The sequence below is a fragment of the Hibiscus syriacus genome, unplaced genomic scaffold (genome assembly GCF_006381635.1).
Source record: "Hibiscus syriacus cultivar Baekdansim isolate YM2019G1 unplaced genomic scaffold, ASM638163v2 tig00110156_pilon, whole genome shotgun sequence".
Taxonomy (NCBI): domain Eukaryota; kingdom Viridiplantae; phylum Streptophyta; class Magnoliopsida; order Malvales; family Malvaceae; genus Hibiscus; species Hibiscus syriacus.
Genome location: NW_024062606.1, coordinates 1,109,267 through 1,166,173, shown reverse-complemented (window position 1 = coordinate 1,166,173; position 56,907 = coordinate 1,109,267). Strand labels below are relative to the sequence as shown.

At 33.0% G+C, this 56,907-nt stretch overlaps 2 protein-coding genes, 1 long non-coding RNA gene and 1 pseudogene across 4 annotated transcripts; 3 read left to right on the top strand and 1 right to left on the bottom strand.

Annotated features, from left to right (window-relative positions):
- Positions 1 to 2,120, top strand: part of LOC120215940 — a 6,259-nt pseudogene extending 4,139 nt beyond the window's left edge.
- LOC120215941 lies at positions 649 to 1,014 on the bottom strand. Its single transcript, XR_005525002.1, has 2 exons — positions 922 to 1,014; positions 649 to 769 (listed from the first exon to the last, which is right to left on the bottom strand). It is a non-coding gene; the product is annotated as an uncharacterized LOC120215941 (long non-coding RNA).
- A 13,817-nt stretch (positions 2,121 to 15,937) lies between the features above and the next one.
- LOC120215762 (cytochrome P450 71A4-like) lies at positions 15,938 to 17,385 on the top strand. The gene is made up of 4 exons (XM_039213337.1): positions 15,938 to 16,282; positions 16,382 to 16,521; positions 16,734 to 17,270; positions 17,368 to 17,385. Exons 1-3 carry the CDS (start codon positions 15,938 to 15,940, stop codon positions 17,263 to 17,265), a joined length of 1,017 nt encoding a protein of 338 aa, XP_039069268.1. The 3' UTR covers positions 17,266 to 17,270; positions 17,368 to 17,385.
- A 20,228-nt stretch (positions 17,386 to 37,613) lies between these two features.
- LOC120215938 (probable pectate lyase 5) lies at positions 37,614 to 45,952 on the top strand. 2 transcript variants are annotated; one of them, XM_039213468.1, is made up of 6 exons: positions 37,614 to 37,772; positions 37,846 to 38,586; positions 38,667 to 38,805; positions 38,888 to 39,117; positions 45,375 to 45,379; positions 45,939 to 45,952. In XM_039213468.1, exons 1-4 carry the CDS (start codon positions 37,666 to 37,668, stop codon positions 39,107 to 39,109), a joined length of 1,209 nt encoding a protein of 402 aa, XP_039069399.1. In that variant the 5' UTR covers positions 37,614 to 37,665; the 3' UTR covers positions 39,110 to 39,117; positions 45,375 to 45,379; positions 45,939 to 45,952. The 2 variants fall into 2 exon arrangements, with proteins under 2 accessions (XP_039069399.1, XP_039069398.1); XM_039213467.1 differs by lacking the exons at positions 45,375 to 45,379; positions 45,939 to 45,952 and adding an exon at positions 39,212 to 39,365 and having other exon boundaries at positions 38,888 to 39,121.
- The last annotated feature ends 10,955 nt before the right edge of the window (positions 45,953 to 56,907 follow it).

Sequence of the window (56,907 nt, the reverse complement as noted above, 5' to 3'; positions counted from 1 at the left end):
TTTGTTTGGTAAATGAAGAAAACACTGCAGTAAAGAGAACCAACAGGAACTGGACTACTTCTTCGTAGGCAACAAGTCAACAAAATATCGAACAAGTAGCTATAGTTTTAAAAGGGACAATTCTTCTCCCTCAAAATCCCTTGTCCCCAACTCACTACTGATCTATAACAGGACGGAGCCCGCCACTACCCTTTCAGTTTTCAGCTGAATAACTCGATGAAGTATGGTGAATTAACTTTGTCACTGCCTTGCAATATAAAGTGTTGATTGGGTTGTTTCTGAGGACTGTTAAATATTTGTTGCACAACGTGTAATGTTTATGTTTTTTACAAGGTACAAGGTCGAGATCGTTTGTATGTTAAATATGTTGCTGAGCAGCTGGGCTTGGAAGGTTCATATGTTCCTCGTACTTATATTGAACAAATCCAGTTGGAGAAGCTTGTAAATGATGTTATGGTATGATTCTTCAAGTTGATTGTCGATTTTTGAGTTTTGTAATCCTGCTGACTCGAGAAATATACGCAGGCATTGCCAGATGATTTGAAAACGAAACTTAGCATTGATGATGATTCAGTTTCAAGTCCTAAAGAAGCCCTTTCTCGGGCCTCTGCTGATCGGAGAATGAAGTATCTCAGCCGGTAATTTTTCTTTCAAGCTACATTTTTCCCATGTCTTAAAATTTACTGGTCAATAGGGAAACCGTGTCAGTTTTCCTCATCTTCTGCTTAAAGATCAATATAATTTGTTGCTATTTTATTTACGAAAGCACCTATCCTTGAAGTATCTCAGCCGGTAATTTTTTTTTTCAAGCTACATTTTTCCCATGTCTTAAAATTACTGGTCAATAGGGAAACCGTGTCAGTTTTCCTCATCTTCTGCTTAAGATCATATAATTTGTTGCTATTTTATTTACGAAAGCACCTATCCTGATCGCAATAAAAATCACCTGTGAAATTCATTTATTGGTGCATCAGTATCTCACACTCGTACTCGAACCAAAGGGACAAGAATTTGTCAAAGCTGACAAAACTCGCCATTAACAGTAGAAGGTTTGATGGAAGGCACCAGAGTCACCTTCTCCAGCAGATCCGGTGAGTATGTGGTTTTTTTATCCATTGTCAAAAATATTTTATCTTTCTGGTTGGAAAATTTTGAAGTTACAAAGCCTGGCAACCTCCTCTTATCTTCCTCTTCAAGAAAAGAAATCTTATGAGATTCTTTATAAAAGTTAGAGTCCAAAATATACTTACAAACCCAAAACCTCTCAATCAACAAACAAACACACACACACACACATATATATATAGCGGTAATAATGTTTGATTTTTTGTTTGGTTTGCTTAAAATGATTCCCTTAATCTTGAATGGCATCGAAATGTGGTGTCATTATCGAACCTGTGTTTTAGGGAGTCGTTACACAACTCTCGGAGCAAATTTCAACTCTGAATGAAAGGATGGATAAGTTCACGTCGAGTATCGAAGAACTAAATTCCAAAGTCTCTACAAGAAGTATTCAGCCAGCCAGCAAATTTAGCTGTGCAGGCCGAAGCCTGCAATGGTTCTTTACCGACTTCTCTTTTTGTGTCCGGCTTGGGTAATGGTTCACTTGGTTCATTGTTGCCTCATTCTTCATCTCTTCCCAGCTGGCTAGAGAATCCCACTCATGGAAGAGGTACATACAAGCTCATGTCACACTTAACCTTTCGTTTTGTTTTTCGTAAAAGTCTGACCTTTTACTAGCATAAGATATACCAAGTTACTGTTTCATATTATTGGTTTTTACGGTACCATCGATGATTATGCAGGTCCTAGTCATCGCGAGAGCGCAACGCCAGATTATGCATCAGTTGGACAATCTGAGCAATTTGCTACATGAATACCGAGGAGAAAGATGTCGCCAAGAAGAGTGGATAGATCGAACAAAATGATCAGTGTTGAGACCATCGGCGCTCCACTGATCCTTAGCCTAGCAATAGGTGGTTTAGGAGTAATCTTGTTTAGGAGCCTGACATCCAAAAGTAATACCATCACTTCCATTTTCAACTTAAAAGAGGACTTATTATTCCTTGTTGTCTGGACTCTAGAGAGTTAACACACTTCTGGTCGTTTGGCATGGCAAAATGTACATATAGAGAAAATAAATTGAACTTCTGAACTATTGTTATATATCTGTTGCTATTCTTGTATGTCATGTTCATGATATCTTATCTACGCATAACACAGAATTTGTACTTAGCAACAGTAGTTAAAGAAGACGATGTAATCTCAACAACAAAACTAGTGTATCGCAAGTGCAACATTTTTGTTTTGGGTTTACTAAACAAGGGAGGATGTAAGCTCTGGTATATCCGTGACTATCTGGCTATACTCGGACTTCATCTTTTCTTGTTCCGCAGGGTCTAGTTCACCTTTGGTCGGCTTGGTTAGCACCTAAACACGCATGTTGGTCTCTTGGTCGCTCCTGCGGTTGCAAGATCCTGAAATGCCAGAAGAGGCTAATCAAACAGGGTACACGAAGAGTGCATATAGCTGGTATATTTGAGTATATTTAACATTGGAATTCCAGGATGTACAGACCGAATTGGATGTCGAAACAGACTACAACCAAGAGTCTTCTCTGAACTTGGAGAAAATCGAACATGGCTATACCATTGTGTTTGCAAAATATAATATGCATCTCTAATAAATAAAGAAATAAAATGAAATGCAAAACTAGGATGACTACGCCATGTTATGATAAAGGTGTGCGATAAATAACATTGAAGTTAGAAAACAAATAAGTAGGAAATTAGGGTGTATGGATTCTGATAATCAAGCAGTATAACAACTTAGAAGCATGCCATGCCACCAAAATTAGACGGAAAAAACAGAGGAGGTCCGAAGCTTACTTCTTTTGAAGGACCATAAATATAGGGAATATCAGAATCTTCACATAGGATTGGAACAGTTATGACATCGATAGGAGATATGTTTCCGGCTATAACACATAACCTGCATCAAGTAAAAACAGACCGAACGGCTTCTGCAATTAACCATCGGAGTTAAACTACTTCTCCTAAATTCGAAATTTTGATTGAATCGAGATATGAATGTTCTTCTATTCATCAATTGGCAGCAGTCATGCTGCCAAAACAAGCAGTATTCGTGTGTGTGTGTCCATTCATTGCAGTTTCCTTATCATACTGAAGATGACATAAAGGACATAATTTACAAGCACAATCAAAGAGAAAATCAAGGTTATAGTTTACTTGATCCATGGAACGAGTATTTGAAATCAAGTTCTTGTTTAGAAAATAGAAACTTCATCAAACAAGCTTAGAACAATAAGTGATTAAAGTATTTAGATCAAGTAAAATTTTTAAATTTCTATGGCTTCCCCCAACTCCGTATTCCTATTTCCTTAGTGATCGCTCAGCCTCTTTCGATGTAGCATAAATGCTGAAATCAGCACCCTTTTGAACCGAAACTCAGCAATTTATAAATTTGAACATCAACATTCAAAGAGATAATGAGTTACTCATACTCGGTTATGTCATAATCTATTTTATCCGAACTAGGCGGAGAGTGTCGCACATCATATATTCGGAGCAGCATACTCATATTTAAGTAAAAATATTTGTTGGACAAAGGTGTTGCACATGAATACTAAGGCAGCACCATTTGTCAAACCATGAAACTTATTCTTACATCTATCCAAGTAAATAATAAAAGCATTAATCAGACTAAAACATGTTTGAAAATGGACAACAGGAAAAACATATACAAAGTGTCGCAACCGTCTTTCGGTTGGTCCCCGAAATGGGGTTTCGACTTGAAATGAGTGGGTTGGAGTCGCCACCGATTATTTATTTAAAAATAAATAGGTTAACCGGATACCTTATTTCTTACCTGATCTGCGCCTTACCAAATATGTGTCGGATTCGGGAGTCGGTTACAGTCAAGGAAGGGTTGGCACCCTTAAACTGCCCTTTCGGTACTACGTAATTTTCAATTGTCTTTAATTAAGAAAAATATAAGTTTAAATTAAAAGGTAAAATTTGATCCTAAATTACTTACCTTTGATTATTTGAAGAAGTACACTTAAAAAAATGTTAGATTAATTAACCGAATACAAGAGGAAATACAAATAAAGAAAAATGGAGAAAAGAAAAAAGGATAATAGTAAACATACATAATAATGAGGTGCTAAGGGTAGAAACATGAAAACACACTAAAGGTAAAGTATGCATATATCTATATAAATGTTAAGACAAAGAAAATATAAAATAGTGACACGTACTAGGTAAGACAAAAAAAATAAATAAAAGTATATGTATATTTGATAGTAACAATAATAATAAATAATTAAATATTAGAGGGAAAAAGGAAATAGGGAGGAAAAACATATATGTATATATAAATATAAATGAGTGGAAAGTAGAATAAAATATATATACGTATGTAATAAATGTATAATAAAATAATAGGTAATAAAATTAAATAAATAAATAATAAGATAGAATAATATATATATATATGTATACACATACGTAATAAATAAAAAATAATAATAAAATAATGGGTAATAATACAAGCAAATATATATATATATATATATATATATTAATACGGAGGGATTAAATTGAATTTAAACGCGAGTTAGATGCTCGAATTAAAAGAAAACAAAAGTCATAGGCTGAACTAAAACAGACTTACAGTCGAACTGAGCCTTTTATAACATTGAGGGACTAAAAGTGAGATTTAACCACCTTTATTAGAAAACACGCGGACCTTACTCGGGTCTGGGTCGACACGCGGGTCACCGCTCGGATCCATGGGCTCAGTATTTAAACCAAAATTTTTACAAAACCTTCATTTCTCTCTTCCCACGCCAAAAGCTCTCCTCCCATCTCTGAAAACACTCTCAAGTGTTCTTCAAAAAATAAGAACACGGCCAGAAACCGACCGTCCTACGCCGCCTCGCCGCCGCGTTCTTATTTTACTCCTCTCTTCAAACACTTGTTCTCAGCAGCTACATCAATAAAAAGCAATACATTCTTTAAATATTCACACACCACCAAAAATCCATCTTATTAATTATAAAAATTCCACTATTACAGCTTTGGGTTTCTCTGTTCATGGCTAAAATAACCAAAAGAGCTATATCTCATTCCATTTTTTCTCAAGTAAGTCATTATCTGTTTAAAATACGTAAGTAAGAACTTATCTTTTTGATTTACACTGAATAGATTCTTGCTTCAAGTGAAAGAAAGTTTCAAGATAAAAGCTTATTGGGACATTAGAGGTTTAGATTCTTTTTTTTCCAAAACCTTGCACCATTAAAAAATCGAAATCCCCAACAATGATTATACCTTTGCGGACGAGCTTGAGGGTTTTCTTGCAGAGCTTTTTGCCAGCAAGTGGCTTTGCAATGGGAGCAATAGCTAACATCATCTTCCTCTCCTTCTCCTTCCGCTGCAACTTCTCTGCTTCACTATCACTTCCCATTTCTCTCTTCTTCTTCTTCTTCTCTCTTTTAAGATAGACAAAGCACTTTCAAAGAGAAAGGGGCCTAAATAGTACCAGCCTGAATTAGGGTTTTCCACATGTCCAACAGTTTCCAGGGTTTTTAAGTGTTAATAATTAGGTGATCAAACAGAACGGAGTAATAGATAGTGATTAAATAGGTAGTTTACCCTAATATTATTCTAAGCCCGTATAATATATGGACCCTTAACTAAGTGGGTTTAACCTGTCTTTACAAAATTGGGCCTAAATTGCAATTAATCCAAAGAATTTTATCTTTGGATGAAACGAAAATAAACTTCATTAATAGGAACGATTCATAAAATAATTTTTGGGCAGAGAGAACATGTCTGGAATTATTACTGTATGTCCGAGATGCCAACAAGATGGTGATGCGTCAATTGTTGTTGAGACATATACAAAAGGGGCGATGCGTTTTGCATAAGCGGGGGGAGGGTCCCCACCCCCACAGGCCATGAAGTGTCGTTTTGAAGGTTATTCACCCAACAATGAAGGGTACTCGGCATTCGCTCCCAAACTAGTTTCTTGCTTAGGCCGACATCATTGTTCATCAAACTATTTTTATTTTGGTCTACTTTTGATTATTAAATTTAAAAAAAACATAAGATATAATCATTTTTATTTTTATTTAATAAAGATATAGTGACTTTCGTTTTTATTTAATTAAGATATGGTCATCATGGGTTAATTGTTATTAACGATTAACAAAATATGTGACGTATGGTTGGTATAATCACACATTTAATTCATGTTATTTACATGTTTTCTCAATTTAGTCATATTTTTAAACAACTTTTAACATAAAATATATATTTTTAAATAAAAATAAAGACATATATTTTAAATTAAATTAATAATAAAATATATTTAATAATTTAATATAAAAAACATTTTTTAAGTTAATATATATATATATATATATATATATATATATAAAGAATATGAATTTAAGTGTTTATACACTAAGATACAAAATATATACATTATGTTGTCTACTTTAGACAAAGCAATGGTCTTGGCTTAATAATTGGATACATGTTTAGTTTCTTAAGTGACCAAAGTTTGAATTTTCCCCCAATTTGTTTTCCTTTGTTTTCTTTCAACCAGAGGGTGACATGTGTCACTCTTTGATCGACGAAAATAAATATATTAAATTAAAATAAAGTTAGTCTGCCAACCGAATGGTGACACGTGGAATGACTTGTGGCATCATTCGATTGAATGATTAAAATTATTTTAATTTATTAGAAGTAGGACTAAATGTGTGATTATATTAAAATATTAATCGATGTTAACTCGAGGTGACCACATCTTAATTAAAAAAAATGAAAGTGATCATATTTTATGTTTTTTGAAATCAATGACCAAATCTTTTATTTAGTTGGATTAAAACTCTCTTGAAAATCCCTTATAAATAGTGAGCAAACATGTTAGATTTTTCACATCTTAACATATCTCACAACTCAGTTTTCAAGAACTTCTCTTATCTTGAAAAAGTTTTCTCTTCCTTAGTTTTCTGGTGATAGTCGAAGGCAATGATCGTTCGTGATCTGTGCAAATGTGCTATTGTAGCTGATCATCAGTTGTTGTATCCTGGGAGGCATATGACCAATGAACTCGAGCACCAAAGGAGTGGCCGAAAATCTATCTTAAGGAAATTGTGTAACGACAAGCCTCAACTGATTTCGATCGATAAATCAAAATAAAAGGATTATTTTATTTCCATTTATTTTTATCTTATCTTCTAAGAAGTTTAACCTTTTTTGTTTATTTTCTCATGATTGATTTTGTCTCAAATTGTTATTTCGGATAACAATCTCAAGATAAGACTAAACTCGTTCTATCTCTTATCCCTTCATTCCCTTAGTTTTATATTTTTATTTATTCATTATTATTTTTCTATATCATTTTCATATTAATGATGCGCTTTTTCTAACAATTTTAAGACATATTTGATTTTCTTTTTTTTTTCCGAGATGATATAGAATTCGTGAGTTTAATCCTTGTTGTGACAAAGGAAGTGTCAAAAATTTGACAAAACAAATATTGGGAATCAAGAGGATTTTACACTAAAGATAAGTCTCCTTCAAATTTTGAATTTATGATTTCAAATTCTTTGAGGAATATATTTTTGAAATTAATTTTAATGCGATATACGACTTCATTAAATTCTGTGTAGGGATTCAAAGAATTGGATTCCAAAATCTTTGCAAGATCTTAGTGGTTGCGCACCTTGTGGAGGCACACCTTGAATCTTGATGGTTTAGGTTTTAATTAACAACGGTGAAGTTAATAATGATGATCATGAATTCAAGTTTTGGTTGACAGCAATGAAGTCAATCAAGTAGGTGAAATCTGAATATTTCCCTTTAATCTGAAATGATTCGGAACTCCTTCTACTTTTCTTTAATCTGAAACGGTTTAGATATCGTAAAAAATGAGATATCAAATAAATTTGTTACAGGATTTATCTTGTCGTCTTAACGAGTTTGCTAAAATCTCAAGGTGGACAAATATGTATAACAAAAATTGTCGTTAAAGTAATTCTGGTTACTGATTTTGTTTCAGAATCGAAAATAAACAAGAATTAATTTTTTGTTTATTAGAATCTTTGATTTCATATTTGAAATTAATTGGGATTTGAATTCTGTCTTGTAACAGAATTATTTGATTTCTATAGAAATCGTTGGAAAGTAACAATTATGTTACTGATTTGTTTCAGAATTTTAGTTCATGACTAAATTACGTTGATATAATAAATCAAAATTTAACTTTGGTTTATTGTTGTAATTATTATTAATTCTAGTTTCATATGTTAAACGAAATAATGATTGTCGGTGGTCGTGAGCCACGATGAGAAACTTATAAAATTCTATTAATAGAATTTCAAGATGTGATAACATAAGATGTTATTTTATTTGGTCATGGTGATGTTGAACAAATGTGAGATGATCCTTCTATTATTAGAGAGGATGAGGTAAATGTTGTTAACGGATCTTGGAAGTATTATAACTTCCTATGTTAGAAATACATATTAAATGTATTATTGGATACACATTATAAGGTGTACAATTGAACCATAGATACGAAACGAAAGATGTTGGTACTAATGAATTATTAGTGACCAAGTTCTTAAACTTCATAATAATGGCACTGACGAGGTAGAATAAATGCTTTATTACCTCCATTGATGATAGCAAAAATATTGCCATGTGTATTTACTAAAAGAGAAAAAATAAAGTTATAGAAAAAATTTATTTTCTATAAACATGAAGTTGAAAACCAACTTAATAAATATATTAAGATGGTAAGAAGTGTAACACCCCAACCCATATTCGACCCAGATACGAATCTAAGGTGTCACATTGACTTTTAAAACACTTTGACTCTTTAAAAAAATGGTTTAAACTTAACAATGAAAACAAAACTTAATTAATCATAGTTAAAATACATATCAGAGTATATAGACTTTACATTTACATTACATGCCAACAACATTCCCAGAACACAATCACATAAAATTCCAAAAATTTTATGATCTGATAATCTTCAGCAATATGTTGTCATGTCCCTTGCTTACTCGGCTTACTCCTCTCATACTTTGAACCTACGTTTGAAAACACTCACACGCTAAGTCTATGACTTAGTGAGGCATTATGAGCAATATAAAACAATAAAACAATTATGGAAATTTTGTAAAATAAAATATTAGGTACAAAACACTACAAGTTATATAATTTATAACATATTTTATTAACATTGATAACTTTATACTCATGCTACTTTTGCTTATATTTCATATGAACTACATATCTTATGCACTTTTCATTCAATATCAATTTGTTTAATTTATATTCATTTGTTTAGTTAGCCCAACGTATATTGCTAAGAACTCAAGGTATGTGAGTACATTGAGGTTGTGCACTAATGTTGTCACCACAACTCGCAATTTGCACCGAAGTGTCACATAATTGTTACCCCTGTGGGGTAGGTGGCATAGTTACCCCTTTCGATGAACCTGCCCCATGCGCACTTGCCTGATGTAAGCCATCTAACTTGGCAACAATTTGATCGACCAAGGACTCTTGGCTCTTAGTGATCGTATCCAGAGTACTTTGATTATTATGGCTTATCTTTTCTTCTAACTCCCTTTGCAACCTCAGCATGTTCTCTTTGAGTTGAGCAATTTTGGCTTCCATCTTCTTCTTCTTTAAGAAGGTGTTAAGAGGATGAGGTGTGTCCAATGCTTGGGGTGGTATGTTCAGTGTATGTTCCCTTTTTCGTTGAGACATTTTCTGTTAGTTAATGCGAATGTAAAGAAATGAACAAAATGCAAAATATTTTTGAATGCATGATGCATGATATGTTCGAGACATTGATAAAAAACACGTCTGTTATTATAAATAATCTTTATTGGGGACAAAAGTATTATTTCTTAAGAGACAAAAACATCTTAAAGGTGTATTCTGACTAAGTCTTCTAGACCCCGAACAACTTCTGACAGGTTGACAAGTCTTCTTCCTTCATCTGTCACTGGTTGAATGCCTTGTCGAACCACTCCAGCTTCTCTTGCTAAACCATGCAAATGGGGAGCTTCATTTTGTACTTGTTCCTAGAAGTTTCAAACAACTGTATCTCTTGCTTTCATCCTTTAATGAACCTGTTCCCTAACGGAAACGCCATTGGAGCCCTCCATCGATAGGAGCTATCCGAAGTTCATTGGCTTATTTCTTGAATTCGTTAACAATGTCCTCCAATATCAACTATCACTTTGTCATCTTGTCTTTGAAATGACACTCCAGATCAGTAACCTTCATCTTGCCCCTACAACCTTTGCCAACCCATTTTTGAAAAGTTAACTTTTGATGTACTTGATTGTGAGCACAGTGTCTTCTTTATTAAATGTGACACATAGTTACCTTGCAGATTGTCCTCTTTTTCTTTTTGAGTCTTTTCTGACCATAGTCGGACCTCTGCGTTTTCTCATCTCTCATATTACAACCCCTTTATCCATTAAATGCAAACTATTTACATTTAATGAACACATTTTTATGGATCAACACCTATTTTGAATGATGTAATGATAAAAAATGAAATAAAATAAAGAAAGGAAAAAAATGAAAGGAAACAAAAAAAGTTAGTGAGATAAGGATAATAATCAAAACAATAATGACAAATAAAAAGTTCTACCTCACATGATATCTACCCAACATGCTTTAATTCTTACCCATATATGCTTTCTATCCTGCATGATAATTTTGAACAATCTTAATCGCATATTTTGTAGTTCGCATGCTTTGAACAGAAGTAAAATAGATAATTCAAGCATCCTAGGTTTTGAAATGGAGTTTCAGAGTGGACTAATTCCCTGTAGTCTCTCAGTTTAGGTTTCTAAGAAGGTATCCGAGTTCTCCTTGCCGGGTACCCCTTGGCTTGTCAGACCTTTAGTCCTAAGCCCATTACAAGCTTATGTGACTAAATTAACCCGAGAGGATACATTCCCTTATGCCCATACGAAGAATAAATTCACACGAAGATATAAGGTATATGAATCCCGAAGGTTACTTGCTAGGCTCGCATGGAGAATAAATTCTTACGAAGGTGTCACTTTCACCCCTACTTAAAAAGGGTTCAAAGCTCGGGTATAGAGCCAGAGATGAAAACTTCTTCAAAAATCTGAAATCATTGAAAAAAACGTCAGTACAACTATTTATTTGAAAACAATAATCAAAGATAAATAATAAGAATCGAAAAGTTAAATTACAATTTAAATTTACAATTTTCGCTTTTAAAAAAAGACAACTAAAAATTAATTCTGGCTTGACTCACTTACCTGTCCCCAGCGGAGTCGCCAAGCTGTCGCAGTCGTCTTTCGGGTGGGCCCAAAATTGGGCTTCGACTTGAATAAGTGGGTTAGAGCTGCCACAGATCCTTTATTTAAAAAAATTTGATTGATCGGACACCATCTTTACCTGATCTACGTTTTTCCAGAAATATGTTAGATTTGGGAGTTGGTTATAGTCAAGGAATGATTAGCACCCTTGAACTGCCGTTTCGGTACCATTTAATTTGACGGTTATCTTAATTGCGAAAATTAAAATTAAAATTTACAGATTTGATCCCAAATTACTTACCTTTTGATCAATTAAAATCGTCCTAAAAAAGATCAAAAATAAAGTTAAAAAATAAATATTAAAAAAAACAAAAAAGAGTTAGTATTAAGATCGAAATAAGGGGAAAAATAATAAATAAAAGGAATAAAAGAAAACTCCAATTAAAAGGATTAAATTGGAAAAAAATAAAAGGTAAGGATCGAATTGACGTTAATTGAAAGTTGCAAAAGGAAAAATGAAAGTTAGGTGACCAATTTGCAAAATATAAAAATATAAACAAGGATTAAATTGAAATAATTGAAAATTCGGAGGCAAAATTGAAACAGGTGACCAAAATGAATTACACTTCAAAGTTAGAGGGTCTGTGAAAATAATTTAACTATTTGATAATTACACATAGGTCCCTCGGCTATAAATAACCCTAAACCGAAAAAAATTTATTTTTTACCCAAAACCAAAAAAATCTTCTCTCTCCAAAAAAACTCTCATTCGAAAATCAATCGGCTGAAGGCCGGCCACAGTCCCAGACTCGCACCACCGCCCGGACCGCCGCTCCGATGGCCGAAAAAAACCAAATTACCCCCAAAATATTCCTATCGTCCCCATAAGTTTAAACCCGAGGTCTAAACCCCCTAAAAATACCCCCACCGACGAGAATTTTGTTTTCCGGTGACCTTTTACCTCTCGACGAAGCTCCTTTTTATCCCCGGTGTTCTCCCACAAAACAAAGTTTTAAACTTTTTTTATCTTCACTTTCGGTTTCGAAAGTTTTCGCCTTTGGGTTCTAACGTTTACTGAATGCTTGTTTTTGTTGTTGATGGCTTTTTGTTGCTTGAATGTTTCTTGTTTGTGTTTACTGTTGGTATTTCGCTTGGGTTTCTCTCTGTGATTTGTTGTGGTTGCTTGGATTTCCTTGGTGTCTTTCGTTGTTCGGCTCCGGATCTTATATAGCCCCCCGTTGGGGGGTTGTTTCCGATGGCTACAGGAGTCACTCTCCCCGTTCTCGATTTACTCAGGGTGTGAACGTTGCTGGCTAAAATCCCGGGATGGTTCTGTCCCGGGCTGACCCAATTTTCTCTCCCGAAATCTCGGCTGGTTGCTGTGTATGGCCACCGGCACGTGGTCCTCACGCGTCCCTCGAGTCCCTCCTATGTAGGGATGGCAACTCAACCCGAATCCGATGGGTTCCGACCCGACCCAACCCGATCGGGTCAGATTTTTTTAAAAATATTTCGGGTTCGGGTCGGGTCAGGTCGGGTTTTTTTTAAATGTACTGTTCGGGTAGGGTCGGGTCGGGTTTAGGGTGAAAAAAATTCGACCCGACCCGACCCGAAAAATATATATAATTTTATCCTATATATTTAGGGATAATTACAATAATGTCCTTCCATATATAATTTTTTTCAATTAAGTCACTGTTTTCATTGAATAAAATTTTTTTTATTATTATTTCGGGTCGGGTCGGGTCGGGTTTCTAAGTCATATATTCGTGTCGGGTCGGGTCGGGTGAAACCTTAATTTCGTCGGGTCGGGTCGGGTCGGGTCACGGGTGAAAAACCCTTTCTTCTCGGGTCGGGTCGGGTGGCCCAAAAACCCGACCGACCCGACCCGACCCATTGCCATCCCTACTCCTATGCGACGCCCTTGCTAAAATACGAAACTCTAGTTTGACTGGGCTGGGTCAGGCCTGGTTTGACTTCTTTTGGACTGTTTTGGACCCTAAAAAAAGAGAAAAATAAATAAATAAAATAAAGAAGAAATAAATGAAAAAAGAAATAAAATGTAATGAAAATTATATATATATTTTTAAAAAAAGTGTTTTCAAAATCATATATTTTCGAAAATATTTTTTAAATTGTATATTAAATATTTTTTAAAATGTTTTCAAAATATTTCCCAAAATATTTTTTTAAAACTATATAATATATTTCAAAAATATTTTCAAAAATATATAATATATATTTTTTCAAAAATATTTTTAAAACTATATATTATATATATTTTTTAAAAATGTTTTTAAAACTATATTATATATGTTTTCAAAAATGTTTCAAAAACTATGTATATATAGGTTTTCAAATGTTTTAAAACTATATTATATACGTTTTTAAAATGTTTTTAAAAACTATATATTATATAAGTTTTCAAAAAACTATATATTTGTATATATTTCAAAAACCGATTTTTTAAAAAAAACGAAAAACAATCTTTCATAAACTATAAGATATTATTAAATATATAAAAAAAGGCTCCAGACAAAAATGAGTGTCTACACATACAAATTGAATTATTTACACTATCATTTCTGTTAGTCCTCTTTCTAGATAGTCTCATGCCGATTATATCTTGTAGGTTGTTGATAATCTCTATTTCATTTGAATCTATACCCTTAAATTATCTCAAATTTCTAGATAAGTGCATTCCAAAGTTTGAGAATAATAAAAGAATATTGATTTACCCCTTAAATTCACACAAAGCCATTGGAATTGTTGCCATCCCTGCTTTATGGCTCTAATTACTAGTATTAAGGCTTTTATGAGTGCATTTATTAATGTTAAGAATTTAAGAACAGAAAAATAATTAAAGTTATATTAACATAAAATAATAAATGCATAAGAGATAAGATTTAATGTGGTTCAGTTTCACCTATCTTTCATGAGCTAGATGAACAATAATACACCATAAACATAGAGAATACGAAAAATACTAATACATGATATCATATGTATCCCAGCACCCGACATAAATACAAAAATCAATATATCTCAAAACACTCTTCCAACATCCTTATAAAATTATCTCTGCAACATAAGACCCAAAAGTTACAGAGATCCGTTTGTTAAGAATTTGAAAGCAAAAAAAAAAAATCAATTTTGTTAATTGTATGATAATCACTTCCGTTAAATGTTAACAACAAATGACTATATTAGAATCAACTAAATAGTCAAGTGGTCATATTAACTTAATTTTAAAAATGGTAATCATATTGACATAAATTCCATAATTAGATAGTCATTCATATAATTTACCCAATATTCAATGTCAAAAAAGAAGGCAAATTTAGGTCATAAACGCTGATGCAGTAATTATTTAGGTTTCTAGGGTGATTAAAAAATTAATTAACAATCTACTATATTTACTATAATATTTTAGAACTTATCATATCAACGTGACGAGTTTCAATAAAATATATTTTTATAAAAACTTATTATCCTGATGTGATAGATTTTAATAAAAAAAATATATATTTTTAGAAATCATTATTTCACATGACGAGTTTAAATAAAAAAATTATTATTTTTAAAACTCAACTTCACATGACGAAATCTTTTATTATAATAAATGTTATAAATTCTAAAATAGCTTTTAACAGTCCTATTAGACTAATAATTGTATGTGCTAATATTATTGGGCTAAAAAAACTAAAAAAAAAAGAAGGCTATTATTCACCCACGTTGTCATAAAATTGATATTTTCCAACCCTATGTATGGCTTTTAATTGAATGGATGATAAATTCTACGTTTGTGTGTACCGTTGTAAATGAGATGAATTATATTCGAATATTATTAAGTTTGATTTAATTTAAAAAATTTAAAGTTAAACTTAATTTGATTTAAAAATTTATGGTTTCAAATTATCAGGTTTGAGTATGCTGTTTTTATTATAATATGTTATTATTTGGATTAATACATATAATTTATCTTAAACAGTCCTATAACTTCTAGAAATCATTTTAGATTCATAAAAAATCTTTTAAATAAGAAATTATTTATCATATTTTTATTTTTAGCGATTAACAAGAATATATAGGGTAAATTATGCGTTTAGCGCATAAACTATCAATTTCGGTATATTTTAATATCTAAATTTTTAACCGAATAATTTTAAAGGTAAAAGAAATTTATTATTAATTTTTAAGATCTTTAATTCGAATAAAAAAATATATACCCCTTATACTTTAAAAAAAATCATAAGATAGAAAGCCGTGAAATCAACTCTACGATCACTGTATAAATAGGTACGCACTGAATACAAAATCTCATCGGATGATCTCTTTTCTCTACCTTGAATAATTTGTGGAACGGTAAGGGAAATGTTGAATTTTCTGCAATTTTTAGTGCAACATGAAATCTCATGTCCCCTTTTCTTCTCTCTATTACTCGTCTTCTTCGTCGTCTTAATTCGTCAAACTGGCAAAAGAAAGCTAATATTACCGCCGTCGCCTTCAAAACTCCCTATCATCGGCCGCTACCCTCATCGCTCACTCCATGTCTTAGCTCAAAAATTCGGCCCTCTCATGTCGCTCCGCTTCGGCAATCGCCCCGTACTCGTCGTCTCCTCCGCGGATGCTGCCTGTGAGATAAAGAAAACTCATGATGTCGCATTCTCAAGCAGACCGAAACTCAGCGTCTTTCGAAAGCTTCTCTATGACTGCAAAGAGGTCGGATCCGCACGTTACGGTGAGTACTGGAGGCAAATGAAAAGTAGATGCGTACTGAATCTTTTAAGTAACAAAAGGGTTCAATCTTATCGAGCTATAAGAGAAGAAGAAACGGCTCTAGCAATGGAGAACATTCAAAAGTCTTGCTCTTCGGGTTTGACGGTGAACCTAAGTGAACTCTTTCCTGCAATTACAAACAACGTAATCTGAAGAATGGCTTTAGGAAGAAAGTACAGTAGTGAAGATAAAGACAAGTTTAAGAAGCTTTTGAACGATCTCGGAGAGTTGCTGGGTACTTAGAATATCGGGGATTATCTTCCATGGCTTGCGTGGGTAAGCCATGTTAATGGATTCAATGCTAAAGCTGATAAATTGGCGAAGGAGTTAGATGAATTTCTAGATAGAGTGATCGAAGAACACATGAATCGGCAAAACAAAAAGTAAATGATCAAAAAGACTTTGTGGATGTTTTGCTGGAGGTTCAGAGGGAAAACACAGCTGCCTTTCCTATAGAGAGAACTAGCATCAAGGCTCTTATCTTGGTAATAACTAACAACTTCCCTTAATTTTTCTGTTTTTCACTTTTAAATGAAATGAAAGAATAAGAACTTCTGCTTCGTATTCATAATGGGTGAACTTGATATCTTTCCAGGATATGTCTGCTTCAGAACGAGGTCCGTAAAGTTTCCTCTGGAAAATCGAGCATATCGGAGGACGATCTCGACAACTTGCACTACCTAAAAGCAGTGATCAAAGAGACTCTCCGTTTACATCCTCCAGTTCCACTGTTGCTTCCAATAATATCAACAAAAGATGTGAAGATCCAGGGCTATGACATAATCGAAGGAACTCAAGTTATTATCAATGTTTGGGCAATCGGAAGAGACCCATCGTCATGGGAGAAACCAGAAGAGTTTATTCCGGACAGGTTCTTGAACAATGCCATAGATTTCAAAGGACATCATTTTGAGTTGATTCCCTTCGGTTCTGGAAGGAGGATTTGTCCGGGCATCCTGTTTGCAATGCAAATAAACGAGGGTTTCCTAGCAAATCTGGTGCACAAGTTCGATTGGTCTTTGCTTGGTGGAGCAAACGACAAGGATTTGGACATGACCGAATCCTTGGGCCTCGCCATACACAAAAGCTCCCCTCTAATTGCTATTGCCAACCAATGTTCTTTCTAGTGCAAACCCTCACCTATCTTCTTATTATGTATTCTAAGTTACACGTGCTTATAAATCTAAGTTTTTTTCGATAAATATTGTTTTATTATCCAAACTAAGCTGAAGTCTGCTACATAGTACAATCACCTATATATGTTTTACTTGTGGTGCCCTTCAATTCTGAATTGATACGTAAATTACATTATGTGACACCCAATTAAAAATATCCCAAGATAATTATAACATATTTTAGTTGTATTTGTATTATATATATATATATATATTTGTTTTAGGTCGAACCCAATTAAAGTTGTTAATTGAGACGGGTCCCTCAAACTTTTGAGATCGAACCCAACTAAAAATACTGTTATAAGCAATAGCACATAAAAATGTCATTAACATAAAAATATGTTTAGTGGTAATTGAGATCCTCAAACTTTTAGAAAAAAATATTTAGTGTAGTCCATTAACTTTTTTTTTTCATAAACTATGATCGTTAAACTTAGGAAAAAAAGTTAATCAAACCCTTTGAACAACAAAATCAAACATTAGTTGTCACGACGCTGACATGACAGTTCACAAAATTGACAATCTATAATATTAATGTGACAGTTCACGATACTGTTGTAACAGTACTCAATGAACGATGATGTGGTAGATGAAGTTAATTAATTATTTTAGAAAGTTTGAAGATTTATTAATTTTTAAAAAATTAAAAAATTAATTTAAATATAAAATATAAACAATTATTGAAATATTTAATAAATAAACTATAAAAATATATAAAATTATATTATTAAAATAAATTAATTTAAGGATTACATTAAGTGTAAAAAAATTTAGGGATCATATTGACTTTTTTAGAAAAGTTTGAGGGTTTTATATACCATTAAATAAAAAAAATTATTGTTAGAATGGTTTAAACATATGTCTAGATATAATGTTTCCTTATTTTTTGAATTTCCAAAACAATTTTAATGAGAATAGTGATTTTTTTTATGATTTTATATTTTCACTTATTTTTGTTTTTATTTTTCAGAAATTATTTTTTAATTTTACAACCAAACATGTTTTATTCAACGTTTTTTATTTTCTATGAGAATGATAATATCTTAATGTTTATTGTAATATAATTAATTTTTAAACAACTTACGTGGACCCCAACTAAAAAATATTTTTTATTATAATATAATTTATTATGATATAATTTATGTTTGACAGCCACTGCCCTCAACCAAAATTTATTTTTTTATTTCTGTTATAATGTAATTAATGTTTTGTTAAATGAATTATTACCAATAATTATTCTCTTAGCTTCCTTATACATTTTTTGGTGTATTAAATAAATGTTCAACAGTCGAGGTCCCATTTCTACATTCATCCCGAACCACTAAAATCTCATAAACATATCTAATTTTTCTCTCCATTTGTTATGTATTTTTTTTAATAAATCCAAATGACGAAAAAAAAGAGAGACAATTAATTTTATCATTTAAATGTCATTTTTATTACAATCGTATTAATTTGATTAAAGATTTAAATTTATAGAAATATATATTTAAAATTAATTTTATTTCTATTTCTGTAATTGTTTATATTATGTGTTGAATAAATCTTTTCATTGAAGAAAAGGGTATATTATGTGTTTAGTACCTAAACTGTCAGTTTTGACCCATTTTAGCACCTAAACTTTCAATTTTTTAAAATCATACCTAACATTTAGTTTTTGTTTCATTTTAGTGCCCCATCGTTAAATAATTAATGGACGGGCTCGCTGCTTGCCGCTTCTACAATTGCCGACCATTGCATTCGTTAACCAATGAAACCCAAACTTTTCAGTCCGCACCTTTTTGACCCTATGAATGTGATTTTAGCCTATACCAGAAAATGTCGCAATCTCCCCAAATCGACGATGAATTATTAAACTTCTTCATCCTCCAATCTCCATCGTCAACCATCCGATGGGCCTGAAACTGGACTATGTTGGTCGACCCTTCATTCTTTCATGGTCTATAGTTCGGATTGGTCGTCTGTCCATCATAGCCATGTCTTGTTCTTAGTAATATTTTTAATGTTTTTCTGTAGTTCTTTACTTCAAAGATTCGATAGAGAAAAAAGAAAACAAAACTAATGTGGGCAGAAGATTTTTATTAACGACGATATCTGGATTTTGAATCGTTCATTTACACTGCTACATTGACCTCTCGAAAGCATCAAGGGCAAAACATGGCGAACTCGAATACGTTTTTCATCTGCTGATACGCTCACACTGCTAATTTTTGTGTTTATTTGAAAATAAAAAATATAATTCGGATGATTCACAATACAAATGTATGTATCCAACGTTCAATAATTCATCGGATACAAAGTAAACGAATTTACGTCAGAAACTGAAATTAAATGAGAAACCAACTTGAATCCGAAGATAAAACCTTGAAAAACGGCTTATCGAGTGTGAATTTAGCAAAATGGACTTCAAAATCGGACTCAAGATGTCGAATAATATAAAATAGGGCTTTTCAGAAAATTTGACTTTTTCGGACAAAGTCAACGGCCTAACCGGTCAACTCTGACCAAAGTTAACGGGTCGATCAAAGTTAACCGTTCAGGTCAGTTCAACAGTTCGGGTCGATTCTTCCTGGACCGGTTCGGGCCGGTCGAGACCGGTGAACTAGTTCTAGAAATTTCTTGGACCGGCCGGAGACCCCACGTGCACGACCGACACGTGGCGGCAGCGTCCGGGATCATTTGCACCGGCCAATCACTCCCTACACAACCAGAAATTCATTTACACCTAAAACCAATCCAATATCACACTTAAATCATACCAAACCTCACCCACAAACCGAACGAAACTTATCCAAACAGTGGACCAACAACGGTGGGTCCATGGTGAACAAAACCGATCGGATTTTGAGTGCACGACGACGGTGAGTCCAATGGTGCAGGCGGTGAGGAGAGATAACATCGGTGGCGGCCGGAATCATAAAAAATGAGTGGCGGTCGGGGGGTTTTCGATGGACTTTCCATTTGTGATTTACAGCGAACGACACCGATTCAGAGTGGGCTAGGGGTTGGGTTTTGATCACCATTCGACAGTGAGTCTATAGGTGGTATCGGAGCGACGAACAGTGGTCGGACGATGACAAAATGTGGTGGCAAAAGAGGGTCGGTGAGAAGATGGATTTGGGGTTAATTTTTTGAGGAAAACCAGATTGATCAGGGAAGGGGTTTAAATTTTTACTGATAATAAAAATGGGAAAATTCAAGTTCTAATCCCTAAACTTCTTATTATTTGCACTTTGATCCCTAAATTTCCAAAACTTATCAATCTAATCCTTTATTTGAATTAAAAAAATGATTTTAACTTCTCATTTAAAATTGGGGTGTGACAGTTAAAATCATCAGAATCTCTTCAACATACCCCTGGTTTGTTGTCATTCTTGTTTACAAGCTATTGATACGATTGTTATGAGTTTCCCACCATCTTGGAGGATTGATCTCATATGTAGCTTGTCTCACCAGTTTAGTGAGGTCTTCAATTTGTTTCTACAGTGCATAAATATCAATAGGATCTCTCATCTTTCGTAACTGTTTTTTGGGGGGTTTAATCGTTTAATTGTTTAGAAAATAGTTACGATTTTAATTTTGGAAAATGATTGATTTTGAATTAATTTGGATTAAATCGGAAAGAGTTGCCATCGGCCTTTAGGTTAGGTAGGTCGAATACCTAAAAAAGAGTCTTTTAAAAATAATTTTAAGAAAAATCATTTTTTAAGACAAAAATTGGTCTGCGTTTACCAAAAATTCGATTAAAACGGGTTCGGGAGTCGGTTACGCGTGGGGAAGGATTAGCACCCCCACAACGCCCAAAATTGGTACTGTATCACTTATATATTGTCGTAAATGGTGGAAATCCTGAACCAAATATCAAGTTAGAATATGATAAATTTATTAAAGCTTAATTTGTTTCGAATTATTAATTAAAAGAGAAAAATCTTTAATATGAAAAGAAATATCGACATTAGCAATCCTTTGTCGGGAAAACTATTTCATCTATTTCTTATTCATAAAGAAATATTCTATCTTCGACTAACGCGTATAAAAATGAATATTGACATTTGCAATAAAATGAATTAATCAAAATGCATATTCATATAAATATATTTAATTAATAAAAGAAAATAAATTTGAATTTAATTAATAAATAAGCATTTTATAATAGCCAACAAATATACACATGAATATGTAAAGTTTAGAAAGTAACATAATATTCATACATATATACATGATTTGAAATAAACAAAACTCATACAAGAAACACAATTATCACACAAAACCTTTAAATCCTAGCATGTACTTCGAACGAATATACGTAATAACATACATAATAAGAACATAAGTGATAATTTACAAACATGAAGAATTAGAATACAAAATAATAAAGATTGAACAACCTAAGTTAATATATGAATAAATAATAATTTAATATAATTTACATTTATTCCACATAAAACATTGAAACCATAATATACGAATGAGGTTGCACACATGTACAAGTATGTAAATAGAGACACAAAGGACTAAAATTAGATCTATAAAACTTTACAGATTATAGTATAAACAAAGGAATCTAAACACTTTATAATTCAAAAGACAAACAATATATATATATATATATATATATATATATATATATATATATATATATATATATATATTAACAGTAATTTAATGGCTAAACAGTAAAACCAATAATAATTAAGGTAACAAACTAATTAATTATTATGAACTTAATAAAATCATAATTGATTAAAACATACGAGAAACTTAATCAATCAAACTCTATACTTTGTCATTGAAAACCAATCTTTTAGAAAGAAGAATGACGTTTACAAAATAATAAATCATGTTTATAAAATAATAAATATAATCTAAATGGTTTATATACATGTCATTGAAACATGGCATAATGAAGCTACACGTGTTTTATATGCCTACACATAATGCAACAAATAATATAATATGTAATCATAGCGTAGGTTATTTATATGCACACATAACTATTCATATATATATATAATAGATTTATATACTTAAACAGGAAAAGAAGTGATTAAAATATAAGGATATTTGGGGATAAACAACCAGCGTATTAAACAAATATAACCCTAAAACTAATATTTACCATATCATTAACTCAAAGCATTCCCCTTTTTCTCTGCACCACTTCTCCTCTTCCCCTGTCATCTCCCTCACGCTCACAAGAGGCGTCGTTCCCCTCTTTGCTCTCTTCCTCCTATTTTTCAACATTCATCACACAGTCGTGGATTTCAACAACTACCTCCCAACACCGTCGCTCCGACCGACATCGAACCAGCCCAAGAAGCCCGATCAAACAACCTTAAACGAGATGACACCCCTAACCTGGCTCACTCTTGGTTTTATTCTAACCCTTTCTTTTTTATTTACCTCTATCTAAAACTATGGAAGCCGACACTGCCAACCTAACGTTTAAGGCTTAGACAATTTCGGTGAGCTTTTATCTCCTATTTTGTTTTATTATTTTGCGTTTCAATTCCATACACACGCACACAAGCACTGTAAAGTAAAAAATAAAATGAGAGAATACCTTTATAAATTTTGTATTGCTTTCGATGAAAATGGGGAAGACCCCGGTTACACTGTTTATGTGGGTTTCACAATACCCTCGTTACAAGAACAAAGCTTTCTTTTCGTGTTTTTTACTTGATCTTTGTTACTGTTGAAAAGTCGTGCCTTCCTCTGGTTTTTGTGTTTTGTTACCTGCCCCCTACTCATTCGCAAATCCCCTTCGTTTTATCGTTGCATGTAGTGGGGTATGGGATCTTTGAATAATTCGTTAGGTAACAATACCTAATTTGCTTTTTGATTTTAGTGTTATTTAAACATAAATAATGGTGGATTTGGTGAATTTTGTTTTGTCTTGTAAGGATTTGGTTGCTGTTGATGTATGCAATGACGATGTCTGGTGTCTCGGAGGCTTGACGCCTTGACGTTGAAGAGGCGCGATGGACCATACGCCGACTGGAGCTGAAGGGTGTTTACTGATGGTGGCTTTAGTTTGGGTATTGGGTATTTGTATCTGGGCTGGCACCTTGTAATTAGACTATAGGGCTTGAGTGTTGGGCTCCAAATTTGCTGAGCTTGAATAGCCTACACAAATATAAAATATTCATATTAATAATAATAATATAGTAGTAATAATAATATTATTATTATTTAATAATATTTTTTCGACCCGAACAAAAATAGGTGTCTACAGCTGCCCCTCTTTGCATATTCTTGTGTTAACAAGAATAGAGCAAAGATGAAAAAGACAACAAGTTTTTTGTCCAGTCTTTTTTTAGGTTCGTTTATGATTCGAAATATCGTGAATCAAGGAATAGAAATGTTGAAAGCATCTTGCCCGAAGGTCTTATGGTTGCCCGAATGACTTAAAAAATCAAGAAACCCCCGAAGGCTCAATTTCTTAAATCTCATTTGAAAACATCCTGCACTGAAGGTCTTATGGATGGCCCGAAGGACTTGAAAATCAAGCACATTTTCTAAATTGTCACCAAGGAACCCCTACATATCACGTTGGTCCCTCAAGTGTTCATCAAATTTGTCATCAAGGAACCCCTACATATCACGATGGTCCCTCAAGCTTTTCATCAAGAAACTCCAACATATCACGATGGTTTCTCAAGCTTGTCATCAAATTTGTCATCAAGGAACCCCCTACATATCACGATGGTCCCTCAAGCTTTTCATCAAGAAACCCCTACATATCACGATGGTTTCTCAAGCTTGTCCTTAAAGAACCCCTACATATCACGGTGATCCTTCAAGCTTGTCATCAAATTTGTCATCAAGGAACTCCTACATATCACAACGGTCCCTCAAGCTTTTCATCAATAAACCCCTACATATCACGATGGTTTCTCAAGCTTTTCTTCAAAAAAAACCCCTGAAAATCAAGCTTAGTTTCTAAAAATATTGTGTTTCGAGCGAAACTATCTCAAGCGAGATAAAATCTTCTGTTTCAAGTGAAATTGTCTCAAGGGAGACTGTCTCAAGGGAGACAAAATTTGTTTCAAGGGGAACTGTCTCAAGGAAGACAAAATTTGTTTCAAGGGAAATCGTCTCAAGGGAGACAAAATTTGTTTCAAGGGAAACTGTCTCAAGGGAGACAAAATTTGTTTCAAAGGAAACTATCTCAAGGGAGACAAAATTTGTTTCAAGGGAAACTGTCCCAAGGGAGACAAAATTTGTTTCAAGGGAAACTGTCTCAAGGGAGACTAAATTTGTTTCAAGGGAAACTATCTCAAGTGAGATAAAATCTTTCTGTTTTGAGGGAAACTATCTCAAGCGAGATAAAATCTTCTGCTTCGAGGGAAACTTTCTCAAGCGAGATAGAATCTTCTTTAAAAACAATATTGAGTGAAATGAAATGCCTTCTTTTGAGTAAAAAATCGTCTCAAGCGAGACAAATCTTGTTTTAAGAAAAATAATCTTGAGTGAAATGAATCTTCTTATTTCGAGTAAAAAATGTCTCAAGCGAGACGAAAGTTGTTTTAAGAAAAACATGTAGTGAAATAAAATGTCTTGTTTTGAATAAAACCTGTCTCAAGCGAGACAAATCTTGTTTTGAGAAAAACAATCTTGAGTCAAATGAAATGTCTTCTTTCAAGTAAAACCGTCTCAAGTGAGATGACTTTGTTTCAAATGAAACAGACTCAAAGTTTTTTCAAAAAGAAATTATCTCAAGAGAGACAAAATTATTTTCAAAAGAAACGATCTTACAGATGGGTGTTTCAAAAGAAAATGACTCAAAGATTATAAAATTTGTTTCAAGTGAAATAGACTCGAAATTTGTATCTCAGAGAAAAATTGTCTCAAGCAAGACGAAATTTGTTTTGAGAAATTGTCTCAAGCAAGACGAATTTTTTTTTGAGAAATTGTCTCAAGCAAGACGAAATTTGTTTTGAGAAATTATCTCAAGTGAGACAATTTTTTTTAAAGAGAAACAACATCAGAGGATACTGATAATTTGCTTGTTCCTGCTGGTAGAGGAAATGCCTTCAGAAGATCTAATCGTTCGCATCAGGATATTGAATGCCCCAATATTCGATATTGAATCTCCAAAGATGCCCCAACATTTGATGTTGAATCTCTAAAGATGCCCCAATATTTGATGTTGAATCTTCAAAGATGCCCCAATATTTGATGTTGAATCTTCAAAGATGCCCTTTATTGTTTCAGCACTGATTCTAAGCATGAGCTTTGTATCTTAGAGTCACATGTTAAATATCAAGATCCACTCTAGAGAGATTGTCTTGTTTGAAAAGTGTTTTTCTTTTTTTTTCAAAAATTTTGAAAATATCAATTAGAAGAGTTTTGAAAAGTGTTTAATCAAAAGTTTTTAAAATATTGCCTCTCTCTAAGTTTTATAATTGTAACAAATCATAAAACTATAGTTTATTGGATATCAAAGAATTAATTACACTGTTAATCCTTCAATAAATTATAACTTTTTGACAAGTGTCAAAATCAAAGCTATCTTTGAGAAATGGTTCAGGTTATTGTGTTTGGTCAATGGTTTGAATGTCTCAGGTTGCTATTTTTGGTCAATGGTTTGAATGTCTCAGGTTGTTTTTGGTTAATGGTTTGACCTTCTTATTTCTTTGATGTTCACTGATTTGATAGGGGTAACGTGTATGCTCATCTACTGGAAGTGTTCTCCGACTCCCAACTCTCATGGTCACACTCGGATTGTGCAATGCCTTATCAATTAATTTGTACGATCGCCTCAGCTGCACCATTTTATATTCGAGCCGCCTACATATCACGATGGTTTCTCAAGCTTGTCATCAAATTTGTCATCAAGGAACCCCTACATATCACGATGGTCCCTCAAGCTTTTCATCAAGAAACCCCTACATATCACGATGGTTTCTCAAGCTTGTTCTCAAAGAACCCCTACATATCACGATGGTCCTTCAAGCTTGTCATCAAGGAACCCCTACATATCACGACGGTCCCTCAAGCTTTTCATCAAGAAACCTCTACATATCACGATGGTTTCTCAAGCTTTTCTTCAAGAAACCCCTGAAAATCAGGCTTAGTTTCTAAAAATATTGTGTTTAGAGTGAAACTATCTCAAACGAGATAAAATCTTCTGTTTCAAGTGAAATTGTCTCAAGGGAGACAAAATTTGTTTCAAGGGGAACTGTCTCAAGGAAGACAAAATTTGTTTCAAGGGAAACTGTCTCAAGGGAGACAAAATTTGTTTCAAAGGAAACTGTCTCAAGGGAGACAAAATTTGTTTCAAGGGAAATTGTCTCAAGGGAGACAAAATTTGTTTCAAGGGAGACAAAATTTTTTTAAAGGGAAATTGTCTCAATGGAGATAAAATCTTTCTGTTTAGAGGGAATCTATCTCAAGCGAGATAAAATCTTCTGATTCGAGTGAAACTTTCTCAAGCGAGATAAAATATTCTTTAAAAACAATCTTGAGTGAAATGAAATGCCTTCTTTCGAGTAAAAAATCGTTTCAAGCGAGACAAATCTTGTTTTAAGAAAAACAATCTTGAGTGAAATAAATCTTCTTATTTCGAGTAAAAAAATGTCTCAAGCGAGACGAAAGTTGTTTTAAGAAAAACAACATGTAGTGAAATGAAATGTCTTGTTTTTAATAAAACATGTCTCAAGCGAGACGAAAGTTGTTTTAAGAAAAACAACATGTAGTGAAATGAAATGTCTTGTTTTTAATAAAACCTGTCTCAAGCGAGACAAATCTTGTTTTGAGAAAAACAATATTGAGTCAAATGAAATATCTTCTTTCAAGTAAAACAGTCTCAAGTAAGATGACTTTGTTTCAAATGAAACAGACTCAAAGTTTTTTTAAAAGAAATTGTCTCAAGAGAGACAAAATTATTTTAAAAAGAAACGGTGTTACAGATGGGTGTTTCAAAAGAAGCTGACTCAAAGAATATAAAATTTGTTTCAAGTGAAACAGACTCGAAATTTGTATCTCAGAGAAAAATTGTCTCAAACGAGACGAAATTTGTTTTGAGAAATTGTCTCAAGCAAGACGGAATTTGTTTTGAGAAATTGTCTCAAGTGAGACAAATTTGCTTTGAGAAATTATCTCAAGTGAGACAAAATTATTTTTTTAAGAGAAACAACATCAGAGGATACTGATAATTTGCTTGTTCCTGCTGGTAGAGGAAATGCCTTCAGAATATCAAATCATTCGCATCAGGATATTGAATGCCTCAATATTCGATATTGAATCTCCAAAGATGCCCCAACATTTGATGTTGAATCTTCAAAGATGCCCCAATATTTGATGTTGAATCTTCAAAGATGCCCTTTATTGTTTCAGCACTGATTCTAAGCATGAATTTTGTGTCTGAGAGTCACATGTCAAATACCAAGATCCACTCTAGAGAGATTCTCTTGTTTGAAAATTGTTTTTCTTCTTCTTTTTTTTATTTTCAAAAGTTTTGAAAATATCAATTAGAAGAGTTTTGAAAAATGTTTAATCAAAAGTTTTTAAAATATTGCCCCTCTCTAAGTTTTATAATTGTAACAATTCATAAAACTATAGTTATTGGATATCAAAGAATTAATTACACTGTTAATCCTTCAATAAATTATAATTTTTTGACAAGTGTCAAAATCAAAGCTATCTTTGGGAAATGGTTCAGGTTATTGTGTTTGGTCAATGGTTTCAATGTCTCAGGTTGCTATTTTTGGTCAATGGTTTGAATGTTTCAGGTTGTTTTTGGTTAATGGTTTGGCCTTCTTATTTCTTTGATTTTCACTAATTTGATAGGGGTAACGTGTATGCTCCTCTACTGGAAGTGTTCTCCGACTCCCAACTCTCATGATCACACTCGGATTGTGCAATGCCTTATCAAGGAATTTATGCGATCGCCTCAGCTGCACCATTTTATATTCGAGCCGCCTTTTCAGGTTTTCAACTTGAATCTTCCTTTGGTTTCAAAACGTTATTCAAAATTTACGTCTTGAACCCTCTTCGTTATTTTTCTCTATCATGCATTAAAGATTTTAAAAAACTTTTTGCAAATAAAGATTAATCATGATGGGCAGGATGAAATTTGAAGATAACCTCTTATATCTAGAAATCCATGTATGATTAGAAGGGACTTTTTAAGGCACGTAATGTAGGCCATGGTTCATGGTTATGAAAGAAAATGATAAGTAGGCTCAAACAAGTGTTTCAGGGTATTGAACCAATGATCAATTCATTCTGATGCCTTCAATCCTGTCTTGCTCAATTTGAATATGTTCGTATGTGTCTCTCTCTTTATGCTCTCTGGATACTCCATGTTCTTCTGGAATGATTGTGCTTGATTAATCTCATAGTTTGAAGTTTGTGCTTGATCAATTCAAGGGGACAAGGTATAACTAACAATAGAAAATGAGAGGGGAAATTCAAAATAAACTAAAATTTAAAGGTCTAAATAGGTATTTAGGTGATTACAAAGTAGTATATGTTTTAAATACTCTCAACTATTTGATAAATAAAGCTCAATCACTCAGGTTGCAGTTATTGGTGCTAGAATCCGAGACCTCTAAGAATGACAATCATTCTTTTAATCATTGAGATTGTCGTAACCGGTTTTCGTCCGGGCACGAAATATTTATTTGGCGGGAAAATTGATGTGAATAAATGGTTTTGAAAATAAATAATTTGGGAGTCGCCATCGGCCTTTTGGGTTAGGTAGGTTGAATACCTAAAAATTATCTTTTAACAGAGTTTTTAATAAAACATCAGTTAAAAGATGAACTGATCTGCGTTTATAACCAAAAATTCGTTCTTTTTAATAATAAAAAGGGATTCGTGGTCGGTTACGTTTAGGGAAGGATTAGCACCCCTACAACGCCCAAAAATTGGTACTTTTTAATTATAAATTGTCTCTATTATTATAAATTTAAAAAATTCAAAATATATTTAATTTATAATACTATTATTTCAAAATTATAAAAAATATTTAAAAATATCTGAAAAGGACTTCTAGGTGCCTTAAGACAGCTCTTTTCTTCAATATTTAAAAAAATAAATAAATGACAAACATTTTTTATGATAAAAATTTATTTTAATATAGTAAGATATTTATTTATTCAAAAATATCAGAAAATGGCTTCTAGGTATCTTAAGACAGCTCTCTTCTTTGATAAAAATATATTAAAATTTTAATATTTTAAATAAAACTAAATTATAATTTTTATAATATTTAATTATTTTAAAATACCAGAATAGGACATCCAGTTATATTAAGACTGCCCTTTTCTTTGATATCGAAAATAAATAAACATTATTATTAAAAATATATATATATATATGATTAAGATAATAATAAAATAATAATTAAAGCAATAATTAAAATATAAAAGTAATAACAAAATAATATTGTAATTAAATAATGATCAAAATAAAAGAAATTCAAAAATTATAAAACTAAATATAAAGTATTAAAAATAAAGATAATAATTCGAAATATTATGAAAGATAATGATTAATAGTGTAATTTAACCTAATTAATTAATACGTGATTAAAATAATAATTAATAAACTATGAGGGACTAAATTTGATATTTTCCTAAATATATATAAATACAGTTAATGGTTAAAATATAATAAAATAAAATTTAAACACTAAATTAAAATAATTAAAAGTCAATTTCAGTGACTAAATTGCAAAGTTACAGAACTATAAGGGTTGCGGAAAGGGTTTACCCTTTCTTAAATTACACAGATACCCTCCCCAAAACGACGTCGTTCGGGGGAGGGTTTATAAAACCTAAACGCCTGGCCCGAAGGGCCAAGCTTTCCCATTTCTTTCTTTTCTTTCTTTCTCTGAATGAGAGAACCAGAGTTCTCTCTCTGGTTTCTCTCTAGTTTCCCTCGCCGGAGGGAAACCGGCAGCCATAGGCCACTGTACTCCGCCGCCGGCCACCGTCGACGGCCACCGTAAACGGTGGCCGGAATTTACCAAAAATACCCCCAAAGCGTAGATCTAAACGTCCTAAGGTCCGATCTAAGGTTATTTTAACCTAAAACCCTATAATATATCGTAAATCTACGATTTTCACCTTTGGTATTTCGGTTCTCCGGTGACGTTTGGGGTTCTCCGATGACAGAGTAAGTTCCTCTGTTCTCTTCTTCTTCTTTTTTTTTACTGGTTTGTCGTTGATTGGGATCGTTGGTAGCTTTCTGTCTTCCTTTTTTTTTCTTTGCTGGATGTCCTCGTTTCTCTCGTGTTCTCCGTTGCTCTCTGTCCTTCCTCGGTTTCTTTTTTTTTGCAGGTTCAGTGGTGGCTTTTATAGCCACCACAGTGTACTCCTCGGACCGGTCCCATGGGTAGCATCTTTGGTGAGTCACCAAGCTATGGCGGTGACTCACCATAGAGCACTGATTTGGTGAGGCAGCTGGCTTCTGGAAAGCTCGACGAGGTCGGCGTCGTGGAGGCAGCAGCGTCGGCAGCAACTGGTTGGACCATCTGGCATCAGAGAGTCGGTCGTCGGGGTGGCTTCAGGGGTTGCGCCGCGTCTGGAAGCTAGGGTTTAGCTAGCTGAATGTTACAAACCCTAAAGAGTTTGGGTTCTGCTGGGCCAATTGTAATCGGGCCCCAGTTTTGGGCTTTGTAATATTTTTATTATTATTATTATTATTATTTAATGATAATAATAATATATATAATAATATATTTTATTTAATAATAATAATAATTAAAATAATATAATGAAAAATTAGTGTCTACAGAGATAATTTGATTCTTGTATACTTATAAAAAAATTAGGGTGCAATGGCCCCTAACCCAATACATAGCTCTGTCCTTGCCACCGAAGTGGTTTGTTGAGTTAAATATATATATATATATATATATAATAATTAGAGTTACATACAAATTCCATTTATAAAATCTAAAAATTAAATTGAGGGTATCCACTTATTAATATTCTTTAACTACTATAAGCTGTTTATCAAAGAAGTTGTAGGAGAGCTTTGTTTGAAGTTGAACACGAAACCTGTGAAAATGTATAATCAGTCGTCATGTGATCTCTTTTAAAGCTCTATTTATTATCCGATATCTCCAACTATACCGCTCTTAATTTAATCCACTCACGTTTTATCTACCAATTGGTAGAACGTTGGATTCAATTCAAACCCTTTGTTCTGATCATATTAATCCCCAATTTCCATTGATTTTCTCCTTCTGTGTTCATCGACCCCATGAAAGATCTATCCTTCTTTCTTCTTAAGAACTCGGTTGGGGCCAAGATGAAGAAAGGCATTCGTAATTCTTGCAACGACGATGGTTCCACCTCCACTCTCAACCAGAACCACGGCGGAGCCGGTGTTATTACTCCGTCTGATTTGGTCGCTCCGCAGTCGGTGGTTGCGTCGAACACAACCGATCAAAGCCGTCCGACGACGTTGGAAGAGATGATCTTAAGGTTGGAGTTGGAAGAAGAGCTTGTTAAAAATCGAAGCTGAATGAATTTATTACAACGATATTCGGGGTGGTCGGATGTCGTGTGTAAACAACTCCGACATCCTACGATCCGCGAGGAATGCGTTGAATCAGTCCCCTCGTTTCTCCCTCGACGGGAAAGATTCCATGTATCGGTCGTCGTTTAGAAACCCTGAATTTATCAACGGAAGGAACTCGGTTTGCTGCGATTATGGGCTGAGAGAAAGGTATTACAAAGCTTCATGTTTACCGTCAACTTTGGGTGGCGAAACCGTGATTTGGTGCAAACCAGGGTTGTGGCGAAGCTTATGGGGTTAGAGGCGGTGCCGGTGACAATTAGTCGGAGAAAAGATCGGAGTAATAAGAAACTTGGTTCTTCGATCAAGCGACAGAATCTTCGAAGGAGAGCCGAGAGACATGAAGTGGAGCAAAGACTCTACATGGACGAGGATTTTAAAAGAGGTAATATCGGTTCATGTTCGAACTCGAGTTACTTTGTGATGAAACCTACTGCTCTCGAGCCAGCAAATGGTGGTGGTGGTGGATGGCCGACCCGACGTTTTCATTAGATCGTGCTTATCTAATCCGGTTTAGAGTGTTAGGTACGAACTTTTCTCGTATATATATATATATATTTCACTCTTTATTCCAAGATTTAACCTGACTAATTTAGATCGACTCTTGTTTCATATTTGACTTTGGGAGATGAATCTACCGGCAGAGATTTTCGGAATACATAAGGACTTAAACTCGAAATCTTGATATTAAATTACTTATCATTTGAACGCTTAATCACCATGTTACAGTCATTGGTTTTCGAACTTGTGAGCTCTACCTGTCACTTCAGAAAAAAAAAATAACGATTCCTATAATCATCAAGACAAATTGATTCGTGCACCGTCAATCTAGCTCTATTTTTCTCGTATAGTGTTGTTAACAAAGCTGTATTTTAGGATTTGTCGACTACATCATTAAATTAAAAATTATACTATTTTAACATTGAATCTTATTTTAAATTTTAGTTATATCATTGAAAATTGATACTATTTTAATATTTAACTTGTGTTTAAGTTTAAATTATACGACAGGATTAACATGAAAACGTCATGATGATGATATGGACGATGTTTTTTTGTCAGAATATTATACCTTTTAATTCGACATTCGGTTTTAACTGAGTTTAGGAAGAATCAATTTAATCTAAAATTTGATTTTAAATAATTTTAGAGTTGAAATTCCTAATAGATCTGATTTGACATAAATATTAAAAAATATTTTATTTAAAAAACAAAATGTTAAATAAAAAATATAAAAATATATTATAATAATTATCCCTAAAAATATATCGTAAACTTGAGTACGTAATCCAACCTCATCATTCATAACGGGAAAGAAGAGGCAATCAATCACCTCTTAGTTTATTCACCGCCGTTAAAGAAATTATTGATAAATTTTTTAGGATATTTCTATTTTATATTATTATTTTCTTACATATATATTTTAATCGCACAATATTTAAATTTCTTAATAAACTTTAATAAAATAAAATTCATTTTAACTCAAGTAAAAATTACTTTTGCTTATCTTCAACCTTTCATGAACCTGCCTCCCCAGAATGTAAACATTTCCCTTCTTACATCATTTTTGAAATGTATTGTTCAATAGATTTTTGTTTGCCATATCAAATTTGTGGGGTTATGGATCGGTTTATTATTTGCATATCGTACGAGGGGAAGAAAAAGAATTTGGTTCAGCCTATTGAAAGAACAAAGGGTAATGGGTCGAGTTAAGTTAGATTATTATTTCGGTCGGGTGAAGATTTTTCGTCCTAAACTCAAATATCTCCCAATCTCATCATTTGTAAAATCTAACCCGAACTTAAATTTTAAAAGAAAAAGGCCTATCGTGCAAAACCGAGTTGAGTTAATTATAGGAATGGCAACGGGTCGGGTTCGGGGCGGGTTTTGCTCGCCCCGTCCCTGAACCCGAAATAAATCCCCATCCCCGACCCCGACCCGATCCCCGACAGATTTTTTATCGGGGCGCCCTGTCAGAGATTTTTTTTTGCCCCGTCCCTGAACCCGACCCGAAATATTATATCAAAACCCGAACCCGAAAATATTTTATATATAATTAATATAAAAAATATAAAATATTATATATATAATTAATATAAAAAATATAAAATATTATATATATATATATAATCGGGGCGGGGATACCTTTCCCCGAACCCGAACCCGACCCGAAAAAATCTCCGAAAAAAATCCCCGAACCCGAACCCGATATCATTCAACCCGACCTGACCCGAACTTGACCGGGTTTCGGGTTTCCCCATCGGGTTCGGGTTATACTGCCATCCCTAAGTTAAAATCCATTAAATTTGGTTAAAATGGAATAAAAGTACTAAAACAAAATGTTTATGGTTAAAATTATCAATTCAACTCTTAATTCGTCTTAAATTTAACTTCTTAAATAATATAGAATGGTTACCATGTATTATTTGTCCACAATATTTCTTAATTATTGATAATGTATATATATTTTGCGGACACATCTATTCTAACACGGAACATCAAGAAAAAAAAACAATACTTCTTAAAATCACTCGATAAATTCGACTTGAATACAACCTTAAGCATAGATAAAATGTATACATTAAAAACCTTAGAATCGTTACTTAACTCATGAATATATTTAAGAATATATCAAAGGAAAATGCAATTTTAATTACGTGTTGAATTATTCCCATGTTACTTATAAAGACAATCATGTCGAAGATATGACATCTTACCTATAAAATGGCATAATTTTATAATGTTATGTACTTATATATTTGAAATTTTACCTTCAAAAAATATTTAAAATTTTGATTTAATTAAACTTTATAAATTATTAAAATTAATATTAACTTAACATCATTTTCAATTACATTAGTAGATAATTTAGAGGATCACATTACCATTGAGAAAAATTGATTGTGAAATAATATGATACCTAGGGATGGGCATGGGTCGGGTTATTGGTCCACCCGACCCGACCCGAGAACAAATGATCCTCCACCCGAGATTAGACTCGACCCGACAAAAATAAGATTTCACCCGACCCGATATATAACTTAGAAACCCGACCCGGAATAATAAAAAAAGTTATTTTTATTTAATAAAAACAATGACTTAATTGAAAAAAAGTATATATAGAGGGATATTATTGTAATTATTTCTAAATATATAAGGTAAAATTATATATTTTTTCAGGTTGGTTCGGGTATGGACTTTTTCACCCTAAACTCGAACCCGACCCGACTCGAACAATATACTTAAAAAAATCCAATCCAACCCGACCCGAACCCGAATATTTTTAAAAAAACCCCGATTTGATCGGGTCTGATCAGAACCCGTCGGGTTCAGGTCCCATACCCATTCCCTAATGATACCATACATGTGCAAAGGAGGGAAAACTATTGGCTAAAGGAGCATAACACATGGCATTTTAATTGTGCACCTTGTGTTAAGTGGATAAGGAAGTTGCCCCATTCTTTTCATCCAGTGTCCTAATCCTTACATCAAAACAAAATTAAATCAAATATGGACCAATAAACTTTACAAAGGGCCGACTAATAACATGGTTATGCCTTTTATTATTTGATATATTATTAATATGAAATAAAAAAAATTAAAATTAATTAATTAAATAGCTGTTAATGTTTTAATCATATTGTACGTCTGCAAAACTTGGGTCTTACAAAAGCACATTTGCTTAAACGAATATCATTTTAAAAAATAATTAAAAAAAATTATTTCAATAGTAAAAGGCTTTCGATATATTAAAGAAATGGTTTGTAGTCGTCGTCTTGTCTAAAAGTGGATTACGCCCCCACCAATATTGCACAACGGCTGCGATCATCACTTGAATCCGTGATCAACGGTTATGATTCTCCGAATAGGAAAAGAGAATCAGAGGAGAAAGTCGTAGCTTTCATTAGAGATGGCAGCTTGATAGACACGTTATAAGAAGAAAATTAATAACAAAATAAAATATTTAGGGCCTACAAAGTTTGAATTATAATAAAAAAAGCATGTGCGGTGTCCCAATAAATCTTAATTAATTAAATCTTATTGAGCGATTAAATCCGTTAAAGATAGTGTTATTTTTCCTTTAATTTTAGGTTTGAGTAATTGTGTTTACAGAATATATATATGTTATTAATGGTTAAGAAATATTCATAACGTATTATTTTGATTCATATTTAATGTTATTAGAGCTTGACTCGAATTTAATGTGACATAAATTAAGTAATATTTAAATTTGAGAAAGTAATAATCCTTTTCCTCTGTTTGTGATTTTTTCCTTTAAAGGTTTTCCACGTAAATCTTGATATTTTTTTATTTTTTTTGATCGTGTTTATTTATTTGTTGATAATCATTTCGATATTATAATAAATGTTAATAATTTTTTTGAATAATTACTACCTAGCGAAAGGGAGAGGAATTTGCTCCTATTAAATATTGAATCCACAATGTAAGAGAGAGCATAAATGTCAATTAAGAGTTTTTAATCATTTGCTCTAAAGATTGTTGATATGATTACTCTAAAGATTGTTGATTAATGTTGATATATATTTTATTGAACAATTTCTACTCAAAGGGAGAGAGTAAAATTTTGCTCTTAATAGGTATTGAACTCACTAAATATGGTAGAGAGCATACATCAATTAAAAACTTTTAACCACATCGCTCTAGATATAACACTAGTTTTATTAGAAAGAAGAAATATCCAAAATTACACTTATGACCATAAAAATAAACTAACCACATAATTAAAACATTTTATTATAATTATTAACACAAAAATTAGATACTTAAGATCACACAATAACCATACAAGGAAAAAGGTTAAAAAGTTAATAAAAAACTTAAACACAAGATAAATATGAACATATCTAATTGCATCAACAAACGAATCACAAAAGAAGATAAATCTACTAAAAGACCACCGACAAAGTATAAATCAAAATCGAGCAAAGTGAAAATACTATTCAATAACGTAAATCATGTATCCAAATCTAATCAAGTGTTTAAAGTAAAGAAGAAATAACAAATAAACATAATCTTAATTAGTCATGACGATATCAAATTCAAAACTAAGAAAAAAAGATAAACTAAAATAACAATTAAATGACCAAAAGCGTGTCATAAAAATAAAGATAAACGTGTCATAAAGATATAAAGTTTGGGCAAATTAATTTACAAAGATAAACGTATCATGATCCATTTTTCGACATTGTGCAAATTAATAGTCGAAAATCTAATTAAAGTATTAATCTTTAAATGTCAAGTTTTCATAAATTTACAGCTTCCATCCTCGATTCCTCTTGCTTTTGTTATCACTTATCATATGCACCTTTTTCTGTACGTGAGTGTTATTTAATTTAATAAGCAAAAAGTAAATAAAGACACAAGCAGTAGTTTCATCGCTTTGGGGACCAAATCAAGCAAAATGTTCAACAGGGGACCCAGAAAATCCATAAAATTTACTGGCCTGATTCTTCAACAAAATCAACCAGTGGTACCACAAAGTCTTGTTTGTTTAGGTTTAATCCCCTGATTTCCTCTGTCATCAGGACCTCGTACCTGTGTTTCATATCCACCAAATGTTCAACAGAATAACCTTTTTTTTATTGAATGCCTTGCTTAACGGCCCAAACTACCCAGGTGGAATCCCGTGAAACCTGAAATCACGAAGCACAGTCGACCCTACCATGTTTTAATTTAATCACGCCGTTGAGCTTGGCTTTAATCCCTTCTATAAAAACCCTCCTCCTCCTTCCCTTTCCCCTCAACCTCAAATATTTCCCTCCCTCCAAACAGAACATCACACCAAGCTCCAAAATGCATATCCCTTCACTTTCTCTCCTCCTCACTTCTCTCCTTCTCCCCTCTCTAATTTCCTCTTCCTCTGTTCAAGACCCTGAACTCGTAGTCCAAGACGTGCACAGGTAGATTGAAAACTTTTTATGTTTAAACTATCACATTTTGTGTACCGATAACATTTGTTGTTGTTGGGGGCAGGGCCATCAATGCTTCAAGGAGGAACCTTGGATATCTGTCTTGTGGCACCGGCAACCCCATCGACGACTGCTGGCGGTGTGACCCGAACTGGGAGAAGAATCGGCAGAGGCTAGCCGACTGTGCCATCGGTTTCGGTAAGAACGCCATTGGTGGAAGAGACGGTAAGATTTATGTCGTGACGGATTCGAGTGATAACGACGTCGTGAACCCTAAGCCTGGAACTCTACGGCATGCCGTGATTCAAGACGAACCGTTGTGGATCATTTTCGCTCGTGACATGACGATACGGCTGAAGGAAGAATTGCTGATGAACTCGTTTAAGACGATTGACGGCCGGGGTTCGAGCGTCCACATTGCAGGGGGTCCTTGTATAACAATTCAGTATGTGACCAACATCATTATTCATGGACTCAACATCCATGACTGCAAGCAGGGAGGGAATGCAATGGTGAGGGACTCCCCACGACATTTCGGATGGCGAACGATATCGGACGGCGACGGCGTGTCGATCTTCGGCGGGAGCCATGTTTGGGTGGATCATAACTCCTTGTCCAACTGCAACGATGGCCTGGTTGATGCCATTCATGGGTCCACCGCAATCACCATCTCAAACAACTACATGACTCACCATGATAAAGTCATGCTTTTGGGGCACAGTGATTCCTATACTCAAGACAAGAACATGCAGGTCACAATTGCCTTTAATCACTTTGGAGAAGGGCTAGTCCAAAGAATGCCTAGGTAAAATAATCCCAAACCCAAAACATTAAATAAATTCGAGATTCGAATCTTTATATCCGATATCATTTTTACATTTACAGATGTAGACATGGATATTTCCATGTGGTTAACAATGATTACACCCACTGGGAAATGTATGCCATTGGAGGAAGTGCAAACCCAACCATTAACAGCCAAGGGAACAGATTTACAGCACCAAATGCCAGATTCAGCAAAGAGGTAAAACCCCATTAATCTAATAATTAACTTTTGTTTTCAATCATTTATAGTAACAATTCGAATTCGACCATTGCTCATGCAGGTGACTAAACATGAAGACGCACCAGAGAGTGAATGGAAGAACTGGAACTGGAGATCGGAAGGAGACCTGATGGTGAACGGTGCGTTTTTCACGCCGTCGGGCGCCGGTGCCTCGTCGAGCTATGCCAGGGCTTCGAGCTTGGGGGCCAGGCCATCTTCGTTGGTGGCGACGATAACGACCAATGCCGGTGCTCTTAGTTGCAAGAAAGGCTCTCGTTGCTGATTAAGACATGATCGAACACTTTGAAAAACAGAAAATGGTGTTGGACTGCAATTAAATTTAGTTTTAGAAATGAAAAAATATAAAAAAAATATGAAGAAGGTGAAGAACCGTCTACTTATACAATTAATTTAATTGACTTTTTCCCTTTCTATTTAGCCCTTATTTTTTTTCTTGGTTTGTTTTTCAACTGTAATGTTCATTACAACCTCGGCCTGTTTCTTATAGAACATGTTGGGATTCTTTCTTAGAATCTTGATGAACTATAAGAAAGCAAGAATAGCTGTGTTGATATATACACTAAATTCTATGTTATTTTTATTTAACTAATTTTAAAATTTATATACTAGTCGATTTAAGTTAAATAATCGCGTACATTCAATCTAATTAAACAATCACATACACATGTATTGATAGAGAACGTGAGATTATAACGATGAGGCCCGTTTACGAGATTTTGGTAGCATTCAAACAAATAAAAGAATTAAACCCTAATAAGATATTTAAATTACAGTTTGCATTTGTGTCTTGGTCACGTTACGTTTATAGCTATTACGGACATAACGGATAATATTACCGTCACTGCAAGTATCATGGTTGTGAAGTTTTAATAAAGTATACTACTGTGGACATAACAATTGTGGATATTATGATATTCAAATGATGTTGTTACCACTGCATATCGATCATTATTGTGGTTGCAGACTATTACTTAAGTAATTTTCCTTAATAACAAGTGTTGAGAAAAATAAATTTTAAGGCCAACTCTATAATAACACAAATATTGAAAAAAATAGGTCTTTAATAACAAATATTAAAAAAATAAGAGTATGCTCATAATAACAAATATTAAAGAAAAATTAGACATTTAATGAAAATATTGAAAAATTAGACTAGTAATAACAAATAAATATTAAAAAAATATTAGAAATGAAATTGAATTTTAAAAGTATGACCCTAATAACAAATATTGAAAAAATTGGGACCCTAATAATAAGTATTGAAAAAATTAAGTCTTTAATAACAAATGTTAGAAAAAATATTGGCAAAAAATTACACCTATACAGATATTAAAAAAAATTATAAGAGTAGGCTCTAATAATAAATATTAGAAAAAAAGTTAAGTCCATAATAATAAACATAGAGAAAAAAATTGACCCTTAGTAACAAATATAAAAAATAATTAGGCCTTCGATTAAAAAATCATCTTTTACAAATATAATATATTATAAAAATTCTGGGTCTTGGGTAGGTTCCCCTCCTGCCCAAGCCAGATACAGTTCTGATAACGATTGTTGATGATTTAGTCCTCTTAATTTAGTTAAAAAAAATACATCCGACTATTTCATAAAGAAGAATGAGAGAGAAGTTAGGCTAAAAACGATAATGATTGAGAAAAAGATGAAGAGAAAAAGCTCAAAAGAGTGGTTACAAAAAAGTGTCAATGGGACCCTTTGGTCCAATTAGGTTACAAGTATTCTCCACTACATCGGCATAAATATTAAACCAAATGAGTGGTTCTCAAACAAGGACTGCCTTCCCCGCAATTGGGGGGCACCCCCATTGCCTTTTCTTGTGCCAAACATAGACAACGTGTTGCAGCAGACACAACCTTCCTTACCAAAACCTAGACCAATCTTTTCTCTACGATTTGGAAAACACAAAATACAATGTCGTTTTACGATCGAAAAACATGACATGTAAATATACAAAATGGGAAGAAGAAAAGTGTGGTTGGAGGAATGTTTATATCAATGGGCACTATTAGAAGAAAGTCCTCCGAGTTGGAGTTGTGATTAATTTGGATAAACAAACACTGAATATGTGTCGTGTCCCATTATTGGGCAGAAGAGTTAGGGTTGGAGTTGAAACTTGAATACATTATTTAGGTGATGTAGATGTTATGGACCCGACCATGTGGGGGAGTGTAGGAAGGCGACTACAATAGGCTATATAATCAAAAGTGGTGATTTGCAGGCAGATTTTCAAGATTCGAATGAGTGGCCGAATTTACGTTTGCTTGCTATCTGGCAAGCTTGACCCCACTCGAGGCAGCGGTCTAACCGAGATCATGCCGAGGATCAAGGCCAACCGTCGAGGTCTACTATTTTTTTTTCGGTAGAGAATATGGTTTTTGTATCATGTGTAAAAGCAGTCTACCTTTGCCATGTGCTGGACTCTTTGTGTGGCAACGATCTTTCGGACGGTTTCGATTTCGTGTTTCGACTTGAATTGATGCGATGGAATCACCATCGATCGTTTTTGAAATAGGTGGATTGGACACCTTGAACTTACTATTTTACTAGGTCTGTGTCTTACCAGATATTTGTCGGATTCAAGATTCGTTTACGATCGAGGAAAGATGAGCACCCTCGACTCTTCGTTTTGGTACCAATCGATTACCGATGATCTTAATTGTGAAAATTGAAATTTAAATAAGAATTTAAGTTTCGATCCAAATTACTTACCCTTGATAATCTTTGAAATTTAATTGGATTCCTAAACATGAAATTAATATTAAAGAAAAAAAATAAATAATAAAAAAGATAATTAAAACACTACAAAACAAAAAATGTCAATCAAGGGTGTAACTATTAACTATAACCGTTAACCTATAAAATCGTCACATTTTATAAGTTAATTAATCGAACTGTTAAGATTAAACGATTTCGATTAATTTAACTATTAAAATTAACGGTTAATGATTACGGTTATAAATTTTGATAGAACGCTTAACCGATATTAAATTATAAATATATTTTTTAAAAGTCAGTTTCAACCCAAAAAATAAAACCTCCTCGACAACCTATCATTCTAATTGTCTATACTCCATATCTGTAAGTTAAATTTGTGAATTGAGAGCTGTAAATTGAATAACGGTTGCTGGAAATTAAGTTAGAGGCTTACAGTTATTACAAATTGAGTTACGCAACTGCAAAGAAAATTAGTTCAAGACTACATGTTACTTTATTATTATCAATGATTTCTTTTTAATTATTTTTATAATTGACAAGAAAAACAATAAAACATATTAAAAAAATAAACTTCAAAATTCATCTTTGTTTTCTATATACGACACAGCTTTTTTATCTTTGTTTTACTTTAGTTTTCTTTGGTCAAATTCATTTTTATTTGACTTAGAGTAAATTGATGATGGTTAGTATTTTTTAAAATTAAGGAGTAAAAATGTGAAAAAGAAAGTTATAATAGGTTACAGGTTAATCTGTACAATTGAACCGTTAGAAATAATTAACCGTTAACAATTAATCATTTCTTAAAGGTTAGGTTATGGATAGCAAAATTCAATAACCGTTAAAATGATTAAATTACAATAAATTTTAAATCAAATAACTAAATTACAATAGGTGACCAAAGTGAATCACATAATGAAATATGAGAGACGGCAAGGTGATTTAACTATGACTTAATTACAATGAAGACCCTATTGTAGGCTCATTTTCCACCTTCTCCCAAAACCGATTTAGGCTCATTTTCCACCTTCTCCCAAAAACTTAATCCCCCCAATAACTCTGTACTATTTCCCCTCCCGGCCCAGACACCGACTATCTTCCCCGGCGAACACCGCTGTCCGCCGCCGCTCCAGCCAGCATCCACGGTGGCCGAAATCCTTGAAAGTACCCTTTTCGAAAGCCCTCTCTATCCCGAACTCGAATCCGGCCTTCAATCAACGAAAGGATATCCCCACCGACGTAGTTCTACGCAAAAATATCTCAGGCTTTCCCTTTCTCCGTCGGCGTTCCTTCGATTTCGGGGCGGCTGTTCGTCCTCCAAACACGAAGCTAAGTTTTCTCTCTTCCTCTTTTGGTATTTTGATTTTTTGAAGGCTTCCCCAAACTTATCCACTTTTCTCTTCGTTTTGCAGGACTTATATACCGTCAAGGGTTCGAATCATTCCTCCGATGCAAGATTCCATTTAATCCGAAATCAAAGGGATGATTCCCTTTTTCTTCTGATTTGCTTCGAAAATGGGATATTTTTGCTTTTTGGTTCGACATTGAATCTGCATGTTATTTTGGTTGCCATGTTATGCTTGTTTTACATGTTAAAAGGAACACATTTCCTTTTTTAATCGATTTTGTTGCCTTTGTTGATCTACTGTTGATTGTTGTTATTCGTGATCTGGGAATGTTTCTCAAAATTGCTTGGGGATGTTTTCAATACAGCGTGTTATAGCGTGTTTCGTCGGCGCGTGATCTGCGCGCGTTGTTCTTTGATTGATCAATGACCCTTCGATGCCTTTTGATGTGATATGGGCCGTTAGATCAAAAGGACGGATCTAACGACCTTAAATTGGTTACGCATTAGATAAAATTGTTAGGGTTCGAAATCCTATTTCCTTTGTAATCTGGACCGTTATAAAGCATACGTCGCTGGCACTTTAACATGAAAACCCTAACTCTGCTGGGCTAGACAGATGAAGCTTCTTGTTGGGTTTATTGCTTTGTTGGACCTTTGCTCTTGGACGTGATTTGAACTGTAACCTAGACTCCTTTTGGATTATTGAATATTGACATAGACCTGAATCCTAAAAAAATAAAATATAATAATAAATATTAATATTAATATTAATATAAAATAATAATATACCTATAATTATAATATACATACATAATATACATACTATATATTTAAAAAATTATATTTATTTTATATATATATATATATATATATATATATATTTTTTTCAAAATATATATATATATATATATATATATATATATATATTAAAAAGCTATATATTCTCCAAAATATAATACATTTCAAAAATTATATATTTTCAAAATGCATATATATATATATATATATATCAAAAAATATATATAATATATAATATATTTTTTAAATCTATATTACATAATATTAAAATAAAAAAATAAGACCAAAATTCAAAATAAAACCCCGAACAAAAATAGGTATCTACAATTATCCCTCTTTGTCCATTATCGTGCAACAACATTAGGACAAAAATAAAAAGACACAAATTTCATTCGGTTCTAAGAATAAATGGATTTCAAAAGCAAGTTTGCTATTATGATGTTGAGATGTCTAGCTTTTCTTCGGGAATTAGATTAAACTTTTGTTAAATTAGGGTTTTAACACTTTAATTCAGTCTGTCCCAAAATCCGGAGGATTAAAATATCACACGGAACCACCCAAGTGGCTAATCATATTTTTTTGAAATAGTTTGGACATATTCACAAACTCAAACAAAATAAAATACTAAATACAAATACTTTTACAAAATATAACTTAAGTTTACTTTTATGGGGAGCTCCCATAAGTATACTCAAAATACATAATTCTAAATAGAGTTTACAACTCAAATAACTAACAAGGGTCTATAACAGTATATGCCCACTATAATACTCGAGACGTACTCTGATGGATGATGATCTGATTTGGAAATCCTGAACCTGACGACAAGCTCCTCAACTGGTACCAAAGAACTTACGCACGGAAATACATTCTATACACTGAGCTCACAAACTCAGTGCCACACAAATAGCCCTACTATTCTATATGCATTCAACATGTAAAGCATGTGACTAGTATGGTTATGAACATTTGGATACATTTACACAATAACAGAAGTAAACATCATGGTGTAGTCTGAGGTCACCATAACATCACAGAACTCACACCCTTGTTTGCTCACTAAGGGTTCCTTAAGTGAGATCTGGGTCACACAGCGTCAGAGTCTCACGTTACCCTAGGTTAGGTTTGGGTCACATAGCATCGGTGCCTAACCAAGCTAGTTTACCTCTCTAGACTACTCGAGACATGTTCGGGTCACATAGCATCGGCATAACACCCAACTAGCATTTAAAGTTCCCAAGAACTAGATTAGATATATCCGAATAATCATTTATCCATCTATACCAACGTCGTAAACAAGTAACTCGGGTGTCCTCAATGTTTCTCGAGTATCAAGTAAGGCATAAGTCTTATGAAATCTTACCTCATAATGAATGATCTTATGTCATCATAATTATTAGGGTTTTCACCGGTAAGCTTATTACAAGATTCCCCTCAATCCAAGACCCTTTTTAATCTTTCCAATTCAAGCTAAGCTTGTAGCCCAACAGTTCACGATGATACTTCCCCTTAGGTATCAGTATTTGCTCTCTTAGGGTATCAATATTTCTCCGAGTATCGATACCAAATTTACATTCATTGTTTTAGAAAAAGCCTCAGTATCGATACTCCTCCTAAGAGTATTGATACCCACCTTCAATATGAATACTCCTATGAGTACCTATACCAAAATTGCATTCCATGTTTTAAAAAATACATTGGTACCAATACTCTTACTAGGAGTACCAATACCTTACCCTGGGCACCGATACTCCCATGAGTATCGATACTAAAATCGGCTACTAGAATGTAATCAAGTCCCCGAGTACCGATACTAGGCCTCTAGGTATCGATACACCTGAGTTGTATCTATACTCCTTAGTGGGGTATTGATACTCTCCTCACAAACCCCTTTGGATTTTGCCCACTCTCAACTAGCAGTATCGATACTGTTCATATAGTATTGATACTCTCGGCCTAGAAAATTATGTTTCTCTCGTTTAAAACCTTCCAAATCAATCCTAAAGTGTCCCTAAAGCCCTTAAATGATATTTAAAGCTTATTTAGTACTTAAGGGTTATAAAATGTCATCACTTTATGCATGAACAATGAAAAATTCTCGTTTTCATGCTTTGAATCCCTCAAATGCACTCAAATAGCTCATACACTCACACAAGCATCAAACTACATATGTTGATCTACAAGCATCAAACTACATATGTTGATCTACAAGCAGTAAGAAAAGGCTAGAAGTGTGTTACCTTACACTTTGGAGTTATAGGAACAACCTCAAGCTCACCCATAGACCTTTTTTATCATTGACCTCTCGCTTCTCTCACTAAAAAAATAAATAGAATGAGTTATTAACTCACTTATGAACATAAGAAATGTAAGAACAAAGTTTCTAAAGTTTTGGGATGGTTTAAAGCCACTCACAATCTCTAAACACCAAAACCCATCATAAACCCAACTATGACCATCATGACCAAACTCTAAGGTTGTGAGCTCAATTTGAAGATCTAATGGAGATGATTTCACTACTTACCTCCACAAATTCGGACTATGAAAGATGGCTATGAAGATGCTTCCTTTGATAGTTTCCATTAGATAGAAAATGCAAAAGAAGAATAAACTTTCAAAAAGCTCTAGGGATAAATTACACTTCTAGTCCTTTCTCTTTTAGTCTTCAATTAAAATTACTCTTTTATATAACTCTCTCTCCCGGGTTAGTCTAAATCTATTATCTCGGGAATATGGGTGTTATAAGGGTTGGACTTTCCTTGGGCTTGATATATTTTTCTGTAAAGTTGAAATCTGAGTCAAAACTGTAGATAATTATCTTTTAAGCCGGATACCTTCTTTTGTGGAGTTGAAATCTGACTTTGAAAAGATTTAACTATAAGAAAGCTACTCACCATTAGTTAAGCCAAATTACAGTCAATTCTGAATGTGTTTTCGGGTCAAGTATCATTCGTCATGAAGTTGAAACTCGACCTAAAAATTTTAACTACAAACTAGCCCTCGCAGCTAAGTTAAGCTAGACTGCAATTGGTTATGAATTAGCTTTCGAACCCAACATCCTCTGTCATGGAGTTTAAATTGACTTTGAAAAGATTTGAATGGAAGATGGCTCCTCACCACTTAGTTAAGCTAAATTACAGTTTGCTCTAAATACGTTTCTAGGTCAAGTATCCTTCGCCACGAAAATGAAATTTAACTCGAAAATATACAAAATCATACATATGCATGTAAAGTCATGAACGCAATACTCCTAGGCATCCCTAAAATGTAAAAAATTAGCTCCTCATTACGAGTTGAGCCAAGTTGTAGATGACTCTTCCATTGCGAGTTAAGTCGAACTTTAGATGACTCCCCTTTGAGGGTTAAGTCTTGTGGGAAAATTATCTCGAGTGAGACAATTTTTTCAAGATAAAATCAAGTGAGATGCAGTTTTATTTCGAGAGATACTGTCTCGAAGTGAGATGAAAAATTTTCAGGGAAAATATCTCAAGCGAGATGAAATTTTCTTTTAAGAGAACATTTCTCAAGTAAGATGAAACTTTTCAAGGGAAAATAACTCAAGTGAGATGAAATTTTGTTTCGAGAAAAACTGTCTCGAGTGAGACGAAAATTTTAAAGGGAAAATATCTCAAGTGAAATGTAATTTTTGTTTCAAAGAGATTGTCTCAAGTGAGATGAAATTTGTTTTTTTTGAGGAAAACTATCTTAAGTGGGATAAAAAAAATTCTGAGAGAAACAGGTGAAGAAGCAAGTAGAGGAAAACTATCTTAAGTAGAGGCAAGTGGTATGGATGATAAAGACCAGATTTCAGAGTACGATGAAGAAGCAGGTGATGAGGAAAACAACATTGATGAAATGTCTGGGAACATGGTAGCTAACATCACAATTGATGATGATAGGCCGACTAAATCTGCTTCAAAGTCCCAACAATCTAAATCTAAAACTATATTTAATTATCAAGATTCTGTTTCCCCAGAGGTTTGTCATACTGCATTGAAATGATTGTTTATTGGTTTTAAACATACCTAACTTATTAATATGTAGATCTGCCATCATTTTTCAGGTTGTAAAGCCCTGTGGACGTATAAATGCCTGCATGGTTGTTGGTAAAGATACTTTATATATACGGGGGCATGATGGAGGTTAAAGATCGAGAAATTATGCTTGATGATTTGTATTCACTTAATCTTAGTAAACTTGATGAATGGAAGTGCATTATTCTGGTTGAATTCTCTTCTCTACTTTCAGTGTTCATTCATTCATTCCTTACCTATTACCAATATTTTGACAGTTCGATGATATATGCTCAAATAGGATGAGATCTCGTTAAGAATACAAAAGGATGCTACTTTTTACTAGTTTATCCTCTCCACAACCCCTTCTCCGGGCACCTTCTAGATTTATATACTGAAAGCTGAATCTTTAAATAAATCTATTTCTTTAGTAATTTTTGTTAGCAAGTTCTTGATTAGGTAGTAAATGCTGTTTTACTATTAAATGTGCATGTCTGCTTTACTTTTTGTCTTCCTTATCCCTGAAAATTCGCAGGAATCTGAAAGTGAATGAGTGGAAGCCTCAGAGGATGAAGATGATGAAGATGAAGATGAAGATGGAGATGATAGCGAAGATGAAGGTGAGAGCGGTATCGATGGTGAGGAGACTGATGATGAGGCAGAGGTGATTGCTTTCTTATTTAAGCCAAACTACTGTTAATTGCAACTTCTTTTCCTGTTTCATCCTCTGGAATAATATATGTCGTAGATCTCTTCTCCCTTTGATTCATAATTTATTTTCTTTCTCTGTTCCTTCTTCAAAAACAATTTTGTAACATGAATAATATATAGTATTTGTCTAGAATGAGATTTACTAAATGTTTCGTAGGAAGCTGATACTTGTTTCTTTGACATGTTAGAAAAATGAACCAGCCAGTTTATATGATTTTGTATTCACTTGACTATGCAGAGTACAAATGATGGTCCGAGATCACTTCAAATGGGAGATGCTGTTGCTTTAATAAGGAGTGAGGGAAAGAATTTATGAAGGAAAGAGAAATGAGCCCGGATAGAGCAGATTAGAGCTAACCTTGGCCTCTCAGATTCACAGAGAACACCTACGGTACCCCCCTCATAGGCTCTCTAAAATTCTTTTGTTCCAAGATGATGTTTCAGGTTATGTTTGATAGAGTTTTCGTTGGCTAGTCATAGCCTATGTTGCTTCTACTTTCCATTTTTCTCGATGTATTTGTGTCTGACAGCCATGTCTGATATGATTATGGAGATATGATCGTCTAAGGATCACCAAATACATGGGGAAAAACCTAGAAAATCTATGCCAGGGACATGCTAGTATGCAACACTCGTATCCAAGTTACCAAATTGTAAACTCATTGTCTGTCACATGTTCCCTTCTGCAGCCCGGAGAATCGTTGAGGGATTTCTATAGACGTACCAATTTGTACTGGCAAATGGCTGCCCATGAACATACTCAGCACACTGGCAAGGTCTGTATCTTAAACATTTATGATCTATTTCTTTTAAATTTAATGGATCGAACTATTTTCCGCGTATTTGTTTTTCTTCTTGAGCTTTCTTATTCTAAACGAGAGTGCCATACATGCCACTGTTTTACTTTTTCTATTATCTTTTAAATGCATGCAACTGCACACGCTCACACACAAACACAAACACACCAATGTGTGCACAAATATATCAAATGTCAAAGTAACATGATGCATCATTTTCCTCTCTTCTTTTTGGGTACAAAACATGATGGAGTCTCTGACTATGCAGGAACTCCGCAAAGATGGTTTCAATCTTGCTGAGACTCGTTACAGGGAACTTAAACCACTTCTCGACGAGGTAAGTTCTCCCTGTCTTTCTTCATGTATATGTCAAACTGCTGCAGAATCGCCAAAGCAATCATATTCGTTTCTCAAACTAATGAGTTCTGTTTCATTCTATACGCTGCAGTTGGCCATATTAGAGGCAGAACAGAAGGCCGAAGAGGCAGAAGGACCAGAAACGAGTTCGAGAAAGAGAGGAAAAAAAGAGAACGTAAGAATTTATCACCCTGCATTTGCAGTACTTTGGTAGGCCGTGAAAGTTTTAAAATTGTGTGTTTAATTTATGTGCTCCAAACTAAGGTTTCTCGCACACGCCAACATGAGGATTGGTGGTAGTAGAACTGTTCTTTATATGTTTGTGAACATTTTCATTTAGTGTTCGTTTAAAATTTTAATATCATATTCATGTTTTTTTAAGGTGGCTCATATTTGTTTATACGTTGGCGAACATGTTTGTTTAGTGTTTACTAACACGCTCGTTTATGTGTTCATAGTGGATGAAATTTTGCCACTAGTCCTTTAGCTCCTTAGGCTTCACAGTTCAACGTATGTTGAATTTAGTTCATATCTTTACCAATATTTATAATGTAAAAAATAAAAAGAAATGGAGAATGAGGTAAATGAACTTATAAATTAGTCAATAAATAAGCTTTCAAATGAGTTTGTTTTTGAACATAAACGAATTGAACACATCTTTGTTTGTGTTTATTTGTTTGTTAAAAATGAACACAATTTTTACCAACAGGGTTGTTTCAACTGGTTTGTGGTTAGATGTCGTTTAAACAAGGTTCAGAGTTTGAATACTTGTGTATGTAGAAAATCCCTATTGGGAGACACACCCATCAAAACTAGGTGTGCAACGTAGGTCGATCTGGATTAGTCAAGGCAAAACCCCTTGGAATTGGGAGGCCAACCAAAAAATGAACACAATTTTTGTTTATACTCTTTTATTTAACTTAATAAACGAACATAAATTAACGTTTTATGAATACTTCATCAAACATTATGTTTATTTAAATACCTAATTTTGAGAGTTAATCGGACAATTTTAGACCAATAAAAATCACCCACCTCACTCTTTAGACCATGTCACTAATTCATTGTTAATTAACTTTCAAATAATCACTTAAAGATTTACCTTTAAAAAATTAATAGAAGAAAAAGTAGAATAATTGATTTTTATTAGTTAGAGCTATAAATAACGATGAAAGTGATTTATTTAATAATGTTCCCATTAGGACACTCATATTATTGCCTTGTTTCTTTCATAACGTGACCAATTGATTCAGAACTTTATAGTACTTTTCTATCTTCTTTTTCCTTTCTATTCGCTAATTGTAAATTTAAATTTATATTCGGGTGTACTTTCAACAACAAAAAAATTAGAAAAATGGATGAATATAACAAACGAATATATTTTTAACATTAAAATTTCTCAAAATACAAATATCATGTAGAAAGATATATACATTAATATTTGAATATGAATATTTTCAAAATAAATTAAATTGTTTATTTAAAAAAATCATATTATTCAAATTCGAACAGAATATATTTCTACAATACATAAATGTTTATGAATATAATTTTTTTATTAAAATAGAGCAACATAATCAACGATAAATATGTCTACAATACATAAATTTGGACTAATACAACAAAAAGAAGTAATAGAAAAAGGGTTAGAAATAGTAATACTAATACACAACAAGAAGGAGAATCTTTCCCGACGAAAAACCTTCGTCGGAAAATCCCGACAAAATGGAGAGAGAGAGAGAAGAGAAAAGGGAGGTGAAAGAAAATATGATTAAGCACACAGACATATATAATGTATATGTATATGTATATGTAATGTAAAGTAGAGAAGATGAATTAAAAAGAGGGGGTGCAGGCAATGCAAGCGAGCAAGAGAATGGCGGAGGAGGCGCCGTCTGCTTCAAGGTTGGAAGTGCTTCTCTTGAACTTTGAAGTCTTCCCTTTGTTGCACTGTATCATCTGATTCATCGGCGACGACTGCTGCTGATGGTGATGCCATTCCTTGTTATGATTTCCCTTTTGATTTTGCTGCTGCTGCCTTCTCGTTGCTTCTTCCACTCTCGAAACCATGGCTTCTCCTTCTCCGATTAATTATTTTATATTCCCTCCTGGCAAAATGATCAAATTTGTATGAGAATTTAATCAGGCTGTGCTCTGCATGGGGCTGGCTGATTCAGTGAACAACATGGACCTCTTTTTATACCACATCCTTGTACCACTTTGCCCTCCCTCTATTTTCATTATTACTTAAACTAAATTCAATAAAAAAAGGGAAAAAATGCATCAGAGGTTCTTGTACTTTTGAAAAAAAACCAATGTGACTCTCGTATTATTTTTCTCTCAATGTGGCCTCAAACTCAGAAAATAAACCCAATGTGGCCGGCCCTTTGACCAATGATTTTTCGTTATTGACCATTACAGTGCTGATGTGACAGTTAACGGTGTCGATGTGGTAGTCAAGGGTGACAAATTAATTTGACAGATTGATTAAATTGGTAACTCAAACATGGTAGATGGACTATAACATCAACACCGTTGACCGTCACATCAACACCGTGAATTGGCACGCCGTTACTATAATGGTCAACGATGAAAAATGTTGGTCAAATAACCACATTGGATTTGTTTTCTAAGTTGGAGGGTCACATTGAGAGAAAAAAAATATGAGGGTCATGTTGTTTTTTTCAAAAGTATGGTGACCTCTAATGCTTTTTTGCCAAAAATAAATAAAGATTAAAATTTCACTTACTCCCAAGCGATCCAATCCAATTATCAGTTTCCAAGAATAATTAAAGAATATGTATGATCTGAAATGAATATTATACTATTTATGCATACATTTATAACATGGTGTGGGAGTGAAGTTTTTATTTTAATTTATTTAAAATATATATATATCTAATGTTAAATGTAACACCCATAATTCATATATGTCTCGAAATACGAATTGTAGATGTTACATCAACACTACATACATTCATTGATGATAGATGCTTAAAATTTTTTATCCATTTTTAAAACATTTCTTTATCAGTTTTAAAACATTTTCTTAATCGTATAAAATCATAAAATAATATTTGAACGTTCAAAACGAATCAAATTCTATGCAACAATTAGGCATTTTAGTGTTGTTTCATAAATTATATATAATTGCCTAAATACTGCTTAATTATCAACCCATTTAAAGACAAATCCGATAAAACAATGTACATATATAATGTACATGGCACTAATAAGTCAAAGATATGATGTCTTGTTGATTTTAACATTAAGTATGATTTTCTGAAAGATTCTCACTGCCTTTCTCTAAAAGATGATTTTAATATACATGTCACTTCACGTGCTAAGTAAAAACTTAGTGAGACAGTAATATAACTAAAGTGATATAAAACATAAATTCCATAAAGTATACAACATAAAAATGTAATTTGAATAAAAACATCAAATATTCAAGCCGAGCTAGTCAAGTTGTTTTCCTCTTGAAAACCTAAAAATCACCATCTCATAATTTTATCAAAAATCATGTAAATCAACATCAAATATCATAAACAACTCATGTTCTTTTCATTCGAACATATTTCAGAACTTTCATTTCAATTCCATATTCCTTTCTTTCATATTTTTGTCATAACTTTTCACATTTACTTTTATAGCCCAATGTATATGTAAGAGAATGTAAGGTACTTGAGTCAGACGAGTGTGCTCAATAAGCACTTCAGTGCTATCATCGTAATCATAATATGCACTCCAAGTGCATTCATATCACTTGCACCAACGGTGCTACACATAATGTACACAAATGTATCAAATCATAATCACTCCACCTCATAGCATGCCAATTGTACCTATGACTCTCAATTCAACATACAATAGACTTTCAAATTATATGTTATTCGTTTCATAATCAATATTTCAACTCAGAATCATTTTCAATCATTCTCAAAAAATCATAATTTGGGTAGTTCATACCCTAAACATTCATAAGACTTTATATAAACATTTATGAAAATAATTCGTATTTAAAATAAAAAATCATACTTTAAATAATACGAGGTTGACTTATCACAAGTCATCCTCAATCAAAATAGCTAAATAAATAAATAAATTGCATTCACTTTAACAATTTATTAATAAATCAAAATATAAGCCTCACTAAGCTTTTAAATTAATCCTTCGTTTTCAAATGCTTCAACTACCCAATTTATCAAAATTTCATATTTTGGCAGTTTGCACTACCTTCAAAGAAATATTATTATGTATTAATATATACTTAAAAATTATTCCGATCATACAATACAAAACTAGACTCGAATACAAATCTAACCATATAAGGCACTACATCTAGTTCCACTGGTACAATTTATAGTGAATTTTTGAAATTGATTTACAGAAGCTATTTTGAACAAATTCTGCTGCTCTGTTTTCTGACCTAACCTCAATTAAAAATTCATATATCTTTATACACTACTCAAAATTATTAACCATTTGTTTTTAAACGAAACTAGACTGATATAAAAGTTCAAAGGTATAAAGATCATCCTCTAATCATTTCCTTATAATTTATATTGATTTTCTAAACTTACTGTTCAAATCTTGAATTCTAAGCACTTTCCTTAATTAGCTTCCTTAACTCATTACATACTTCTATTACTTACCGAATGAACATATAGGCTTGAGTCACAATTCACATAACATTAGGAGTCACTTCTTAACATAGTAACTCCGAAACTGACTCATCGCAAACCAATGTTTGTCCGATAACATAAATACAAATTAAATGCACTCACATTTGCCTCATTATCGAACCTTCTCCACGATAATCTTCTTAATCCCACATCTTTTCCTTCCCTTTTGAGTTTCTTGGATCACTAAACTCATTGCGGTCTGACGACGTTATATAATAACATAAAATATTCAAACTATATGTTAGTATCGAACTAACATAATTTAAGCTTCAATATTAATTCAATAAAACAAAAATCGATATTTAAATCAATATAAAACTAAATCATGTTTTCCATCAAAATTTCAAACTTCTAAAAAATGCTTACTCAATTCCATAAATATTTATTTTCAATGTCCATCCCTCTACTTTTGTCAATACACAATCGAATTTAATTCATAACAGCCCTTCACTATTATGATCATTTTCACATAATTTACTAAAATTTACAGTACCTTAATAACATTTTCAAACCAATACTTCAACACTTAAGAACTTGCAATTTCATCCTTAAATACGACTAACATTCAAATCCACTCAAATACCTTTGCAATTATCGCAAATTGATCCCAAACAATTATTTAAATTTACAATTTAACATCCAAATAATAATTTCCAGCATTGAAATATTTTACCCAAATGGTACTTTCACATTTAATAAACTTGCAATTGAGTCCCTAAAGTATCAAGACCTTTTGAATTCCACCTTCAAAATTTACCAATTTGTAATTTGGTTCCATCCAACTTTCTAACTTAAAAATTCCAGGATTTCAATATTAAACTTCAACATTGAACACCCCAAATTAACACATTTATGCAATAATATCCCACAATTCTCAAAACTTGGAAAATAGTCATTTTCCAATTTCAAGCTTCCAAATTGACCTCCAAATCACATAGAACACATCTAATATCAATTCTAGACCATAGGAAAATTTTGAACATTTTCCCATAATTTTCCCCTATGGCCGAAAATCATAAAGTAATTAGGGTAAACTTTCCATTCAATTTCAGGCATGAATTCAACCTCCTACAATTAAATTCATGTTATTCCAATCATCGCAACATCAAATTAAATCAAAATTCAATCAAATCTATAAACCTTAACCATGGCCTGACATGATTTAAGCTTCTACACTTGATTTTAATTATCATTCATGCTTTAGAAAATATTCAACTTCAACAACATAAAAATCTTCCATCAAATCTTCAAAATCAAACATATTCTTCAACCACCCAATTCATGAATCTCAACATCTAAGCATGATTTCCATAAAAAAATTTTACCAAATGATAGAGAATTCAAGAGGATTAATTCTCTATCTAATAGATTAGTCCAAAAATCAACCATAAAGCTTTGAAAATCAAAATGAAATTCTCACCTATTTGGCTATGGAGCTAACGGCAATTGCTTGGGGAAGATGCTGATTTTTTTGCTTGATTTTATCAAGTAATTACCAATTTAAAATACTTGGCACTTTCTAATAAAATTGAATTTAAAATTGAATTTATGAGAAATTCCAATTTCACCCTTAATAAATCATGATAATTAGCAATTTCCATTGAAATATATCCCATTAAAATATCCCATAGTCAAATATGAACCAATTTAGCATTGACTTTCTACCTTGTCCGTGTAATTTTTGAAAATTGCATTTTAGTCACTAAATTTCCCACTATTCGGCCAAATCTGAAAAATTACACTAATCTGAGCTAAATTTATATATTATAAAGTATAGAAATAATATTTCCAACCATTATCTAACATCCTTCAAATTTTCATGAAATTCTGACTCAATCCGATTATCTGATTCTTATACCGAATGTTATCGCTTTATAGCTTTTAATACAAATCACGTACCAAAAATATGATTACCACGAAAATTCTTGTTTTAGGCCAAACTGTTCATTTACGGGATAAAATATATAACTTTTCAAAAGTTACACTTTTGGTCCCTAAACTTTAACCAAGTTTATACTTTAGCTACCAAACCTTCAAAACTTACATTTTAGTCACTAGTCAAAATTTGGGTATTACATTAAACATATGAATATAAGATTTATTAATACTCTGTTGAACTATATTTTGATATAACAATTTAAGGCAAAATATTTTTGGACTTGAATTAAATTTATTCAAAGTTTTCAAAAATAATTCAAAGTCCTTAAAAGTTTGGAATTAAGCACAAAACAATTTTCCAACAATTGGTACATTTTTCATTAAACATTTTAGTAAGGGGGAGTTTTGCCAAAAAAATAATTTTTCAAATATTTTGTTATATCAAAAAGGGGAGATTGTTGACTATATTTTGATATAACAATTTAAGGCAAAATGTTTTTGGACTTGAATTGAATTTATTCAAAGTTTTAAAAAATAATTCAAAGTCCTTAAAAGTTTGGAACTGAGCACAAAACAATTTTTTGTACAAGTAGTACCAATATTGTTCCTACAATATTGATACCAATTGAACAAGTATTGATAATGATCATATGGTATTGATACCAAAGGTAAGTGAAGTATCGATACTCACTAGGTAGTACCGATACTACCAGCTTTGCTCAAATTCCAGAATGCAAAAATGG

Coding starts and splice junctions, on each gene's coding strand:
- LOC120215938 (XM_039213468.1), top strand. CDS start 37,666: ATGCATATCCCTTCACTTTCTCTCCTCCTCACTTCTCTCCTTCTCCCC. Junction 37,773..37,845: donor GTAGTCCAAGACGTGCACAG/GTAGATTGAAAA, acceptor TGTTGGGGGCAG/GGCCATCAATGCTTCAAGGA. Junction 38,806..38,887: donor ATGCCAGATTCAGCAAAGAG/GTAAAACCCCAT, acceptor TTGCTCATGCAG/GTGACTAAACATGAAGACGC.
- LOC120215762 (XM_039213337.1), top strand. CDS start 15,938: ATGTCGCTCCGCTTCGGCAATCGCCCCGTACTCGTCGTCTCCTCCGCG. Junction 16,283..16,381: donor TTCCTGCAATTACAAACAAC/GTAATCTGAAGA, acceptor CTGGGTACTTAG/AATATCGGGGATTATCTTCC. Junction 16,522..16,733: donor ATGAATCGGCAAAACAAAAA/GTAAATGATCAA, acceptor ATATCTTTCCAG/GATATGTCTGCTTCAGAACG.